General features: G+C 43.4%; 1 pseudogene; it reads right to left on the reverse strand.

The window, feature by feature from the left end:
- Window positions 1-20,256: 20,256 nt before the first annotated feature.
- LOC139385623 (PMS1 protein homolog 1-like) lies at window positions 20,257-51,248 on the reverse strand (annotated as a pseudogene).
- Between the last annotated feature and the right edge of the window lie 20,841 nt (window positions 51,249-72,089).

The following is a 72,089-nucleotide window of genomic DNA, read 5'->3' on the forward strand; positions in this document are numbered from 1 at the left end:
TTTGGCTCAAGCTAAATAACCTCCTTCCTTGAAGCTAAGACTCTCAGGAACATGTATGTGTATTCTGTTTCCCTCTAAGACACACACGCCATGTTAGAAGAGGGACTGTGACAAAACTGCCGTTGAAAGCAATGCAGATATTTTTTCTACACACACAATTATTGCCTGATGATCTTCCCTTATGTTTTCCTGAACTTTCCAATACCTTTCTTATGTAGTATTTCAGCCACTTTTTGTTAGACAAATAAAATATATATTACAGCTTTCCCATAGAAACTTGGTTGCAGTTTGCATGTCTGCTAGAATGGTTAAAAAGGTCATATACATTGCATTCAGAAAGTATTCAGACCCCTTCCCCTTTTCCCACATTTTGTTACATGACAGCATTATTATACAATGGATTAAATACAAACATCTACACACAATACCCCACAATTCCAAAGTGAACACTTTTTTTTAGATTTGTTTTTTTAATTAATAAAAAAATAAAAACTTTTTTCACAAGTATTCAGACCTTTTGCTATGAGACTCTAAATTTAGCTCAGATCAAATCAAATTTTATTTGTCACATACACATGGTTAGCAGATGTTAATGCGAGTGTAGCGAAATGCTTGTGCTTCTAGTTCTGACAATGCAGTAATAACCAACGAGTAATCTAACCTAACAATTCCACAACTACTACCTTATACACACAAGTGTAAAGGGATAAAGAATATGTACATAAAGATATATGAATGAGTGATGGTACAGAACGGCATAGGCAAGATGCAGTAGATGGTATCGAGTACAGTATATACATATGAGATGAGTAATGTAGGGTATGTAAACATTATATTAAGTGGCATTGTTTAAAGTGGCTAGTGATACATTTTTTACATAAATGTCCATTATTAAAGTGAGCTGGAGTTGAGTCAGTATGTTGGCAGCAGCCACTCAATGTTAGTGATGGTTGTTTAACAGTCTGATGGCCTTGAGATAGAAGCTGTTTTTCAGTCTCTTGGTCCCTGCTTTGATGCACCTGTACTGACCTCGTGTTCTGGATGATAGCGGGGTGAACAGGCAGTGGCTCGGATGGTTGTTGTCCTTGATGATCTTTATGGCCTTCCTGTGACATCGGTTGGTGTAGGTGTCCTGGAGGGCAGGTAGTTTGCCCCCCGGTGATGCGTTGTGCAGACATCACTACCCTCTGGAGAGCCTGACGGTTGTTGGCAGAGCAGTTGCCGTACCAGGCGGTGATACAGCTCAACAGGATGCTCTCGATTGTGCATCTGTAGAAGTTTGTGAGTGCTTTTTGTGACAAGCCGAATTTCTTCAGCCTCGCTGCTGCGCCTTCTTCACAATGCTGTCTGTGTGGGTGGAGCAATTCAGTTTGTCCGTGATGTGTATGCCGAGGAACTTAACTTACTACCCTCTCCACTGCTGTCTCGTCGATGTGGATAGGGGGGTGCTCCCTCTGCTGTTTCGTGAAGTCCACGATCATCTCCTTTGTTTTGTTGACGTTGAGTGTGAGGTTATTTTCAGACACCATACTCCGAGGGCTCTCACCTCCTCCCTGTAGGCCGTCTCGTTGTTGATGGTAATCAAGCCTACCACGGTAGTGTCGTCCGCAAACTTGATGATTGAGTTGGAGGCGTGCCTGGTCACGCAGTCGTGGGTGAACAGGGCGTACAGGAGAGGGCTCAGAACGCACCTTTGTGGGGCCCCAGTGTTGAGGATCAGTGGGGTGGAGATGTTGTTACCTACCCTCACCACCTGGGGGCGGCCTGTCAGGAAGTCCAGTACCCAGTTGCACAGGGCGGGGTCGAGACGCAGGGTCTCGAGCTTGATGACGAGTTGAGGGTACTATGGTGTTAAATGCTGAGCTGTAGTCGATGAACAGCATTCTCACATAAGTATTCCTCTTGTCCAGATGGGTTAGGGCAGTGAGGGTGCAGTGTAGTTGCAATTGCGTAATCTGTGGACCTATTGGGGCAGTAAACAAATTGGAGTGGGTCTAGGGTGTCAGGTAGGGTGGAGGTGATATGGTCCTTGACTTGTCTCTCAAAGCACTTCATGATGACGGAAATGAGTGCTATGGGGCGGTAGTCGTTTAGCTCAGTTACCTTAGCTTTCTTGGGAACAGGAACAATGGTGGCCCTCTTGAAGCATGTGAGGACAGAAGACTGGGATAAGGATTGATTGAATATGTCCGTAAACACACCAGCCAGCTGGTCTGCGCATGCTCTGAGGACGCGGCTGGGGATGCCGTCTGGGCCTGCAGCCTTGTTTTCTATTTTCAATACATTTGCAAAATAAAAAATAAAAAACCTTTTTGCTTTGTCATTATAGGGTATTGTGTGTTGATTGATGAGGTGAAAAAACGATTTAATCAATTTTAGAATATAAATAATTTCATTTATTGTTCAGTGTAGTTTCAGGTTTTATTAGTCGGATTTGCGGATAAACACGGTATACACCGTCCAATGAAATGCTTACTTGCAGGTTCCTTCTCGACAATGCAACAACAATAAAAATAGAAGAACACAAACATAAAGTACATGTCTCATTAGAATAGAATAAACATTTTAGCAGAAGTATAATACAGGAAGGCACAATTTATAGTCCCAATATTTCAACGTGTTTTGGGGAAGGGGGGGATTGGCAAGTGTTTAAATTTTGCAGTATTTAGCAATCATAATAAGAGTCTGTTAACAGTGTGTGTGTAGCATGAATGTGTATGTCTGTCTCTGCCTGCATGAGTGAGTGCATCTGTGCTACGGTGCGGAGAATCAGACCAGGTGGCCAATCCAGTTCAACTGTTCAGAAGTCTGATGGCTTGTAGTTAGAAACTCTCTCTGAGCCTGTTGGTATCAGACCTCATACTCCAATATGGTCTGCCCAACAATAAGGGAGTGAACAGCTTGAGGCTGGGGTTCTTGGGGTCCTTGATGATTCTGAGGGTCTTTCCTCCGGCACCGTTTTGAGGAGATGTCCTGGATGGGTGGGAGCACGGTCCCAGTGATGTACTGGGCCATCTTCACTTCCTGCTGGATGGCCTTGCGGTCGTGGATGGAGTAATTCCCACACCAGGCCATGATGCAACCAGTCAGGACGCCCTCAATGGTGCAGCGGTAGTATTTGGAGAGAGTCCAAATTTGAAATTTTGGGCTCCAACCGCTGTGTCTTTGTGAGATGCAGAGTAGGTGAACGGATGATCTCTGCATGTGTGGTTCCCACCGTGAAGCATGGAGGTGGTGTGATGGTGCTTTGCTGGTGACACTGCCAGTGACTTATTTAGAATTCAAGGCACACTTAACCAGCATGGCCACCACAGCATTCTGCAGCGATGCGCCATCACATCTGGTTTGTGCTTAGCGGGACTATCATTTGTTTTTCAACAGGACAATGACCAAACACACCTCCAGGCTGTGTCATGGCTACTTGATCAAGAAGGAGAGTGATGGAGTGATGCATCAGATGACCTGGCCTCCACAATCACCTGACCTCAACACAATCGAGATGGTTTGAGATGAGTTGGACCACAGAGTGAAGGAAAAGCAGCCAACAAGTGCTCAGCATAATTAGGAACTCGTTAGTGACTGTTGGAAAAGCATTCCATGTGAAGCTGGTTGAGAGAATGCCAAGTGTGCAAAGCTGTCAACAAGGCAAAGGGTGGCTACTTTATGATTCCATATGTGTTATTTCATAGTTTTGATGTGTCCAATATTATTCTACAATGTAGAAAATAGTAAAAATAAAGAAACACTTGAATGAGTAGATGTGTCCAAACTTTTGACTGGTACTGTTGTAAATGTGATAGTTCTGTTTTTGTTGTTGTGGATTAAATCGTTTTTTCCCCCCTTCTCATCAATCTATAAACAAAAACCCATAATGATGAAGCAAAAACAGGTTTTCATAAATGTTATAAAAACTGTTTTTACGTCGTCATTATTTAAAAACCTGTTTTTGTTTCATCCTTATGGTTTTTTCTAAAATGTATTGAATATTCTAAACATACAATATACTTTCAGTGAAGCCACTCAACAACCACATCATACCAGTCATCCAACAGATTCCCATTCAGAGCGACACACAGATGCATCCAGGGTCAATGTCCTGCTCAAGGGCATGTTGACCGAACTACCACCAGGCCAAAAAACGTGAACCCGAACCCTCCAAGACCCCCCCCCCCCCCCACAGTTCCCCAATAGCTGTCCCTGAACCATTCAAGACCCCTCCCACAGCCCCCCCCCCCCCCCAGGAAAAATAATAAAATACAATTCATTCCTCATTCCCCACCCCCAAGAACCCCCCCCCCCAATGCACCAACAACATTATGAGGTTTTTGTTTATAGATTGAGAGAAAAAAAAAAACGATTTAATCAATTTTAGAATAAGGATGTATCATAACAAAATGTGGAAAAAGTGAAGGGGTCTTAATACTTTTAGAACACACTGTAACAAAGGTCCACCACCAGATTTTACAGTAGGTATGGGGTTCTTTTCTGCTTATGCATCCTTACTTACAAAAACACCACTGGTGTGCGTGACCAAATAACTATATTTTCATATCATCTGACCATTGCATCGATTCCAATCCAAGTGCCAATCATGTTTAGCAAACTCCAGGCGTTTACATTCGTTGGATGACATGACAATAGGGCTCTTTGGCTATTTTTTTCTCCATTTTGTGCACCTGCCCCCTGAAAGGTCTGTGCACTGCATGATTTTAAGTGTTAATCACTCAACAATGAGGGAATACATGGCCAAAGGAAAGCAAATGTAATAGGGGCCGCACTGGCAAGATATCAAATTTGGGTCAACAAGCAACAAGTCACCACTCAACAATTTTGTAAGATGGAACATGGTTATGGTCACGATGGTCATTATAAAACCAGTTTTTATATTTTCCTATGGCCAAACATGCAAGCAATATTACATTACTCTTTCCAGAATATATCTATCTGATATAGCTACCGTTGGCACTCTACACCCTGGCTACCTCAACTAACATTCACACCCACCTGCTGGGATTGGCAGAAATTCTTCCCTCTCTAAAGGGCAGCCATTCTGTTCACCTGCACACTGTGGTACAAACCCACTGTGAGGGCACAGTGCCTGGCATAATGCCAACGTCAACTGAGGTGACCCATACAGGCACCAACACAACCAGGATTTGAATTTGGAGAAGGCCTTGTGTGCACTTTTCAATCGCAAGGAGAAATAAGGTCACACAAGGACAAGGGGAGGGGAGTAGGCTGAGCTTTCGCAGGCATTCATGGTATTCTATACAAACACAAAATTACAAATATACACATTATAGTACAGATTGTAACGACGTTCGTCTGTAGAAGGAGAGGCGGACCAAAGCGCAGCGTGGTGGTTGTTCATTGTATTTTAATGAAATAAATGACGATACATGAAATAACTAAATGAATACGAAAACAACAAACGGAACGTGAAACCTAATACAGCCTATCTGGTGAACACTACACAAAGACAGGAACAATCACCCACAAACAAACAGTGAAACCCAGGCTACCTAAGTATGATTCTCAATCAGAGACAACTAATGACACCTGCCTCTGATTGAGAACCATACTAGGCCGAAAACATAGAACTGCCCCAAAACATAGAAAAACAAACAGACTGCCCACCCAACTCACGCCCTGACCATACTAAATAAATGCAAAACAAAGGAAATAGAGGTCAGAACGTGACAGTACCCCCCCCCCCAAAGGTGCGGACTCCGGCCGCAAAACCTTGACCTATAGGGGAGGGTCTGGGTGGGCGTCTGTCCGCGGTGGCGGCTCTGGCGCGGGACGCGGACCCCACTTCGCCATTGTCTTAGTCCGCCTTATTGTCCGCCTCCGTGGCTTACTCACCATGCCCACCCCTCTCAATGACCCCACTGGACAGAGGGGCGGCAGCTGCTCGGGACAGAGGGGCGGCAGCAGCTCGGGACAGAGGGGCGGCAGCTGCTCGGGACCGAGGGGCGGCAGCTGCTCGGGACAGAAGGGCGGCACTGGCGGCTCCTGGCTGACGGGCGGCATTGGCGGCTCCTGGCAGACGGGCGGCACTGGCGGCGCTGGGCAGACGGGCGGCACTGGCGGCGCTGGGCAGACGGGCGGCACTGGCGGCGCTGGGCAGACGGGCGGCACTGGCGGCGCTGGGCAGACGGGCGGCGCTGGTGGCGTTGGGCAGACGGGCGGCACTGGCGGCGCTGGGCAGACGGGCGGCACTGGCGGCGCTGGGCAGACGGGCGGCGCTGGCGGCGTTGGGCAGACGGGAGGCTCCGGACAGGCGGGAGGCTCTGGCAGAGGCGCCGGACAGACGGGAGACCCCGGCAGAGGCGCCGGACAGACGGGAGACCCCGGCAGCGCTGGAGAGGAGGAAGGCTCTGGACGGATGGGCCGGAGAGACAGCCTGGTACGGGGAGCTGCCACCGGAGGGCTGGGGTGTGGAGGTGGTGACGGATAGACTGGGCCGTGCAGGCGCACTGGAGCTCTTGAGCACCGAGCCTGCCCAACCTTACCCGGTTGAATGGTCCCGGTCGCCCTGCCAGTGCGGCGAGGTGGAATAGCCCGCACTGGGCTATGCAGGCGAACCGGGGACACCGTGCGCAAGGCTGGTGCCATGTAAGCCGGCCCAAGGAGACGCACTGGAGACCAGATGCGTAAAGCCGGCTTCATGGCACTTGGCTCGATGCCCACTCTAGCCCGGCCGATACGCGGAGCTGGAATGTACCGCACCGGGCTGTGCACCCGCACTGGGGACACCGTGCGCTCCACAGCATAACACGGTGCCTGCCCGGTCTCTCTAGCCCCCCGGTAACCACAGGAAGTTGGCTCAGGTCTCCTACCTGGCGTAGCCATACTCCCTGTTAGCCCCCCCCCAATAAATTTTTGGGGCTGACTCCCGGGCTTCCATCCACGACGCCGCGCTGCCTCCTCATACCAGCGCCTCTCCGCTTTCGCCGCCTCCAGTTCTTCTTTGGGACGGCGATATTCTCCTGGCTGAGCCCAGGGTCCTCTTTCGTCTAATTCGTCCTCCCATGTCCATACCTCCTCGCGCTGCTCCTGCTGCTGCTTTTTCCGTTGCCCATTACCACACCGCTTGGACCTGTTGTGGTGGGTGATTCTGTAACGACGTTCGTCTGTAGAAGGAGAGGCGGACCAAAGCGCAGCGTGGTGGTTGTTCATTGTATTTTAATGAAATAAATGACGATACATGAAATAACTAAATGAATACGAAAACAACAAACGGAACGTGAAACCTAATACAGCCTATCTGGTGAACACTACACAAAGACAGGAACAATCACCCACAAACAAACAGTGAAACCCAGGCTACCTAAGTATGATTCTCAATCAGAGACAACTAATGACACCTGCCTCTGATTGAGAACCATACTAGGCCGAAAACATAGAACTGCCCCAAAACATAGAAAAACAAACATAGACTGCCCACCCAACTCACGCCCTGACCATACTAAATAAATGCAAAACAAAGGAAATAGAGGTCAGAACGTGACACAGATCAAATGTGCAGATGTCATATGAAAAACACTAAAACCAGTGGTTTATTTGAGTTGGAATCTGCTGGAACAGGATCTGGCACCTCTCAGATTTGACCTCTAATCGCATGATTTACACTGAACAGAAATATACAGGCAACATGTAAAGTTGGTCCCATGTTTCATGAGCTGAATTAAAACTCTCATAAATGTCCCATGTGTGCAAATAGCTTCTCAAATGCACAAATGTGTTTACAATCCGGTTAGTGAGCATTTCTCCTTTGCCAAGATAATCCATCCACTTAACAGGTGTGGCTTATCAAAAAGCTGATTAAAGCCCTAGTGAAGAGGTCCCTACGTAATCACGTAATATAGCCTAGGCTAACTAGCAGTCTCCCTAGTCTACTATTAATTCTGAATTTGAAAGGTGAGATAGCCTTCTTTAAAAAAAATGTATAAGAAAAGGCAATCTAGTTTAATGACCTTTTTTCAAGTCCAGAAATCCACAGAAAGATGAAACATTAACCCGAAACAAGCCAAAGAATTGCCAGATCCAGAGAGGAGTGAGAGGCAAGCTGCTCCTGATGGAGATGCCTTAGCTAACAGCGCTTCTAATGCTGCCAGTTCAGTATCACCACGGCACCACCACTTGCTATTAGGCCTACTAGCGAGTCAGACTTTGGCGGGAACGGGAGACAAGAAGGATAGTGCATCCACCAATGAAGTCCCCGGACCCGGTGCAATTTGGACGGAGACTCAGTTTCGAGAACAAGCAAAAACTATAACCCTTGGCCTGTCATGCAAAATTCGAGGCCGGGCTGTACAACATGCAAAAAGGCAGGGAGCTTGGGTCCGGAAAAGACTGGGGGGGATGAAACTCGCAACAGAGTGGGTGGAATGTACACTAACCTCCAATATTACAAGAAAAGAAAGAGCCCTCAGATTGAAAGTTGAACATGCCCAAACCAAGGCCCATTTAGCGGCAGCAAGCATTGTACAAGGCTAAAGAGGACACCTTATCTTCTTATGGCTGGGGGCAGTATTGAGTAGCTTGGATGAATAAGGGGTCCAGAGTAAACGACCTGCTTCTCAGTCCCAGAAGCTAAGATATGCATAGTATTAGTATATTTGGATAGAAAACACTCTGGCATTTCTAAAACTGTTTGAATGATGTATGTGAGTATAACAGAACTCATATGGCAGGCAAAAACCTGAGAAAAAATCCAACCAGGAAGTGGGAAATCTGAGGTTTGTAGTTTTTCAACTCATTCCCTATTGATGATACAATGGGATATTGGTCATGTTGCACTTCCTAAGGCTTCTACTGTGAAGGAGGGGGGAATGAGAGGGTAATGAGTCAGAGGTCTGCCAGAGAGCCATGAGCTGGTGACGCTCGTTCACGTGAGAGCGATCTCTGTTCCATTGCATTTCTACAGACAAAGGAATTCTCCGGTTGGAACATTGAAGATTTATGTTAAAAACATCCTAAAGATTGATTCTATACTTCGTTTGACATGTTTCTACGACCTGTAATATAACTTTTTGGACTTTTCGTCCGTACTTTCCGCTGGACTTGCACGCTAACAAAAGGAGGTATTTGGACATAAAAAAACTTTATCGAACAAATCAAACATTTATTGTGGAACGGGGATTCCCGGGAGTGCATTCTGATGAAGATCATCAAAGGTCAGGTCAAAGGTCATCAAAGGTAAGTGAATATTTATAATGCTATTTCTGACTTCTGTTGACTACACAACAAGGCGAAATCTGTTTGGCTTGTTTTGGTCTCTGAGCGCCGTACTCAGATTATTGCATGGTTCGCTTTTTCGGTAAAGCTTTTTTGAAATCTGACACAGCGGTTGCATTAAGGAGAAGTTTATCTAAAGTTCCATGTATAACACTTGTATTTTCATCAACATTTATGATGAGTATTTCTGTAAATTGATGTGGCTCTCTGCAAAATCACCGGATGTTTTTGGAACTACTGAACATAACGCGTCAATGTATACATATTTTTAATAAATATGAACTTTATCGAACAAAACATACATGTATTGTGTAACATGAAGTCCTATGAGTGTCATCTGATGAAGATCATCAAAGGTTAGTGATTAATTTATCTATATTTCTGCTTTTTGTGACTCCTCTCTTTGGCTGGAAAAATGGCTGTATTTTTCTGTGAATAGGCACTCACCTAACATTGTGGTGCTTTCGCTGTAAAGCCTATTTGAAATCGAACTCTGTGGTGGGATTAACAAGAAGTGTATCTTTAAAATGGTGTAAAATACTTGTATGTTTGAGGAATTTTAATTATGAGATTTCTGTTTGAATTTGGCGCCCTGCACTTTCACTGGCTGTTGTCATATCGATCCCGTTAGCGGGATCTCAGCAATAATAAGTAAAAGGGCAATTCACCTTCTTTTCAACCTCATATTCATTATCTCCAGCACCAAAGCAGGGTCTACATATGTGACCGACCGGCTCGAATCGGTCTTATATCAAATTTGATTTTTTTTTTTTTTTTTACATTGGATAAAAGCAGAGACTCAGAGCTACAAAATGGTATATCATACACTACAGTTGAGGAACAAAGGGAATGTAATGTTGCTTTGAAAGTTGATAAACTTTTGAGAAAATTGCCTTTGAATGTTTTGGTACTACTACTGGAGAGCAGTTCTTTGTCTGCACCCATTCAGCATCGTGTACACCCTCTTAACCTCTAGCACTTAGCCATCCCGGATCCGGGATCGTGAATACAGCCTCAAGCTCATTACCATAACGCAACGTTAACTATTCATGAAAATCGCAAATGAAATGAAATAAATATGCTAGCTCTCAAGTTTAGCCTTTTGTTAACAACACTGTCATCTCAGATTTTTAAAATATACTTCTCAACCATAGGAAAACAATCATTTGTGTAACAGTAGCTAGCTAGCGTAGCATTTAGCGTTAGCGTTAGCATTCAGCAGGCAACATTTTCACAAAAACCAGAAAAGCATTCAAATAAAATCATTTACCAGGCCTCCCGGGTGGCGCAGTGGTTAAGGGTGCTGTACTGCAGCGCCAGCTGTGCCATCAGAGTCCCTGGGTTCGCGCCCAGGCTCTGTCGTAACCGGCCGTGACCGGGAGGTCCATGGGGCGACGCACAATTGGCCTAGCGTCGCCCGGGTTAGGGAGGGCTTGGTCGGTAGGGGTGTCCTTGTCTCATCGCGCACCAGCGACTCCTGTGGCGGGCTGGGCGCAGCCCTGTTTCCTCCGGCTTCCGGGTTGGATGCGTGCTGTGTTAAGAAGCAGTGCTGCTTGGTTGGGTTGTGTATCGGAGGACGCATGACTTTCAACCTTCGTCTCTCCCGAGCCCGTACGGGAGTTGTAGCGATGAGACAAGATAGTAGCTACTACAACAATTGGATACCACGAAATTGGGGAGAAAAAGGGGTAAAATTTAAAAAAAATAATAAATAAATAAATAAATAAATAAAATAATTTACCTTTGAAGAACTTCAGATGTTTTCAATGAGGAGACTCTGTTAGATAGCAAATGTTCAGTTTTTCCTAAAAGATTATTTGTTTAGGAGAAATCGCTCCGTTTGGTGCATCACGTTTGGCTACCAAAAAAAAACGAAAATCCAGTCATCAAAACGCCGAACTTTTTTCCAAATTAACTCCATAATATCGACTGAAACACGGCAAACGTTGTTTAGAACCAATCCTCAAGGTGTTTTTCACATATCTCTTCGATGATATATCGTTCGTGGAAGTGTGCTTTCTGTTCTGAATCCCAGGAGAAAATGACCGCAGCTGAAGATTACGCACCAATTTAGACAAAGGACACCGGGCGGACCCCTGGAAAATGTAGTCTCTTATGGCCAATCTTCCAATGATATGCCTACAAATACGTCACAATGCTGCAGACATCTTGAAGAAACGACAGAAAGGGCAGGCTCGTTCCTGATGCATTCACAGCCATATAAGGAGACAATGGAAAACAGAGCCTCAGAAATTCTGCTCATTTCCTGTTTGAAGTTTCATCTTGGTTTCGCCTGTAGCATGAGTTCTGTGGCACTCACAGATAACGTCAGACTGTTTTCTTTCCAAAGCTGTCAATTATATGCATAGTCGAGCATCTTTTCGTGACAAAATATTGCGCTTAAAACGGGCACGTTTTTTTATCCAATAATTAAATAGCGCCCCCATAGACTCAACTGGTTTTAAGCTTTAGCCCCACCCATCTATTTAAGGGTTGATTAGAGTGTTCTGTACTAACAGCAGCAGTCAAGCACCCAAGCTAACCTGCTAGCAACTTCCAGACACAAATGAGAGAACGGCTCACTGAACATTACTCGTCCAAGCAGAGCTGGTTAGGCTGTTATGTTATCCTGAGCGTTGGTGACTACAACTGTGCTGTCAGATTGTCCATTCGTAAATTCAGAGCGTTTCGCCAGAGCGAACACTGGCCGATGAGTAGGGTTGATCCGAATGGTCTTACCTCACAACGGCAGTCAAGCATCCAAGCTAACTGGCTAACATTGGCTAGCTTGCTAGCTACTTCCAGACAAAAATTAGAGAACACCCCACTCTGACCATATTCCTCACCCTAGCAGAGCTGGTTAGGCTGTTTTCATGTTATCCAGAGCGTTGGTGACTGTAACTGTGTTGCTGGCAACAATTGAATAACGCTTTTTTTGCCTACGCTTACTGACACTGCAATGTTCAATGGGTGTTGAGCGTTCGTATATTCATCAGTTATTCTGCGCTCTGGCACACTCAAACAAGAGTCTTTTTGATTAGACATGTAGCTAGCTAGCTAGGTAAACAATGAACTATAATCCCAACTCATGACGTTACTACCCTGCATGAATCTGCAGGTAGCTAACCAACCAGGTTCAATGTTAGCTAGCTAACATTAGTCTATAACTAGTCAAGCAAATGGCTCTGAGATACGAATAATAAGATCATACACGTAACGTTAGCTAGCGAGCCAGCTAGCATTAGCTAGCTAGCTAACAGTACAAATTTACCAGCTAGTACGCCTATCAACAGTTGTTGGTGACATTCTATTGAAATGGATACTTGCATAGTGGAGTCCTTTGTTAAGACATGTCATACACGTAACATTAGCAAGCGAGCCAGCCAGCTAATGTTAGCTAGCTAACAGAACACTTTAACTTGAAATAAAACCACTTTGTCAAAATTAGAAACGTGTAATATCTGAAAATGTAGCTAGCTGGACTATCTTACCTGTATACATCATGGATGGAAGGCTCTCCTGTCGGATGCCATGGTTGCCCTTAGTTTGAAGATATAATCCGGAGACAGAGGTTTTCTCCATCTCCTTAGCTATCATACTCGAATTCCACTGATTTCAAAACTCGGGCCTCCAGAAAGTGGAGAGCATACACGTAACGTTAGCTAGCGAGCCAGCCAACTAATGTTAGCTAGCTAAAAGTACACTTTAACTTGACATTAGGTTTATGCAGTTATACTATGCGATACATTTAAAAAAAGCCACGTTAGACAGGTTTACCTAGACATACAGACCAGCTCAAATAGACAGAAGCGTGCTATATGGCAGACCAATCCAAACTCATCTCTCGGCATGTCCAGCCCACTCATTATTTCAGCCAATCATGGCCAGTGGAAGGTTGCTTACTTTTTCTGTGGCTAAACCAACTAGGCTCGTAATTTAACAATTGTACTCGTATTTACAGATGGCATTGTTATTAAGGCACATGAACGTTCACATGTTCGAGAAGGCATTTCTGCCAAAAAACACATTTTCCTGAAACGGGTCACAAATGTGAAAACTGCGTGTTTCTATGACTTGTGGTTAAAAGGGTCCCAAAAAGCGCTTCTCTGTGACATCAAAGGGTAGGATTAAAATTAAGAAAAAACAGTGATTTTCAAAAACTGCAATGAGTTTCTAGCCGGAGGGAGGGTATTTTCTTGCTCCCCACATCACTGCGAATCTCATAATGTTTGAATATCACTGTTTTTAAAATGTTTAAACTTTTGATGATCTCGTCAGGTATAATCAATTAATCCAATTTATTTATAAAGCCCTTTTCTACATCAGCCGATGTCACAAAGTGCTGTACAGTAATCCAGCATAAAATCCCAAACAGCAAGCAAATGGCTAGGAAAAACTCCCTAGAAAGGCCAGAACCTAGGAAGAAACCTAGTGATCGAACTGGGTGGCCAGTCCTCTTCTGGCTGTGCCGGGTAGAGATTATAACAGTACATGGCCAAGATATTCAAACGTTCATAGATGACCAGCAGGGTCAAATAATAATAATCACAGTGGTTGTAGAGGGTGCAACAGGTCAGCACCTCAGGAGTAAATGTCAGTTGGCTTTTCATAGCCGAGCATTCAGAGGTTGAGACAGCAGGTGTGGTAAAAAGAGATAGAGAGAGAGAGAGAGAGAGTGTGAGTGTCAAAAACAGCAGGTCCGGGACAAGGTAGCCGTCGCATTTTATCTTACTATGTATTTTCTACAAAATGCAGAAATGCATGCAGACACTGATATTGTACTGGAGATAATTAAAATGAGGTTGAAAAGTGGTGGAGTTGTCCTTTAACAGAGGTCATACTTAACACTCAAAATAAAAAAAATTGGCACTACAGCCAGAGTTTTCCGAACAGCTTACAAAGGAGGCTAAACGTCACAGGACCGCTCATGGCTTTAAGCAAGAAATAAACTGTCAGGAGTTAAATGGACTTGACATGGGGAGAATTCTCCATTCCAACAACGCTGGCTGCAACACACAGCAACATATTTAATCCGAAATGAAGCGAAAACTATTTGAAAGAATAGTACAGGGTACTCCCAAAATCAGCTTAATGCTGGATGAGGCTACTAGTTTGAATAAGAAAAGTGCCTTGATTGTAAATATTAGACTTCAGCTGGCAAATACGGACATACCTGCAAAAAAAAAATTCTACCTTGTAGAACTGGATGATTTATCTGCAGAGGGATTAGTCCATAATCTGTTATCTGCATTAGAGGGTGTGAAGTTGACTGAGAACTTTCGATCCAAAACGCTCATTGGAATAATGTATGATGGTGTGCCTGTCATGCTGGGACACAAGAGTGAAGTAGCAACCAAGCTCCAGGCAATGTGGTAAAAGAGATGGGAGCGATCAATCATTTTAAAATAGTGATGGACAAACTATACACACTTTATAGCGTATCTAACAAAAAACAAATGTAGCTGAGGAAGTGCGTAGATAGTTTAGACATTCAGCTGTGAAACTTGGCAGGATCTTGGACTCTAGATGGGTGGCATCCAGTTTTAGAACTGTAGATACTGTTTGGAAGCATTTCAACACAGCAGCTGAGGATGCCTCCCGTGACAGCGTGACTCGTCAGAGCTATAGTGACCTTGCTATGCTCATATCCTTGCATACGTTTGTTAACAATCTAGGCCTTGTGTAATGTACTTCAAGAACTGAGTTGTCACTCGAGCTGCAAAAGAGAAACTGCACCATTATTAATAAACACAAGGATGTCTTCAGAGAAACAAGGGTGGTCAGTGCAATGGCACAGCAGCCAGGCTGACACACAACTCAGCCAGACAGGGACTCAAGAGAACTCTTTCCAAGGTGTCAAACTGAATGGGGGAGACCCAGAAAAAGAGTCCTTAATCAAAGGGAGTTTTTTGTGAGCTTGGCGAGGAACTTGGATGCTAGAATGTTCTCTCAAGGACAGGCAGTGGACAATACAGGACATAGCCAGTTCATCGAGGAGCTGAAGGTACTTTGTATGGGGAAACAGAGATAGAATCTCTCTGCCAGCGGTTTGATGTGGGCCTACAGACAGTACAGGGACACCAAACGTAAAGGAGACATTCCAGATGGATTGAAAGAGTGGTTTGTGACAGTTAGCACCATCCCCAGTGCAGAATGCGAGCTGGGATTTTCTCAAATTAACCTGATATGCACCTCACTGCACACCACCAGAAACTGTGGATAGATGGGAGCATTCGCACAAAACTGAAAGCGCGAACCACCGCAATTAACCAGGGTAAGAAGACTGGGAATATGGAAGAATACAAACAGTGTAGTTATTTCCACCGCAAAGCAATCAAGCAGAAACATCGGAATAGGGACAAAGTTGACTCCCAGTTCAACAGCTCAGACATCAGAAGTATGTAGCAGGGTCTACAGACAATCACGGATTATAAAAGGAAAACCAGCCACGTCATGGACACCGATATCTTGCTTCGGGACAGGCTGAACACCTTCTTTTCTCGCTTTGAGGATAATGCAGTGCCACCGACGCAGCCCGCTATCAAGGACTGTAGGCTCTCCTTCTCCATGGCCGACGTGAGTAAGACATTTAAGTGTGTTAGCCCTCGCAAGGCTGCTGGTCCAGACGGCATCCCTAGCCGCGTCCTCAGAGCATGTGCAGACCAGCTGGCCGGTGTGTTTACGGACATATTCAATCTCTCCCTATTACGGTCTGCTGTCCCCACATGCTTCAAGATGGCCACCATTGTCACTGTACCTAAGAAAGCAAAGGTAATTGAACTAAATGACTATCGTCCCGTAGCACTCACCTCTGTCATCATGAAGTGCTTTGAGAGACAAGTCAAGGATCATATCACCTCCACCTTACCGGTCACCCTAGACCCACTTCAATTGTCTTACCACCCCAATAGATCCACAGACGATGCAATCACCACCACACTGCTTTGTCTCATCTGGACAAGAGGCATACCTATGTAAGAATGCTGTTCATTGACTATAGCTCAGCATTCAACACCATAGTACCCTCCAAGCTCATCATCAAGCTCGAGGACCTGGGTCTGAACCCCGCCCTGTGCAACTGGGTCCTGGACTTCCTGACGGGTTGCCCCCAGGTGGTGAAGGTAGGAAACAACACCTCCTCTTTGCTGATCCTCAACACTGGGGCCCCACAAGGGTGCGTGCTCAGCCCCCTCCTGTACTCTCTGTTCACCCATGACTGCGCGGCCAAGCACTCCTCCAACTCAATTATAAAGTTTGCAGACGACACAACAGTAGTGAGTTTGATTACCAACAACGATGAGACAGCCTACAGGGAAGAGGTGAGGGCTCTGGGAGTGTCGTGTCAGGAAAACAACCTCTCACTCAACCTCAACAAAACAAAGGAGATGATTGTGGACTTCAGGAAACAGCAGAGGGAGTCCCCTTACCAAATTCAACCCATGTGAGGTCATGGATTGCTAAAGGACAAAGATGTGGCACAGACACCAGAAAAAAAACAGGGAGAAGACACAAGAGTGAAGGGCTGTCTTGTGGGAGGTTTTGGAAAACTAAGGTAGGCACATACTGTATGTTGTTTTTGACAAACCTGTTCTGTACTGTGAAGTTAATCTGAATATGTGCTTCATATCATCACATAGGCAGGCCTATACAGTTTGATACAGTGTGGGAAAAAAGTATTTAGTCAGTCACCAATTGTGCATGTTCTCCCACTTAAAAGATGAGAGAGGCCTGTAATTTTCATCATAGGTACACTTCAACTATGACAGACAAAATTAGAAAAAGAAATCCAGAAAATCACATTGTAGGATTTTTTTATGAATTTATTTGCAAATTATGGTGGAAAATAAGTATTTGGTCACCTACAGACAAGCAAGATTTCTGGCTCTCACAGACCTGTAACAACTTCTTTAAGAGGCTCCTCTGTCCTCCACTCGTTACCTGTATTAATGGCACCTGTTTGAACTTGTTATCAGTATAAAAGACACCTGTCCACAACCTCAAACAGTCACACTCCAAACTCCACTATGGCCAAGACCAAAGAGCTGTCAAAGGACACCAGAAACAAAATTGTAGACCTGCACCAGGCTGGGAAGACTGAATCTGCAATAGGTAAGCAGCTTGGTTTGAAGAAATCAACTGTGGGAGCAATTATTAGGAAATGGAAGACATACAAGACCACTGATAATCTGCCCGATCTGGGGCTCCACGCAAGATCTCACCCCGTGGGGTCAAAATGATCACAAGAACGGTGAACAAAAATCCCAGACCACACGGGGGGACCTAGTGAATGACCTGCAGAGAGCTGGGACCAAAGTATCAAAGTAACACACTACGCCGCCAGGGACTCAAATCGTGCAGTGCCAGACATGTCCCCCTGCTTAAGCCAGTACATGTCCAGGCCCGTCTGGAGTTTGCTAGAGAGCATTTGGATGATCCAGAAGAAGATTGGGAGAATGTCATATGGTCAGATGAAACCAAAATATAACTTTTTGTTAAAAACTCAACTCGTCGTGTTTGGAGGACAAAGAATGCTGAGTTGCATCCAAAGAACACCATACCTACTGTGAAGCATGGGGGTGGAAACATCATGCTTTGGGGCTGTTTTTCTGCAAAGGGACCAGGACGACTGATCCGTGTAAAGGAAAGAATGAATGGGGCCATGTATCGTGAGATTTTGAGTGAAAACCTCCTTCCATCAGCAAGGGCATTGAAGATGAAACGTGGCTGGGTCTTTCAGCATGACAATGATCCCAAACACACCACCTGGGCAACGAAGGAGTGGCTTCGTAAGAAGCATGTCAAGGTCCTGGAGTGGCCTAGCCAGTCTCCAGATCTCAACCCCATAGAAAATCTTTGGAGGGAGTTGAAAGTCTGTGTTGCCCAGCAACAGCCCCAAAACATCACTGCTCTAGAGGAGATCTGCATGGAGGAATGGGCCAAAATACCAGCAACAGTGTGTGAAAACCTTGTGAAGACTTACAGAAAACGTTTGACCTCTGTCATTGCCAACAAAGGGTATATAACAAAGTATTGAGATGAACTTTTGTTATTGACCAAATACTTATTTTCCACCATCATTTGCAAATAACTTCATTAAAAATCCTACAATGTGATTTTCTGGATTTTATTTTCTAATTTTGTCTGTCATAGTTGAAGTGTACCTATGATGAAAATTACAGGCCTCTCTCATTTTTTAAGTGGGAGAACTTGCACAATTGGTGGCTGACTAAATACTTTTTTGCCCCACTGTATGTGTGTTCTGATGTATTCTACATTGATATATTTTATTAGAAATTATAAACTGGGCTGTTTGTTCCCTAAATGCTAATTGACTGACAGCCACGGTATATCAGACCGTATAACACGGGTATGATTATAATTTTTTTACTGCACTTATTACGTTGGTAACTAGTTTTTAATAGCAATAAGGCACCTCAGGGGTTTGTGGTATATGAACAATATACCACGGCTAAGGACTGTATCCAGGCACTACACGTTGCGTTGTATAGCATATACCGCACACCCTCTGGCCTTATTGCTTAATTATATGAAGTTGGGGCATGTAAAGCTCAGAGCTGAGTATGTGGGCATGTGCGTATGGTGACTGTTCTGCATTGACGTCTAAAATGCTTGGAATTAATCAGCACCTTGGAGAGCGCTGTCCATTTCAGTACCATTGTACTGAGTGTATTCAGGTAAAAACTATGATCCCATATTAACGTCACTTGTTAAATCCACTTCAATCAGTGTAAATGAAATGGAGGAGACAGGTTAAAGAATGATTTTTAAGCCTTGAGACAATTGAGACATGGATTGTGTATGTGTGCCATTCAGTGAAGGGCAAGACAAGATTTAAGTGGGGTATGGTAGTAGGTGCCAGGAGCGCCGGTTTGTGTCAAGAACTACAACGCTGCTGGGTTTTTCACACTTAACAGTTTCCCGTGTGTCTCAAGAATGGTCCAACACCCAAAGGATATCCAGCCAACTTGACACAAATCCGGGAAGCATTGGAGGGGGGGGGGGGGGCAACTCAATATGAAGAATGTGTCCTTAATGTTTTTTCACTCAGTGTGTAGTAGGCTACCTGGCTGTTTCATTTGTCTTCTGTGCTGTTACGCTGGTTGCCATTTTTTCCCCCTCATTTGTCCTGGTATTTTGATGTGTGTTCGGTTGCTGTTGTAAGGCAGGTCCTCACAAGACATCACCGGCAACAATGTCGCCTATGGGCACAAACCCACTGTCGCTGGACCAGACGAGACTGGCAAAAAGTGCTCTTCACTGACGGGTCGCAGTTTTGTCTCACCAGGGGTGATGGTCGGATTCGCATTTATCATCAAAGGAATGAGCGTTACACCGAGGCCTGTACTCTGGAGCGGGATCGATTTGGAGGTGGAGGGTCCGTCATGGTCTGGGGTGGTGTGTCCCAGCATCATTGGACTGAGCTTGTTGTCATTGCAGGCACTCTCAACGCTGTGCGTTACAGGGAAGACATCCTCCTCCCTCACGTGGTACCCTTCCTGCAGGCTCATCCTGACATGACCTTCCAGCATGACAATGCCACCAGCCATACTGCTCGTTCTGTGTGTGATTTCCTGCAAGACAGGAATGTCAGTGTTCTGGGACGTCTGGGACCTGTTGGATCGGAGGGTGAGGGCTAGGGCCATTCCCCCCCAGAAATGTCCGGGAACATGCAGGTGCCTTGGTGGAAGAGTAGGGTAACTTCTCACAGCAAGAACAGGCACATCTGGTGCAGTCCATGAGGAGGATATGCACTGCAGTAGTTAATGCAGCTGGTGGCCACACCAGATATTGACTGTTATGTTTGATTTTGACCCCCCCCCCTTTGTTCAGGGACACATTACTCTATTTCTGTTAGTCACATGTCTGTGGAACTTGTTCAGTTTCTCTCTCAATTGTTGAATCTTGTTATGTTCATACAAATATTTACACATGTTAAGTTTGCTGAAAATAAACGCAGTTGACAGTGAGAGGACGTTCCTTTTCTTGCCGAGTTTATATGGTGTGCTTCTGCAGTGACACTGAACAAAAATAAACGCAACATGCAACAATTCAAGATTTTCCTGAGTTACAGTTCATATAAGGAAATCAGTGAATTGAAATAAATAAATTAGGCCCTAGTCTATAGATATAACATTACTGGGAAAACATATATGCATAAGTAGGGGCATGGATCAGAAAATCAGTCAGTATCTGGTGACCACCATTTGCCTCATGCAGCACAACACATTTCCTTTCGCATCAGGCTGTTTATTGTGGCCTGTGGAATGTTGTCTCAATACTCTTCAATGGCAAAGTTCGAAGATGCTAGATATTGGTGGGAACTGGAACACGCCGTCATACATGGTGATCCAGAGCATCCCAAAAATGCTCAATTGGTGACGTGTCTGGTGAGTGTGCAGGCCATGGAAGAACTGGGACATTTTCAGCTTCCAGGAATTGTTTACAAATCCTTGAATTATCATAATGAAACATGAGGTGATAGCAGCAGATAAATGCACGGCAATGGGCCTCAGGATTTCATCAATTTATTTCTGTGCATTCAAATTGCAATCAATAAAATGTTTTTTATCCGTAGCTTATGCCTGCCGATACGATAACCCCACCACCACCATGGGGCTCTCTGTGTACAACACTGACGTCAGCAAACATCTCGCCCACATAACGACCATCTGCCCGGGCCAGTGGCCATCAAAGGTGAGCATTTGCCCACTGAAGTCGGTTACGACACTGAACTGCAGTCAGTTCCTGGCGAGGACGACGAGCATGCAGATGAGCTTCCCTGAGACGGTTTCTGACATTTTGTACAGAAATTCTTTGGTTGTGCAAACCCACAGTTTCATCAGCTGTCCGGACGGCTGGTCTCAGATGATCTCGCAGGTGAAGAAGCCGAATGTGGAGGTCCTGGACTGGCGTGCTTACAAGTGGTCTGCAGTTATGAGGCCGGTTGGACTTACTGCCAAACTCTCTAAAATGATGTTGGTGGAGGCTCATGATAGAGAAATTAACATTAAATTATCTGCCAACAGCTCTGGTGGACATTCCTGCAGTCAGCATGCCAATTGCAGTCAGCATGCTCCCTAAAAAACTTGAGACATCTGTGGCATTGTATTGTGTTACAAAACGGCACATTTTAGAGTGGCCTTTTATTGTCCCCAGCACAAGGTGCACCTGTGTAATGATTATGCTGTTTAATCGGCTTCTTGATATGCACAGCTATACGGAGCTCTCTGCATTGTTACACAATTTGTGGAGGCACACGGCGATGGAGTACAGAACTTATTTTGGCCTCTGCATGCCTCCGGATGTGCCGCAATTGCGTCACACCCTACATACAGAGCTTCCGACCACATTTTCGGGTCAAGCATAAATTGGCTTTTAAATCAGCACCGGAGAGCGCTGTCCATTTCAGCACAACTATATAGTAGGCTACCTGGCTGTTTGTGCTGCTATCTTGTGTTTGACACTTTTTTTCATGTGTTCCAGTACCTCAGAACCCCCCCGGTTCACCCCCCACTCACGATCAATTTTGCCACCTCACGATTTACAAATAAAGCCCAGATAAAAGAATACCGGTACACACATATTGACTAAAAAGAATGCTATCAAAAAGCTAATACACATGGCAAATCTGTGGCCTTTGAATCTTAACTTGAATTTTCCCCTTCCGTAATTGATGGCAAGGGATTACAACTTACAACGACTCATAATAATGGGGTGGATCTATTTAGCGCTTTTCACCAGGGGGAATTTGGTCCCAAGTCAGCACCTAGACAAGATTCTTGTGAGAATACAAAAATCCCTTCATCAACTCTAACATGTTGCATATGGTGGAAGCATTTTGGAGGAACATTTTATGTTTTCTGTCTCACCCACTGCTAATCCAATACTGACATAGCAACTCTGTCAGAAATAATTGACCATAATCCTGTTACTCCAGCTCTTATGTTTGACATTTCTAAATTATTTGTGAACTATGACATTAATGATCCAATGGGCCCAACCTTTGTTAAATCGAATTGGACAATCCTTGAGACCTTTAAACAGCTTGAATCAAACGATAATAAAGGCCTATTTTCTCTCGGAAGGAACGGGTGGGCTGTAAACTGTACCGTCTTATTTACCAGCTAAAGAAGGTAAGTTGGATGAAAGTACCATACTAGGAGAACGAGCGAGAAATATTCTAGTGCTTAAATCCTTTTTAACAAGCCAATGAACTTTCACTGCTTGTTCAACTGCAACACCAGGACCAGGGAAATGCTGACATGTTTTCCTCTAAAGAAATTTATCCTCACAATGTCATCATCATAAGTGTTAATAAGGGGATTTGCTAAAAATGTCAGCTTGTGCAAAGAAAAGTCATGTTTCTTCAAGCTAATTACTGTCTGGAAACCCTCAAAAGGTTCAAACTCAGTTTGTTTTGCTCAAACAAATTATTTGCATCCGCTCTTGTCGATCGCTTAGCCAGGTAACATGGAGAGGGTCGATCTCCTCACCAAACATCCAAACAAAAGGTGTTCCTTAGGGATCAGTGCTGGGTCCCCTAATGTTGTGAAGGTTTTACATTTGTCTTTTTCAACTCAAGATTACATTTGTCAATTTACCTACCACAATGGCGCGATCTATTAATTTCATATTCTACCCTACCTGGAGTGAGTCGGATTTGAAACCCGTTGGCCACAAGCCTGGGATCAGAGAAGGCCACTCCACTCATCTCAGGACTTCCCTTCTCCATGTTCCAGAGAACCTGAGTACACCCACTCGGAAACTAGAAAAACACAAGAACATATTAATCAAGGATACCAAATCTGTACCTGATACCAAATGGGACATTGTAGTACTTGTTTCAATGAATCTCACAGTAATCCAAAAATGAATTAGTATGTAATTATTGAAAAACTACACAGTTTTATTTATAAGTATATCAGGTAAATAGCAAACTGTGAAATGAAGTGTAACTAGATACATAAGGGGTGCTACATAATGACCAGATTATAGAATGCGCCATGAAATCGCTCTGAACTTATGAGCTGAGAACAAGATCGTCTCAATGTTCCCCTTTTTCTGTCAGGTGAGAAATTGGAGTGATATGTCACCCATCTGTTAACTGTATAGGGTTCTTCAGGATCGCTGCGGGAAGTATATTATTCTGCAGAAGTCTCCTAAACAGCAAGGCCTCCTCCACCCGAAGCAGATTTAACAACATGAGCTTTCTACCAAATAAAACGACCCAGGCGCTTTGAGAGGCCAAGCCGTTTACAAGCCTGAGGCCCCGAAGTCTTGGGACGCTCTGGGACGAAAGGCGATTAAGCCGCTGCCTGAGGGCAACCACACTGAACGGCAGGGGTTGTGAGGGCTTGGGCCTGGGGCTTCTCTTCTTCTGGAGTTGGGAGGAGAAGAGCTGGTCCAGGACCGGCTGGTTAGAAGGCAGGTCCTTGTGTTTCTAGCCCTGGGGCCGACTCAGCGGGGAGCCCAGACTGAGCCCCCTCTCGGGCTCTCTCACACCTCGATCTGAGGCCAGCTTGACTCTGGAGGTCATAGCGTTCCAGGTGTTTCTTTGCCTTATCTTCATACCTGCAAAGACCAGAAACCCTTTAGCCAATTAAGAAATGGTATATTATCATCTCCTGAAAGAAAGAAAAAACAAGTACTCGTCACATTGTAGTACTGCTTTTTTCAGAATCATTATTTATATACATGTTCTACTGTTTTCCCACAAAATAAAAAGAAACAAAGAAAACTGCACATTTCTCAAGGGAAGCAACCTAACACGAGTTCTTCATTAAGGCCTCTAGGGCTCTCTGTTTTGTAAGACATGGATATAATATGCCTCTCTCTGTAACAGTCATTTGTATCTATTTCCTCCCCTCTTATGTGGCTGTACAACTTGGAACGTCAGTTTGCACACGTCTGACCGCATTAAAGTGCCTGGCTACAGGGGGCTTCTCGTCACCAGTTCTGATGTTGCACTTGTGCTCTGTAATACAAACGTTCAATTCCCTCTTAGACTTTCCAACATAATAATAGCCACAAGAGCACTTGATAGTAAATGGACCACAAATGTTGTTTTCATTCCCGTATGAGGGTGAAGAAAGAAATCACCATTGGTCATTGCATTACAGTTCACACAATTATGACATCACAGTTCACACAATTATGACATAGAAAATTGCCAGGGGGGAGGTTATACAGAAAATGTTGAAGGGGTACATATTAATCTGCTATTACCAGGCCGTCCCTTAGGTTTCTAGCACGTTTAAAAGCGAATCGAGGGATAGTCTGAAAAGCCTGACCAACAGAGGGGTCCGTAGAGAGAACATGCCAATGCTATTTAATGGAAGATTTAACAGCCAGAGACATAGGGGAATAAGTACTAGGGCTGTCCCCAACTAAAAACAAAATCTTGGTCGACCGAATGTCTGTTCTTTCGACCAATACCTAGGTGTCTGGCTAGACTGTAAACTCTCCTTCCAGACTCATAAGCATCTCCAAACCAAAATTAAATCTAGAATCGGCTTCCTATTTCGCAAATAAAGCCTCCTTCACTCACGCTGCCAAACATACCCTCGTAAAAGTGACTATCCTACTGATCCTCAACTTCAGGCGATGTCACTTACAAAATAGCCTCTAACACTCTACTCAGCAAACTGGATGCAGTCTATCACAGTGCCATCCGTTTTGTCAACAAAGCCCCATATACCGCCCACCACTACGACCTGTATGCTCTCGTCGTCTGACCCTCGCCACATATTTGTCGCCAGACCCACTGGCTCCAGGTCTTCTATAATTGTTTGCTAGGTAAAGCTCCGCCTTATCTCAGCTCACAGATCACCATAACAACACCCACCCGTAGCAAGCGCTCCAGCAGGTATATCTCACTGGTCATCCCCCAAGCCAACACCTCCTTTGGCCACCTTAAATTCCAGTTCTCTGCTGCCAATGACTGGAACGAATTGCAAAAATTGCTGAAGTTGGAGACTTATATTTCCCTCACTAACTTTAAGCGTCCGCTATCTAAGCAGCTTACCGATCTCTGCAGCTGTACACAGCCCATCTGTAAATACCCCATCCAACTACCTACCTCATCCCCATATTGCTTTTATTTACTTTTTTTTGTTCCTCTTTTGCACACCAGTATTTCTACTTGCACATCATCTGCAGATTTATCACTCCAGTGTTAATTTGCTAAATTGTAATTACTTTGCTACTATGGCCTATTTTTGCCTTCCCTCCTTACTCCATTTGCACACATTGTATATAGATTTTTCTATTGTGTTATTGGTTAAATAAAGGTGAAAAAAATAAAAATAATAATAATCGTTTGGTCAAAATATTTAAACGTGTATTTTTCCATATACACAACCTATATGTTTAATAAAATCAACTATATATGCATTGAGCTTGTCTGATGCTATAAAGATTGTAGAGGAATACAAATACCTGGGTGTTCTCTTGGACAATACGCTTCAGTGGAGTAAATGTACAGACCTGATCGACAAAGAGTCAACCGAGACTGTACTTTCTCAAAAAGCTGGGATCTTTTAATGTTGACTGTACTAACTCTGTTTTTACAAATCTTTCATTGAGAGTATTTTAACTTTTTGTATTGTTTGTTGGTTTGGCAATGCCACTGTCAACCAGAGATCTATGCTGAGAAGGATTATCACCACAGCAAGCAAGGTGCTTGGAGTCAAACAGACAGGCCTGGATGAGATCTTTTAAGGTCAGGGCCTTCCGCAAGGACCACAAAATCATTTTAGACCCAAGCCACCCGGAATTTGAACTACTTCCCACTCAGCGCAGGTATTGGGCTCCCCTCAGCATGAAAAACAGAACAAGACAATAATTTGTGCCAGGCGTGATATCCCTCCTAAATAGCTTGGGCTAATGTTCCTATCGACCCAGTAAGGCCAGCAGGCTAGTCTCTTATTATTGGTATGCAACTGTTATGGAAGCTGTATTGTCAATTTGTTTTGTATTTAAACACTGCAACAAAATGTCCCCATGGGAACAATAAAGTCAATAAAGTTAAGCTCACTGTTCGATGAAATAAGACACTAATGACTCAAGAGGGAGCCAGAGATAAAGATCAAATTAAAAATTAAAAATTAAACTTAACCTGTGCAGAACATCCTCCTCCCGCTCCTACTGGCTTTCACAGATTCAGATTTCAAGCAGACCACCATAGCCCCTGTGCCCAAGGAAGCGAAGGTAACCTGCCTAAATGATTAACGCCCCATGAAGTGATTTGAAACCAGCATACTCCCGGATACCCTATACACCCACTTCAATTCGCATACTGCCCCAACAGATCCACAGATGACGCAATCTCAATCGCACTCCATACTGCCTTTTCCCATCTGGACAAAAGGAACACCTATGTGAGAATGCTGTTCATTGACTACAGCTCAGAGTTCAACACCATAGTGCCCACGAAGCTCATCACTAAGGACCCTGGGACTCAACACCTCCCTCTGCAACTGGATCCTGGACATCCTGATGGGCCGCCCCCAAGTGCTAAGGGTAGGCAACAACACGTCTGCCATGCTGATCCTCAACACTGGGCCCCCTCAGGGTTGTGTACTTAGTCCCCTCCTGTACTCCCTGTACACCCACGTCTGTGTGGCCAAACGACTCCAACACCATCATTAAGGTTGCTGACGACACAAGTGGTAGGCCTGATCACCAACAACGATGACACCGCCAATAGGAAGGAGGTCAGAGACCTGGCAGTGTGGTGCCAGGACAACAACCTCTCCCTCAACGTGAGCAAGACAAAGGAGCTGATCGTGGACTACAAGAACAGGCCCCCATTAACAGCGACAGGACTGTTGTGGAGCAGGTCGAGAGTTTCAAATTCCTTGGTGTCCACATCACCAACGAACTATCATGGTCCAAACAAGCCAAGACAGTCGAAGAGGGCACGACAACACCTTTTCCCCCTCAGAAGATTTGGCATGGGTCCCCAGATCCTCAGTTCTACAGCTGCACCATCGAGAGCATCCTGACCGGTTGCATCACTGCCTGGTATGGCAACTGCTCGGCATCTGACTGTAAGGCGCTACAGAGGGTAGTGCGTATGGCCCAGTACATCACTAGGGCCAAGCTTCCTGCCATCCAGGACCTACACTACCGTTCAAAAGTTTGGGGTCACTTAGAAATGTCCTTGTTTTTGAAAGAAAATCATTTTTTGTCCATTTAAAATAACATCAAATTGATTAAATACAGTGTAGACATTGTTAATACATTTCAAAAAAACGTTTTTAATTTGTCATTATTTATTTATTTCACCTTTATTTAACCAGGTAGGCAAGTTGAGAACAAGTTCTCATTTACAATTGCGATCTGGCCAAGATAAAGCAAAGCAGTTCGACACATACAACGACACAGAGTTACACATGGAGTAAAACAAACATACAGTCAATAATACAGTATAAACAAGTCTATATACGATGTGAGCAAATGAGGTGAGATAAGGGAGGTAAAGGCAAAAAGGCCATGGTGGCCAAAAAGGCCATACAATATAGCAAGTAAAACACTGGAATGGTAGATTTGCAATGGGAGAATGTGCAAAGTAGAAATAAAAATAATGGGGTGCAAAGGAGCAAAATAAATAAATAAATAAAATACAGTAGGGAAAGAGGTAGTTGTTTGGGCTAAATTATAGGTGGGCTATGTACAGGTGCAGTAATCTGTGAGCTGATCTGACAGTTGGTGCTTAAAGCTAGTGAGGGAGATAAGTGTTTCCAGTTTCAGAGATTTTTGTAGTTCGTTCCAGTCATTGGCAGCAGAGAACTGGAAGGAGAGGCGGCCGAAGAAAGAATTGGTTTTGGGGGTGACTAGAGAGATATACCTGCTGGAGCGTGTGCTACAGGTGGGAGATGCAATGGTGACCAGCGAGCTGAGATAAGGGGGGACTTTACCTAGCAGGGTCTTGTAGATTACATGGAGCCAGTGGGTTTGGCGACGAGTATGAAGCGAGGGCCAGCCAACGAGAGCGTACAGGTCGCAATGGTGGGTAGTATATGGGGCTTTGGTGACAAAACGGATTGCACTGTGATAGACTGCATCCAATTTGTTGAGTAGGGTATTGGAGGCTATTTTGTAAATGACATCGCCAAAGTCGAGGATTGGTAGGATGGTCAGTTTTACAAGGGTATGTTTGGCAGCATGAGTGAAGGATGCTTTGTTGCGAAATAGGAAGCCAATTCTAGATTTAACTTTGGATTGGAGATGTTTGATATGGGTCTGGAAGGAGAGTTTACAGTCTAACCAGACACCTAAGTATTTGTAGTTGTCCACGTATTCTAAGTCAGAGCCGTCCAGAGTAGTAATGTTGGACAGGCGGGTAGGTACAGGTAGCGATCGGTTGAAGAGCATGCATTTAGTTTTATTTGTATTTAAGAGCAATTGAAGGCCACGGAAGGAGAGTTGTATGGCATTGAAGCTTGCCTGGAGGGTTGTTAACACAGTGTCCAAAGAAGGGCCAGAAGTATACAGAATGGTGTCGTCTGCGTAGAGATGGATCAGAGACTCACCAGCAGCAAGAGCGACCTCATTGATGTATACAGAGAATAGAGTCGGTCCAAGAATTGAACCCTGTGGCACCCCCATAGAGACTGCCAGAGGTCCGGACAGCAGACCCTCCGATTTGACACACTGAACTCTATCAGAAAAGTAGTTGGTGAACCAGGCGAGGCAATCATTTGAGAAACCAAGGCTGTCGAGTCTGCCGATGAGGATGTGGTGATTGACAGAGTCGAAAGCCTTGGCCAGATCAATGAATACGGCTGCACAGTAATGTTTCTTATCGATGGCGGTTAAGATATCATTAAGGACCTTGAGCGTGGCTGAGGTGCACCCATGACCAGCTCTGAAACCAGATTGCATAGCAGAGAAGGTATGGTGAGATTCGAAATGGTCGGTAATCTGTTTGTTGACTTGGCTTTCGAAGACCTTAGAAAGGCATGGTAGGATAGATATAGGTCTGTAGCAGTTTGGGTCAAGAGTGTCACCCCCTTTGAAGAGGGGGACGACCGCAGCTGCTTTCCAATCTTTGGGAATCTCAGACGACACGAAAGAGAGGTTGAACAGGCTAGTAATAGGGGTGGCAACAATTTTGGCAGATAATTTTAGAAAGAAAGGGTCCAGATTGTCTAGCACGGCTGATTTGTAGGGGTCCAGATTTTGCAGCTCATTCAGAACATCAGCTGAGCAGATTTGGGAGAAGGAGAAATGGGGAAGGCTTGGGCGAGTTGTTGTGGGGGGTGCAGTGCTGTTGACCGGGGTAGGAGTAGCCAGGTGGAAAGCATGGCCAGCCGTAGAAAAATGCTTATTGAAATTCTCAATTATGGTGGATTTATCAGTGGTGACAGTGTATCCTATCTTCAGTGCAGTGGGCAGCTGGGAGGAGGTGTTCTTATTCTCCATGGACTTTACAGTGTCCCAGAACTTTTTTGAGTTAGTGTTGCAGGAAGCAAATTTCTGCTTGAAAAAGCTAGCCTTGGCTTTTCTAACTGCCTGTGTATAATGGTTTCTAGCTTCCCTGAACAGCTGCATATCACGGGGGCTGTTCGATGCTAATGCAGAACGCCATAGGATGTTTTTGTGTTGGTTAAGGGCAGTCAGGTCTGGGGAGAACCAAGGGCTATATCTGTTCCTGGTTCTAAATTTATTGAATGGGGCATGTTTATTTAAGATGGTTAGGAAGGCATTTTTTAAAAATATCCAGGCATCCTCTACTGACGGGATGAGATCAATATCCTTCCAGGATACCCCGGCCAGGTCGATTAGAAAGGCCTGCTCGCTGAAGTGTTTCAGGGAGCGTTTTACAGTGATGAGTGGAGGTCGTTTGACCGCTGACCCATTACGGATGCAGGCAATGAGGCAGTGATCGCTGAGATCTTGGTTGAAAACAACAGAGGTGTATTTAGAGGACAAGTTGGTTAGGATGATATCTATGAGGGTGCCCGTGTTTAAGGCTTTGGGGAGGTACCTGGTAGGTTCATTGATAATTTGTGTGAGGTTGAGGGCATCAAGTTTAGATTGTAGGATGGCTGGGGTGTTAAGCATGTTCCAGTTTAGGTCGCCTAGCAGCACAAGCTCTGAAGATAGATGGGACGCAATCAGTTCACATATGGTGTCCAGAGCACAGCTGGGGGCAGAGGGTGGTCTATAGCAGGCGGCAACGGTGAGAGACTTGTTTTTAGAGAGGTGGATTTTTAAAAGTAGAAGTTCAAATTGTTTGGGTACAGACCTGGATAGTAGGACAGAACTCTGCAGACTATCTTTGCAGTAGATTGCAACACCGCCCCCTTTGGCAGTTCTATCTTGTCTGAAAATGTTGTAGTTTGGAATTAAAATGTCTGAATTTTTGGTGGTCTTCCTAAGCCAGGATTCAGACACAGCTAGAACATCCGGGTTGGCAGAGTGTGCTAAAGCAGTGAATAGAACAAACTTAGGGAGGAGGCTTCTAATGTTAACATGCATGAAACCAAGGCTATTACGGTTACAGAAGTCGTCAAAAGAGAGCACCTGGGGAATAGGAGTGGAGCTAGGCACTGCAGGGCCTGGATTCACCTCTACATCGCCAGAGGAACAGAGTAGGAGTAGAATAAGGGTGCGGCTAAAAGCAATAAGAATTGGTCGTTTAGAACGTCTGGAACAGAGAGTAAAAGGAGGTTTCTGGGGGCGATAAAATAGCATCAAGGTATAATGTACAGACAAAGGTAAGGTAGGATGTGAATACAGTGGAGGTAAACCTAGGTATTGAGTGATGAAGAGAGAGATATTGTCTCTAGAAACATAATTGAAACCAGGAGATGTCATTGCATGTGTGGGTGGTGGAACTAATAGGTTGGATAAGGTATAATGAGCAGGACTAGAGGCTCTACAGTGAAATAAGCCAATAAACACTAACCAGAACAGCAATGGACAAGGCATATTGACATTAAGGAGAGGCATGCTCAGTCGAGTGATCAAAAGGGTCCAGTGAGTGGAGAGGTTGGTTGGGGGTCACGGCGATTTAGACAGCTAAATCGGTAGCAAGTTAGCATAGGAGCAAGCTAGCATAGAATGGAGGTCTGTTATTAGCCAACTCTTGCGTTCCGTCAGTAGATTAGTGGGTTTCCGTGTGGTAGAGGGGATTAATCCAAATCACACAACAACAACAAAAATAAAAACAATAGATATAGTTATAGAGGCCCAAGAAGAAAAATAAATAAATAAATAAATAAAAATACAATAAAATAAAAATTGTCCGATTGTCTATTCAGATAGCAGCCGATAAGATAGCCAACGGCTAGCAGGCCGCAGATGGGCGCCCAGGCAACGTTGCGCCGGAGGAGCCAGCCGGACAATTCCCTCGGGTAGACAACGTCGGCAGTCCAACTGTGAAGGCCCGGTGGGGCTCCGCGTAGGCAGCAAAACGGGTCCGGATAGGTGACTGCAGCCCAGGAGTGATTGATGGAACTCTTCAGCTGGCTAGCTCCGGAACAATTGATGTTAGCTCCGGAATCGACGAAAGCCGATAGTCACACGGATAGCAGCTAGCTAGCTGTGAGATCCAGGTATGGATGTCCAGAGCCAGCGGCCGAAATCCGGTATGTTCCGTTCCGAGCCGCGCTGCACCGCGCCGTACAAAACTGGCGATAGATTCTCGAGCCAAAGGACAGCCGATGACCACAAACCGTGGTTAGCTGAGTACTAACGATTAGCCAGTAAATAAGCTAACTAGCTTCTGAACCAGCTTCAGAGTAGCTTATTATGGGGTATTGTGTGTAGATGGATTAAATTGTTTGTTTTCTCATCAATTTTAGAATAAGCCTGTAAAGTTCTGAATACTTCCCGAATACGCTGTAAAGTTACTAAATGATTGTAGCGGGTTTACTAACGCGTTAGATCTCTTAGCTATTTTGACTATGACGTTACTTTAGCTAATATGGTGACAACAATGTAGACTGTGTATAGCAGTTATTGTTTGGCTTAGAAGGGTTTTTTCGCCTGGTCACATACAGCTGATGTGTTGTGCATTAAAGTCCACAAACAAAGGGAAAAGATGAGAGGAGGAGAGCGCGGATGTGACAAAGAATACAACGTGGCTGTTATGAATGTGAACTGTGTTTACGTGTGACCAGGGGTTCATTTTGCCGATTATGTTGAAAAACATTTAAGTGGAAGCAATAGAAACTCTCGTTTGCAACTGTTGGACTAATTATTATAGCCTAGATCAGTTAGATGCAGGCAAGGCGGTATTGAATGTGTCGCTGTCTGTCCACTTAATGTTCTCTCGACCTGTGCACCTACGTTGTAATCTTTCGTTCATAGACTAGGTTGTAGCAACCTCATGATGGGTACAGGGAAAATTAGAGTATCATGTAGTAGCCTAAACCTATCAATGTTACATTGAACTGGGTGAAGGGAATATGAATGACAGTCATCCAATATGCTGTAATAGAAATAAGGTCATGCTCATTAAAAAATACAATTGTCCTCCCTCATCTGAAATGGCACAGACTGCCATTGATTGAATTTAGTCTTCAAGATCAAATCCAACTTTATTTGTCCCATGTGCCGAATACAACAAGTGTAGTAGACCTTACCGTGAAGTGCTTACTTACAAGTCCTTAACCAACAGTGCAGTTCAAGAAAGAGTTAAGAAAATATTTACCAAATAAACTAAAACAAAAACACAAAATAACAATAACGAGGCTATATACAGGGGGTACGGCTACCGAGTCTATGTGGAGGGGTACAGGTTTGTCAAGGTAATTTGTACATGTAGGTAGGGGTAAAGTGACGATGCATAGATAAAATAGTGAGTAGCAGCAGTGTATAAAACAAATGGAGGGGAGGGGGGCTCAATGGAAATAGTCCGGTGGCCATTTGATTAATTGTTCAGCAGTCTTACGGCTTGGGGGTAGAAGCTGTTAAGGAGCCTTTTGGTCTTACTGTAAACTTGGTGCTCCAGTACTGCTTGCCGTGTGGTAGCAGAGAAAACAGTCTATGACTTGGGTGACTAACTCCACCTAGTATATACACTACCATTCAAAAGTTTGGGGACACTTAGAAATGTCCTTGTTTTTGAAAAATCACATTTATTTGTGCATTAAAACAACATGAAATTGATCAGAAATACAGTGGACATTGTTAATGTTGTAAATGACTATTGTAGCTGGAAACGGCTGATTTTTAATGGAATATCTACATAGGCGTACAGAGGCCCATTATCAGCAACCATCACTCCTGTGTTCCAAAGGCACGTTGTGTTAGCTAATCCAGGTTTATCATTTTAAAAGGCTAATTGATCATTAGAAAACCCTTGCAATTATTTTAGCACAGCTGAAAACTGTTGTTCTGATTTAAAGAAGCTAGTTGAGTATCTGGAGCATCAGCAGTTGGGGGTTCGATTACAGGCTCAAAATGGCCAGAAACAAAGAACCAGAAACCAGAAAATGTTGTTTCTCATGGTCTGAGAGCCTTTAAGCAAATTTCAAGCGGGATTTCATGTGCCTTTAAAAGTGGAGTGGCCTCCATCTGGCCACTACCATAAAGGCCCGATTGGTGGAGTGCTACTGAGATGGTTGTCCTTCTGGAAGGTTCTCCCATCTCCACAGAGGAACTCTGTCAGAGTGAGCATCGGGTTCTTGGTCACCTCCCAAAGGCCTTCTCCCCCGATTGCTGAGTTTGGCCGGGTGGCAAGCTCTAGGAAGAGTCTTGGTGGTTCCAAACTTCTTTCATTTAAGAAGGATGGAGGAATCTGTGTTCTTGGGGACCTTCAATGCAACAGAAATATTTTGGTACGCTTCCCCAGATCTGTGCCTCAACACAAGCCTGTCTTTGAGCTATACAGACAATTCCTTCAACCTCATGGCTTGGTTTTTGCTCTGATATGCACTATCAACTGTGAGACCTTATATAGACAGGTGTGCGCCTTTCCATATCAAGTCCAATCAATTTAATTTACCACAGATGGAGACCAATCAAGTTGTAGAAACATCAAACATCAAGGATGATCAATGGAAACAGGATGCACCTGAGCTCAATTTCGAGTCTCATAGCAAAGGGTCTGAATACTTTTGTAAATAAGGTATTACTATTTTATTATTTTTATAAGTAAAAAAAAAAAAATCACTTTATATTTTTGGGGTATTGTGTGTAGATTAAGGACTTTTTATTTAATCCATTGTAGAATAGTGCTGTAATGTAACAATGTGGGGAAAAGGTATGTTTTATTTTTAACAAGACAATCTTAACAAGAACATTTTCTTAACAAGAATATTTCCCAGGACATCGACATTTCTTATATGGGCAGAAAGCATAAATTCTTGTTAACTTAATCAAACTGCACTGTTGAATTTACAGTAGCTATTACAGTGAAAAATACCATGCTATTGTTTGAGGAGAGTGCACAAAAAAACCTTTATCACGGCAACTGGTTTGATACTGTACATTCACCTCGAAGGTAAATAATGTACTTCCATTCAGTAATCTTGCACTGATTTGTCATCCTGAGGGTCCCAGAGATAAAATGTAGCATAGTTTTGTTATTGACTTGTTAATTGTTTACTCCATGTGTAACTCTGTGTTGTCTGTTCACACTGCTATGCTTTATCTTGGCCAGGTCGCAGTTGCAAATGAGAACTTGTTCTCAACTAGCCTACCTGGTTAAATACAGGTGAAATAAAAAATAAAATAAAAAAACATTTTTATATTCAAATGTAGGAACTGGGTTCTAAAGTTTGAAGTTTGAACCCCTGTTGTTTCTAAGTCTATGGAAGGGGGTGAGAACCATGATCCTCCTAGGTTTTGTATTGAAGTCAATGCACCCAGAGGAGGACGGAAGCTAGCTATCCTCCGGCTACACAATGGTTCTACTCTACAGAGTGCTGTTGAGGCTACTGTAGACCTTCATTGCAAAACAGTGTTTTAATAAATTATTTGGGAGATATGAATATATTTAGTATAGATTTATCTAAAAATAACATTTTAAATGTGTTAAAAAAATATATGAAATTCACTGAGGATGGCACTCCCCTTCCTCCTTTGAAAAGCCACCAATGAAAACCATATAGCATCAGACTGACGAGGTGAAAAAACTGATTGTTTGACTATTGTAACATTATTTAGATACTTAAAATGTTACCTGAGAAACCACAGGCTCCATCTACAAATTACCTGGCTCCATCTGCACCTTTGTTTAAGAAACTCAATATCTTGTCTATTTACGACGTTAATGTACAACAATTATGTACTTTCATCTACAAATACTCCTTCCTCCCAGACTGTTTACATAAACCATTCAATGGACTATTCCAGGTTAATTCTGAAATCCATCTATTGACCACCAGACACTGTGATAACCTTCACCTTCCCCACTGCCGCACCTCACATTGTATCTGATAGAGAATTGACTGAGGTACCATACTCTGGAATTCTTATCTTCACATTGTCAAATCACCATCATCCCTCAATAACTACAAGCTTAAACTGGGGGTCAGCCTGATGAACCAAACTACCCAATTTGATTATGTATACTGAGTATATCTGAGTGTGTCTGAACAAACTTTTTTGTTTGTACATATATTTGTGGTGTGGTTTTCATAAGCCCTTTTGCACTTCCAACCTCAACTGCACACCATTTTTACCAGTTTTATATCAGTTCGTTTTGTATTTGACTTTTCTTTAGTGCGAATAAATAAAACCTACGAATAAATAAAACCTTCCATACCCAAATGGTGAAACACTAAATGTGATGTTCTTTTTTCGACTGTGCATGCATGAAACGAACATTATGGAAAACATGCCTCGCACTAAGTCACAGTTAGTAGTAGAATAATGTATTGGCAAGAATTTGGCACCGTCAACTTTAAGAAGGTTACTAAGAAAGTTCAGCCAGACACAAGTCAGTATTCGACGCCCATCCGTGTCTAAGGACGTCGGGAGATGACGGGGAAGCCGGACACTAGGGGCAACAGGGATCCATTTCACCTTACTCACTTCGAAATTTGACGTTTGGAACAACTTGGCAATTTGACGTTTGAGAAACATGGATGAACGTCTAATTGTGACGTGAGACTGTGAGAGCTTGTTAGGAAAGTTAGCCTAATCATTTAAACCACCTAAATATATTTCCTTTACATTTAGTATTTGAAACTCAAACATTAATTCCCATCTGCTTTTTCTATAATGCTGCAGAATCTGTATCATTCTCCATACCTTATATTCCAATGCATCAAACATTAGGGGCGGCAGGTAGCCTAGTGGTTAGGTTGCAAGATCAAATCCCCGAGCTGACAAGGTAAAAATCTGTCGTTCTGCCTCTGTTCCTAGGCCATCATTGAAAATAAGAATCTGTTCTCAACTGACTTGCCAAGTGAAATAAAGGTAAAATAAAATAAAACAAATAAAAAGTTACACATGCCCACCATGGTGTTGGGTAGCTGCTGACATTTGAGAACTCATCTAGTTTAGAAATCAAACTCTGGTCATGTTATTGCAGAGCACATTGTATACATTTTTTGACCAGCTGTTTTTAGAGAAGATTGTAATTGTAATTGTAAGGTAGCTATAATGTTAGTTTTTAAACCTCCATTCTAGCATACACGACACACACATTTTTCAATCGACATGCTTTTATTTGGGTTTCTATGCTAATTATATAACTGAAATGTTTCTTTAAGCTAGTTACTTAAAATTGTATAAATATAACCATGCCAACACATGATTCAAACATGTAATTCACCAACAGAGAGGGAACTAATGAAACACTGGCTTCGTCAGCAGGCAATTTTACATTTACAGTAGCTTGCTAGGCTAATCAAACTAACATTAGCCAGCCTCAATAAATTGGCTAAGTGGTCAATGAAGTTAGTGCTTCATTTGATCAAGACAATGTTCATTGCAAGCTGTATTTTTCAAGTGCACTCAAACAGATATGGATCTTATTTCAGTCATTACACACAGACAGCAGCTTGAGTTTTCATGCGAGGCTGTGTTTCAATGACTGTATATCTGCATTTACATCTTAGATAGAAGCCGGCCATTGGCTGCCTTCATCACGAGGGGTATGTACAGGAGTTCTGATTGGTTCCAATTTTTGCAAATGTGCCTGTGCAGACAGTGTTGAAAAGTACTTTTTATGAAAATGTGCAAGACTTGAAGGTGCCAACAAATTTTATAGTCTTTATAACAATGTTTCACTGATATACAAAAGAAAAATCTGCTCCCTCGAAGGAGATCAATCAACTTCACGTTTTTCGGCTTTCTGCCCACCACCTAGAATATTGAGGCATTCCATAATGGATGCCTCAGAAGAATCTGCAGAATTTTCTGGCAAAATAAAAACCCACCAAAGACGAACTCTACAGGAAGACCAAAAGCCAGAGCATCACATACCAAAATCAAGATAAGAAGAATGCGTTCGCTTGGCCATGTTTTCCGGATGGAGCAAGATAGCATCCCAAAATTTGCCCTAAGGTGGACCGCCAGGGAAAAGAGAACCTGGAAGACCTAAAACTACTTGGAGCAGAACTGTGACGGACAAGCTGGCCAAGATGAACCTCTCGTGGGGGCGAGGCACAACACGTGGCCAAGGACAGAGAGTGGCTGAAGGAACTCATTGTAGCCTTATGTCCCCATAGGGGAAGAAGGAGTAAGTAAGTATAATGTAGATTGTCAATCAATTAAGCCCAAAAGGTTGTAATACTACAATGACATAATATTGCTGCTAATGCCTCTGGACCTTTCATCAGAGGGCAATGAGACGAAATCCCAGGTGTGCCACTGCTGCTATGTCCTAGAGGTAAGGTCAACTAAATTACACTCATAAAAAGCCTGCTTTGGTGTAAGGGGGTAAAGGCAATTGAATCTGCTAACTTGCACTCCCATACGCTTCAATGTAAATGATTATTTTGATATTATGGCACGGCATCCACACATGCAACTGACCTGTGTTACTAGGTTTCACGTGAGAGCGATAACGATTCCTAGAAGTGGCGTGCCCCTTAACTGTGGGGTCGAAAAAGGAGCCAAATATTTGCCTCGTCTTATTTCACGTTTAAGACAGCGGTAACACAAGGTGGGATTCTAAACAGATGTCTTTTTCCATACACTCGTCCATACCTTACATAAGTTCCACACGTAGGCTAGCGCTGAGACACATTTTCCGTCCTTTCAATGACTTTAAACTGGTATGCAGTGATCCACGATAATTGGGTGGAGTGCTTTCGGTAGAGGGTAATGATGCTATTCCATGATGCTGGTTGAGTTGTTCAGTCTCCGTGGATGTAGATCAGAAGATAATGCCATTTATGATTTGTTTTACTGGCATGTGAATGTACATCTGGATGTTGTTAGAAAAGAAAAAGAAAAGGGGGATACCTAGTCAGTCCGTTGTACAACTGAAGGCATTCAACTGAATTGTGTCTTCCTCTTTTAACCCAACCCCTCTGAATCAGAGAGGTGCGGGGGGCTGACTTAATCGACATTCACGTCTTCGGCGCCCAGGGAACAGTGGGTTAACTGACTTGCTCGGGGGCAGAGCAATAGATTTTTACCTTGTCAGCTCTGGGATTCGATTTTTTCCGAAGGTCCCTAATGGCAGTACGACGTGCATTGCGTATCTTTGATATGGGGCGGCAGGTAGCCTAGTGGTTAGAGCGTTGGATTAGTAACCGAAAGGTTGCAAGATTGAATCCCAGAGCTTACAAGGTAAAAATCTGTTGTTCTGCCTCTGAACAAGGCAGTTAACCCACTGTTCCTAGTCCGTCATTGAAAATAAGAATTTGTTCTTAACTGACTTGCCTAGTTAAATAAAGGTAAAATAAAAAATAAAAAAACGTCCAATTTAAAACAATTCTTCACTAGTAGGGAAGCACAAAGGTGAGTGACCTCTCTCGTGCTGAATCATGAGTCACGCAGACCCTATTACAGTGTGCTGTACTATACAGATACCACTGAAAATCATGGTTGTGGAAAGCTGTGGAAAGGCAATTAAGGGTCACAAAATGTAAGGTTTGTGTAACTTCCTAAAGTTTCACATTTTCTTATAAAATGTTTAATTGCATTTTCTGAATTTTATTCATATTAGTTTCGTTCTCCTACATCTTATTTTTATTAAGCGAAATACTCGAACTTGTTCATAATTTATATACTGAGCAAAAATATAAATGTGTTGGTCCCATGTTTTATGAGCTGAAATAAAAGATCCCAAACACAGCAAAGGCTTATTTCTCTCATATGTTGTGCACAAATTTGTTTACATCCCTGTTACTGAGCATTTCTCCTTTGCCAATCCATCCACCTGACAGGTGTGGCATATCAAGAAGCTGATTAAACAGAATGATCATTAAACAGGTGTACCTTGTACTGGGGGCAATAAAAGGAGACTCTAAAATGTGCAGTTTTGTCACACAATCCAATGCCACAGAAGGTGCAATTGGCAAGCTAAATGCAGGAATGTCCACGAGCTGTTGCCAGAGAATTGAATATTAATTTCTCTACCATAAGCCGCCTCCAACATCATTTTAAAGAATTTGTCAGTACGTTTAACCTCACAAACACAGACGATGTGTAACCACACCAGTCCAGGACCTCCACATCCAGCTTCTTCACCTGCGGGATCGTCTGAGACCAGCCACCCGGACAGCTGATGACACTGAGGAGTATTTCTGTCTTTAATAAAGCCCTTTTGTGGGGAAAACCCATTCTGATTGGCTGGGCCTGGCAACCAAGTGGGTGGGCCTATGGCTGGGCCTTGCCCAATCATGTGAGATCCATAGATTAGAGCCTAATTAATTTATTTCAAATCGTTGAAATTATTGCGTTTATATATTTGTTCAGTATAATTCAAGAAATGTGGCCCATCTTATGCACTTGCTGATTTTCCTTACAACATCTTGATTACGAACAAGCCGCACCAGACGGGCAAGACAAAGGAGAGGGTTAGTGTGTGTCCACATACAGAATATTAAATTTATTAACCGTCTGACCAGCAAAATACCTTTGAGTGCTCAAGATGCATGGCATACTTTGGAAAAAGGAGATATTTCATGCAGAATACCTGTTTTACAGTGGAAAATATTGACCATGTAACCTAGTAATCAGATGCAGTCTGGAAAATATAAACATAGCTCATATTAACAATTCTGTCTGGGTAGCAACATGAATAAGCCAAGCAAAATTTCCAGGGCCATATTTTACACATGCAAGTGACAGGTCAATCTTTCTTTTTTTTGCCTTGCTAATAATAACAAATGGAAACTGCTTCGAAGGTAAAGTCTGGAAACTCACTTCTTTCGGTCCTCCTCCCCCAGGTTTTTCCATCTCTCCTGCACGGCAGAGGTGATGTCCTGGAGGCTTGCTGCGGGCTTCTCCTGGAGAACCTCTGCCCGGGTCTCCCTCTCAAACAGGCAGCGGGGGACAGGGGGGGGGGGGTCCTCATGGTACGGCTACTGATCAGGTTGTAGGCCTTCAGTGACGCACGCTTCTCCGTTATAGCGTTGGACACCTTTTTGCCAGGGCTGCTATGATCCTTGGCCTGGACCAGGCCCAGGTCACTGCTGCATCCGGTGGGCAGGTGGACCTTGACAGACTGCCGTGCCTCGGCTCCACCTCACTGCTGATAACTGCTCAACGTCTTTGTCAGGATCTTGGTCATGGCGGTTGAGCCTCTCCAGGCCTTTGGCTGGGCCTGGATTTGTTATCTCGCTGCAGGTCAAAGCAATTTCATCTTCCAATAGTGGAAAAGTCAAAGACCCCTGGGATTTGGTTGACTATCCAGTCTTCAGAGGAAGAGGAGGAGCTAGTGTTTACTGTCTGGTCACCAGCCACTACCCTGGATGGAGAGCCATCACTGCAGCCAAATGGCGCTTTGTCCACCGTGACACTGTGCTCCATAAGACTGTCCTCTACGTCAGCGTTTCCCCTACAGTTGCCCAGTGATAATGGGCAACTGTAGGCATCTTCTCCAGTGACTGGTGGAGCCTCAGCAGGAGACCCCGAACCAGGGCCTTACAAGGAAACCAACAGCGTCTCCAATGCACCCAGCACAGCCTCCTAACAGTCACAGTCTCTGTGAGAAATAACATAACACACTAATGCCCATGCTGTTCACTTTCCCTTCTTTACAGGCAGTGGCTGTGCACCCAGGTAACTGCACATTTAGTTAATGTGGTTAATTACAGCACTGGTCAGCTCCTCCTATTTCAAATGGTGGTGGCTAAGGAACTGATTGGCAACTTATTGTTTACTCTCAGCGCTTTCTATTTTTTATCACAGAAAATCCATCAAGTTCTTTTGAGGAGAGAAACGAGATAGTTGGACAAAGGGTAGAGGGACAGTAACGTTAGCTAGCCAAAGCAAGTGAATGGATTCCTTGCTGTACCGTAGAAGCTACATGTAGGGAAATCATACATTTGCTAACTGGATCTTGCATCGCATATATGCAGCTGAATCGGTCCGAAAGCTGAGAAGGATAAATTGACTGGAAACTGGTTCTGCAGCTACTATCCGTTTTTATACATCTTTTGAACATCCTCAGTCGTATTTAGTTTCCCCTAAGTTTAGTATTCTTTCAACCAAAGATCATAGAAAGATAGTGGTAGTGGAACATGAATCTGTCCGCAAGGAAATTGAGAAGAAAAAAAAGAGAAAACGGAAACCTTGTTCTGGTGCAGAATCTGGGTCTTCTTGGGGGGGTCAGGTTGACGCCTACAGTGGATGCGGGAACAGCGATGTTGAGCATCATAGTGGGATAACGGCTGCGGCAGAGTCTGCCGGGTACTGAGCCAGGTAGTGCTGCCGGACCACCTGATGGTCAAGCAGAGAGAACGTAACAGAACTGCAGCGGTGATCCTATGGGCCATGCTTCACAGTGACAGTGTTGTAGCATTTACATAACAAAGTGACTTCATCAATGACAGAGAGAGCTACATTTGGGATAACAGACAGGCCTATGTGAGGACAAAGTGATACTTGAGAGGACCACAATGGAAATAAGCCTTCGTTGCTGTCTTCAACTGGAGCGGCATCACATATGTATTTTTAATCTTCAGGTAAATAAAACACTGTTTTTTTTTATTTTTTTATGTATAATTATAAATGTCTTCCTTGGACGACTTGTGTGAACGTAGGGTAAACGAAGAGTGAATGTAACACGTGAATACTCACTGGACAACGAAGAGAACAAATATCCACATCTAAAATACTTCGTCCAAGCAATTTGAGAAGCTATTGTTTGTTGAACACCTCTATCATATTTGGCTGCATATTTTTCTTTACCCAAACCACAACAAACATCTGAGACGCATGTACATTTCATGAACACAAAAAGCATGTTTTTAACTTCATGATATTCTTTTCTGGTGGACAGGTCGATCATTCAAAGATAGATGTTTTGCTGGGGTTACTGGAGCTTGATAAAGAGCCATCCATACCAGGTTTGGGAAAGAATTGATCTATCACAATCTGTTAAAAGAAATCAAATCAACATAATAACTGGGGAACCATTTCAGTGAAAAACAAAATTATATTTTCTATATTTGTATTTCGGTCCCACTTCATTCCAAGTGGCTCTGCCTATTAACATCCATAGTACACAGGCAGGTAGAATGTTATGTAGACATTTTTACATAGCTACTGTAGTTACAAACATGCTTTTTGCATAATTTGTAACAATATGTAGCTATCCACACTGTACTTACAAGGCATCTGTCATTTAAACACCATGTAAAAATACAGAATGCTAAAGGGATAGTTCACCCAAATTTCAAAATTACTTATTTGTTTCCTTCTATGGACAAGGAGAGACAATTCTCTATGCTTTCATTGTTTACCTAGGCACTGCACTGTCACCAACTGCTTACAATAATGTTTTCTTACCAAAAACAAGACACCCAATATTAACATGTTTAAAATGTCACAGCCAAACCATGTTAACTTCAAACCAAGTTATTGAAAAATACAATCTCATGGACTTTGAGATTTTAAAATCGATTCATGTCGGATCCGCAAGGTTTTTAAATCTTAAAAGGATTCACGTTTTTTTTTCTCCCCAACACAAACACATAACACGCTGTAGACACTTTGAAAAAGTTTGAACAACCAATGACATCCAAATGCTGTTGCCTTCTAAACTCGAAGAAAACAGTTTATGTTGACAAGTGTTGGTGAAAAGAGAAACTGCTCCAAATGACTTAATTAGCTAATCTCTCACTGCATGACTCGGGCAAACAATTCTAAAATAAACAAGCTTCGCAGTTGACGAGCTTCAGGGTCATACAACTGGAGTTTTAAACTCTCTAATTACTGCCATTGAGACCTTGATAATAGCTGTGTACTTTGCCATTACAGCATTTGTCAATTACTGTGATACAGTTGATCCTGCCTGCTGACGGCCTGGCCATGAAGGAGCCTTATTATTCCATTCTGAGTCGTGTAGAGGCATCTGGGCCTCATTGGCAGCAGTGTTCACTGCCACAGGACCCTGCTCTGGTAATTAGAAAAGCAGCACAGAAAAACTGACCAAGGTTCACTGTCGATAAATTTAAAGCTAAGTCTCTTAAACTCTCGATTTGTTCACTCAATCAAGGAGTGATTACGAGTATGGACTTTTTCCCCCCAATAATATTTTTTATACAAAAATTTGTTAAAACAATTCTATCTTGCCTAAAGTGATAAAATACTTCAGAAAGATAATAGGCACGAGAAGAAAAGGGAAATAATAAAACAAACCAAGTCAGAACTCTGAGGCTTGTGAAATCTGAAAGAAGATCTACCTAAATCTGCAAAACAGAGGTCCTAGGTTTGACACAAAGTCCTAAGATTGATGCAAACGTTTCTCAGGTGACATGAGCAATAGGCCGGGGCTGTGTTCCGCAGTCCGTCTGCACACGTCTTCACGTGTCACACCCATGAGCCCGGAACTGGAACACATCTCGGCTTGGCGTCCTACCTGATGACTGATCATCTTTTCCTGGCTAATGACTGATTATTCAAGCAGATCTCTCACCGCATAAATTAAGAGGGTGGGACATTCTAAGAATTGTTGAGAGAAAAGTACAATAAATTGGTACACAAAAACATTTCCTTATCTGGCAAATGATGTTCATGAGCCAGACCTATGGCTAATATTATATAACAGGCAAGAGGGGAACAAATTGCAAAGCAATCACTGTGGCTGGGCTATATATAGTGCTGTACCACAAAACCAAGCACTATCCTCACACATGGAAGAAGTAGTTCCAGGGACACATAGCTTTGTTTTAGATTGGCACACTGATCATTTTAATGAGCAATACAAAACTTCTCATAACTTTTAAAACACATAGTAAATGGAAAGCCAGTTCATTGATGCAACACTGTTTGAGGTTTTGCGGGTACATGTGGTTTCCTCTCGTTCAGCTCATTATCTACTCATTAGGTCAGGTTATGAGAGAACCAATGGCACCTTTGCTCAAAAGGGCATGGTTGTGGGTTGACACGTTGCCAAAATAAGTGTAACATTTTGTTCCACAAGGGGCATGGCTCCTCCATCAACTTGCCAGAGTTGTGTGTGGAATCTTTGAACTGGATTCCGTGATCGCTAAGCTTCGGCCAGAGAAGGGGGAGGCAATAAGTGTTCTTTCATTGCTACAGGGAGTAGAGGACAAAGGCCAAAGGTCCTTGTCATAACTGGGCTCCAGAGTCCTGCTGCAAAATAACAACAAAGGAAACGGGGGAAAAGGGACTTGCGCTCCATATCTGTCAGGCCACATTAGCCGGGAGATGCACGGCAGGTAGCAGCCACACAACGCCTACCGTGACCAAGCAGAAACTTAACGCTCCACAGCCAACTCAATTACCAGCAGCAAAGCAAATCTCTCTCGCACAGAAGGAGAAAAGGGCATGGACATAGCTGCCCAACAGCCAGCCAACATCACATACTGGCTTGAAATCAAGAGTTCTTGATGCAGCCATTTTACAAGCTTGCTGTCTAGTATTTTCTCTTGGGTTTTTCACTTTGCAGTCAGTCACAGACTGTGGTGGACCTGTTTGTTTTGCAGCTCAACCACCACCTTCCAGAGAAAGGTTCATGCAGACTGTGGAACACACCCAGGGTATGGGGAGAGGGTCTCTGGGACCCCTGGTGTTGGCCAAGACTGGAGGGCAGTGGGAGGACGAGTGGCTGGGTGCCAGTGCAGCCGTGCTATGTCTCTCTATGACGCTAGGCCATCCACATGCACCACGGGCCACAAATTAGACACACCCTATCTTTAATGGTGCCCAGTTTTGCATCACTCATTGTACTCCTGGTTAGGAGAAAATGCCAATCTCAGGGCACTTATTGTAAAGCAAAACAATGTGACATGTACTTTTGGGAGATATGGAAGTCTGAATTGAATCAGTGAAATAGAAATTGGTGTCATTGAGCACTGCAGGAAAGGACATAACGGCAAGAGCAGCAATATTTAAGTCAAGCTTCGTGTGGACACCTCCAAGAACAGCTGCCATCAATATAACTGTCTGCATCTGCATCATTTCCAATCGCCATAAAAAAAGATTATGTCAACATATATATTTTTATATATTTTCCTTTATTATTTTACCTTAACCCTACTACCCCTCCCCTGACTGGAGTAAACGAATGGACATCTGCACCTAGGCTTCTACTTGCAGCTTATACATACTATATACACTTTATAGACACAGTATAGTTTACAATAGTTATCTTTCGTTTGTATTTAGTCTCATCCTTCAGCTACCCTCAACCTCTCCCCTCTATCTCTGAAGACCATCCAGTTTTGATTTCTATTTGCCATATATATTTAAACTGTACTGTTTCACAAAAGTTCTGGACCTCCATACATTTTACAGACAGTATATTTTAAATGATTTATGTTCTTTCTAGTTCCACCCTTCAGCTCCACTCAACCTCTCCCATCTATCTCTGAACACCATCCAGTTTCGATTTCTATTTGACATATGTTTTTCAACTGTGCTGTTTCACAAAAGTTCTGAACCTTTCTATTCTCATATTTTATTTTAAAATCACCCAGCAGTGCTATTCGCAGAGTTAGCTCCAGATAAGTGTTGCAATTCTTCAGCCATTCCTGAACCTTCGATCAAAGACAAGCTACATGTGGACAGTATCAAAACAAATGATCTAACGTTTGTCTCTCCGCAGGCAAAACCTGCAATAAAATACAAATCTTTGTCCTTAACTTATTTAGCATTGTTACGTGACATTTCTGTGGTATAAGAGTGTTGTTTTATCTCTGATGACTGGTTTGGATGGACCAGGGCCATGGCTGAGTGATGCTGGTGTTCGACTGACCTCTGGTTGTTCTTGTTGATGGTGGACTGAAAAGCAGGTGGGCCACAGCGTTGGGCCCCAGCGTAGCCATGAGAGCAATCCTGTGATCGGACACCTTGGCCTTCTGCCACACCACCACCTGCAACAACACGCAGCAGCTTATTTTCAGTCCGCCTAAAAAAAGACCACCTGCCGGATCTCGCAGCAGACCCTGATGACCAATCAAAGCCTCTTCTCTAGCACTTCCCGTACCTGTGTGGATCGCTCGGAGAGAGGTTCAACAATAGTCCTACTCGCACGGGACTTGCATTACTATAGAACGTAGGTTATGTAATTATTAACCCCCAGTATGTCTGTTTTTCCCCAGAGGATGATTCGGACGGGATTCGTTTTCACCAAACTGCCCCCTGTAATTATTTTTTCCCCCATTATGACAGAAGCCTGGAGGCTGTTCTAGGATATTTCAACTTGTCTAAGGATAGCCTAATAATGGCTTTCAGTTGGGAGAATGTCAAAATAACATCAATAAGAACCGTGAACTAACTGCGTGCAGACATTTAATTAACTGACGTTTTTGGCAATTTATCAATTCATTGGCACAATATCATCCGCTTCATCTTTAAAAAGAGTAAAAAGCTGATGAGACAAAACAGATCATTCATCTGTAGGGTACGTGCATAGCATTACATTTTAAGCATCCATTTGTTCCCATGTTCTAACCCAAACTGCAAGCAGCACCTGCAAAACACAGTAATACCCCTAAGTATTATCAGAGGACCTTGGAGTCTGCATGCCAAAAAAAACAGTAGGTTATTCTGGCTGGAATTATCACTCTCCCATCACGTGAAAATGATTGACATGGCATATTCGCACGGGTGTGGTGTTTGTGCTGTGCACATAATTACATTACCCGACCTCCCCCAGTAAAACTAATCCTGTCCGAACAGGGCTCATCTGTTCTAAAAAGGCCTAAACCAGACCAGAGGTGTTTGGGGATGACTAGAGAACAAGCTACTGTGTGATGATGCCTATGTCAGGTCACAAACTGTGAGAGCAGTTCGACTGAATAAACGGACCGTACTTCACACCATTCCCAAATCAGCATGTTGTCTGAACATATTATTCAACCCACTGGATCAATGTACACTACATAATGAAAGCAGATACACAGTGACCACAAGGTTACACAATCTTCCTCATCTCTGTGCAACCTCCACCGAGGCTTGGAATCCTCTACTTTTCCTTCATGTCCGATATATGTGAGAGAAAATTAGTCCAACACTAAATGAGAACACATATTTTCACACCCACGGGTGGGCTTGTCGTTGATGTGTCCACCAGCGAGTATATCTCCTGGGTGTTGATTTCTGAAAGTATGCTGTCCGCAGCAGCACACGTCTCCGCTATGAAATATGCAATTTGGTGACTGTAAACGGATCACACCCGTAAACAGCACTTGGAGAAGCCATGAAACCCAACACAGGCCGAAGTGCAAAGTTCGGGATACAGATATGCCTCCCATGTGCTGATGCCATGAAATGGGGGCACGCTCCTCCCTTGATGATGTCAGAGTGATTTCAGTGAAAAGTATACAGTGGTGTTATACCTCTGACCCCTTCCCTTAATGTTTCACTCCAAGTGGCCACTGACTGAAACTGAATCTGGGGTTAAGTCTGCAGCCCAGTGTTCTACAGCTTTCTCTGACGGTCTTCCTTTCTTCCATAACTCAGCTCCAAAGGCATCCACAGTTCACTAAATATGACTACGGGAGGGAGTGGGTTCAGGTCATGGGAAATTGCGCATCTTTTCACTGGCACCACAAAATAATCTTTGTCGTCGGGACAGCGTGCCCTGCAAGAACTGAATGGATTCCTGCACAGCATAAACATGTCAAATTCCCACACAAATGTGGTATACGAATTGGTGTGCTATTAAGGGAGAACCTGTGTAAAAAGTACTTGAATTCTCAAGATACTGCAGTGACAGCATAAGCAATGTGTTACTAGTTTTTTTTTTACGATAATTCCTTATTTCTCTGCAATACTTTGTCTCCCATTTTATCTCCTGGAAAGTTGTGATAAATGATGGAAAAAACGACATCTTTACATCGATGCCATATCTAATGAGACTTTACTTTGACAAGCAGAAACCTAGGCTAAATCACGCATTTTCCACAAAATCAATCTCATTCACAAAATAAACCCACCTGTGCTCAATATATGGACATTTTTGGTGAAAAGAAGGTAAACGCCCAAGAAATGTTGGAGGAAGGCTTTTTGACATAGATATGAGTTGTGTGGCGTGTTAAATACACTGGAACTACTCCAATGCCAGGAACTTTTAAAAGACATGGCCCATTGATGAAGCTCTAACTAATAGCAGAGAGCAGTGACAGTGTTCGAGAGAATGAAAGAGGCGTATGACTAAAAAATGTTTGCTTCACGTTTAAGCCCTATCAACGACAACACTAAAGTATCAAATCATTGATGGCATTAATGACGCTTAAGCAGTGATTAATGGAGTTGGAATGCGGGGATTGGGTTTCACCCACGGAAATGCAGACAGATGAGGACACCTTGTGGTAAGAAGTGTTATTGTGTGCAAAAAGATGAACGAAGTTGTACCTTACTGTGAGTGAGTGTGAGTCTCGGCTCTGGTTTTACAGTGGCATACGCCATGAGAAGGTCCTGCACCTTCTTCTGCTCCTCCTTGCACTTATTCATGTTGGCGCAATACTGCTTCCTCACTGGGAGATTCTTAAAAAAAGCTTCAGTGCACAGACTGTGGTACCTGAAAAGACATTAAAGCCCATGTCTACCTATAAAATGTTTCTCTGTGACGTATACATAATAAATACCATCAGAAACTGACTCCAATTTCAGTAAAAAGGGAAATGCCAAACCTTGCCCTGTGAGGGCTTCTGGGAAACGACCCTGCCCGTGAGGTCAAGCGTGTACTGGGTGCCGACGTCGTCCTCGGCAGTCTTTGTCGTGACAGCTACCTGGTGGGAGACCACGGGGAAAATCTATCACAGCTGCTTATTACCACTTTGGACTTTTTCAAGCAGAATTTAGTGTAAAAGAGAGCTGCTTCTGACCTCTGCCACAGCGCATATGGAGCCCTGGGCCTTTCCTCTGAAGCCATATGTCTCCAGGCGCTCCAGGCCATCGTGGCTGCAGATTTTAGAGGGGTAGTATTTCACAGCCATCACAGCAGTATCAGCAGCTTTTATGCCTGAGCCATTGTCTATGATTTCTATTCAATCCAGACCATAATTCCCCTAAGACACATGAAATACATAAAATAGAGAATGTTCAGTATTGTCCCTTCAAAGAGCCTTGAAAGCAGATTAGATTTTTTCTTTGTGTCATATTAACAGCTATGTGTTCTAAGTTCTTAAAGCCTCTTTTGTGGATTGATCTGATTATTATATACACTGTGTGTACAAAACATTAAGAGCACCTGCTCTTTCCATGAAAGACTGACCAGGTGAATGCTATAATCCCTTATTGATGTCACTTGTTAAATCCACTTCAGTGTAGATGAAGGGGAGGAGATAGGTTAAAGAAGGATTTTTAAGCCTTGAGACAATTGATGCATGGGTTGAGTATGTGGGGGGTGTTCCTATTAGGAAGGTGTTCCTAATGTTTGGTATACTCAGTGTATGTTAGTGTCCACTCCAGCTCCGTTTCCAATTCAATGAGGTGTAAGTACAAGAAATTATAAATTGTGCTTCAAATAAATTGGGCTCCCCAGTGGCACAGTGGTCTAAGGCACTGCATCTCAGTGCTAGAGGCATCACTACAGACCGTGGTTTGATCCCAGGCTGTATCACAACCAGACGTGATCGGGAGTCCCATAGGGTGGCGCACCATTGGCCCAGAATTGTGCGGGTTAGTGGAGGGGTAGGCCGTCATTGCCTAGTTAAATGAAGGTTAAATAAATACAAAATAAAAAACATTTGCTTCCTTCCATACAGGCAGGTTTATGTGCTAGAGATACTTGGAGGTCTTTTGATATTGATCATGTGGTGTTCAGTTCCGGGAAAATGTTTTCCTCTTGATAAGTGGATTTGCTTTCCTCTTGGCAATATAGGAGAAGTGTTGGAAATATTAGTCCAATCAAAAGGCTTCACTATGTCCTCAGAGGCTGGCTGTGCTGCCTGAAAGGATTACCGCTGACAGCTCATTAAGAAATGGCTCTGAAGTGGGCAAAGAGTGCACTCATGAGAGAGAACTCAAGTATTCCCCCATGCCAAGAAAAACAAATTCACAGAGAGAGCAGGTGAGCCGAGCCCACTCGAAATGGGAAAATATCTGAGGAATTCAGATGACATAACCATATGAGTACACTATAACCATTTCTGACAGCATTGGGAGTTGGAGAGGGTGTGTGTATAGTTACATACATTTTATCAGGACATGTTTAACAGGATACCTTTAAGTAGGCCTAATTCCAACCAGGGAAAACAAGTACAATAGCTATGTGCTTTACAATGTGACAATTTCAACATGCCATGAGTGATTTGCATGTGCTTCACTGGCAACACAAAAGGGTGAACACACTATTTTTTTTACCATTTTAATGTAAATTCTCAAGGCACCAGCACCAGCAGTTCCTTCACCACGTTTACCAAAGAGGTGATGACCTCACAGTTAGACAGAATGCGAACAGTTTCTGCAGGCAGCGGTTTCATGATTAGCTACTGTTTATGGACACCTGTAATATGGAGAAAGAAAACGTTGATGTGACATTGTTGTGCAATGAGCTGTCATTCACAACTGGAGGTTCTAGTCTGGAGTGTCCCGTTAAATTGTGGTTGAGGGCATTTTTTAACTCTAAAATGGTTCAATGAGTAAGAAATAGATGTCATTGTTGCAATAGTTTGTGAGTGGGCAACATATACTATCATCTTAAATGGGCATGTTTCATTATTTTGCCATATTAAAATAAAGTACATTGTGCTTATTTACCTAATGTGGACAGTTTGTGATACTACCTTACACAAGCTTGCATTTTCACCCATAAAATTGAGTGGAATTACACATCCTTTTTATCTCAGATTGGTGGTTTTAGTATAAAAGTAGTCATTACGATGACATAAGACTGATTGCTTCAATCGGTTCAATATCTTTGGTTTTGTAAGTCACGCGCGCTGGGATGTGTGCAGAACGGGGAGTTAATAAAATTGCCAGGAAATGGCACAGAATATTGGGGGTGGGGTCTCTATAAAAGTCGCTGGCCACACACCAATACATGGATTTGACAGTCAATCTTTCACTTAAATTATCCAACAGAAAAAGTGTTTTGTTCTCTTTTCCATGGTGGCAGTCTCCCGAAATCAACATCCGACATTGCAAAATATAGATATAAGCCTTCTACAGGTCATGCATGAGTGACGTGAATGTGCTTCACTGGCCACACTAAAGGGTGAAATACCAACCTTCTATAGGTAATTTCTACCATGTATAGGTTATTTACTTACTTAACGAACCATGTATAGATTATTCCAAGTTTCCGTGTGGTCTTTGACTAGTGTTAGTTTAAACAGCGCTACACCCCAAACGTTTTACCCTGTATTCTACTGAATTCAGCGTGATAGCCATTGAAGTTATTAAAGTGTTGCGTTTAAACGTACAGCTTTGGCGACCCACTTGAATCAAAAGGTAGCTAAACTGTTCGATACAAATTGTCCTCTAACCAGTGACGTCAAATCAAATTGTATTTGTCACTTGTGCCGAATACAAGTGTAGACTTTACCGTGAAATGGTTAATTACGAGCCCTTTCCCAATAATGCAGTTAAAAAGTACTAACATTAACAAATAGATAAACATTTAAAAAATAACAATACAAGGAGTACCGGTACGAATCAGTGTACTGGGGTACGAGGTAGTTGGGGTGATTGATTGCGGTAATATACACTTTATTCCCAGATTCCATGTTTTTTTCCAGCTGTGTTAGTTAACAGACCGTGAAACCTCATCTCCCCCTCTCCCGCAATTGATTTCAACGTGATATCGATGTGTGATTGACAAATAAATGTTGCGTTTCTCTTCCCATTTTGGCAAACCCCCACTCAAAATACATTAACTAATTGTCTGCAGGTTATGTTCCCCATTCATAGACTGGTTTTGCGTCTATTGACGGTAGAATCTTCTGACCAGTTTTGTTAGGAGTCGCGATACTTGCTCTAAACATTAACACGCATCGCTTGCGGTAGGTTACGTTTTTTGGAAAACATAAGAAACGCATCTTTCATATCAGCGAGGAATAATTTTCAAAAAACGAATGGTTAAATTACTACACACCTTTATTGTGTTAGTGTTCCCACACCGCCAACATCGCTTGTTTACTGAAGACAGATGGAAGACATTGGCGGCTATCTTGCGAGCAACGAACATCTGTGTAAGCGTAACATGGGAGGATGTCTAGTTTGTCAGCTTGTGGATCTGTGAAAAACTGCGACAGTAAGTTTATTTTTATTTTTTAAGAGTCCTTGTTGATACGAGAGATAAAGGGCATATCAGCATGTTTCGAAAACCGGGTTGAAAGTGATGATTGTTTACTTTTCTAAACGTTAATGGGTGGATGTAACCGCTGAAAACCTTACATTGTTGGGCTAGTTTCAACAGCGCATTACCCGATTTCCCCTCTAATCGATGTTTTATTACCACTTGTCAAAACAGGGTTTTTGGTGCTTGTTTAAAATGATTACTATTGTTACACATGTATGTGTAGATGGATAGCAAATTGTATGTTTAAGCTTTCAACATATCAGGATTTGTTTCTGCATACTGGATATTGATTTGGATACGTTACAACTGTGTTTTGTCATTGGGCTATTTATCAAAATGTCTAGTCAACAGGAAGCAGCGACGAAAAAATAATTGATGTTAAAAAACAACAACATTTAACTTAAGATTTAGGAATATGAATTGAACTTAATTTCCAATTGAACATTTCTAATGGTATTTAATCAGGTAAAAACGACCGAAGGAGTCCAAAAACTGCTACAATGAATTGACTTGTATGATATACCAGAAATCTCCAAAACATGCCTAGGCTGAGTAGGGTTTAATTAGTTAACTAACGTCACAGCTAACGTTAGTTATAACCTTACCTGCCAATCATTAACTCTTGAAACGAAGAACACATTTACAATACATTATGAATAGTGACTCACTGGTGGGCTGTGTAGTTGTCAATTCAAATAAATATTGTTTAATAAGGTTATTGCATTTTGCATGATAGCTGTCTCCTCTGCACTTCTTCTTCGGTTGAGTTTGATGGCGGTTGGCATCCAATATGGTGCATTACCGCCCCCAACTGAACTATGGTTTAAATGAATTACACTTTGTGATACCAAAGGGGAAATGGAAAATTAAATATTTGTAATTACCCTACCAACTAACAATACACACATTAAAACCCACCACAATATTCCACTACTTTAACCCGATCTGATCCTACCCCAGGCCATAATCTGAGAGGATCACACTACCACTCAACACACCCTGTAACTCTACTGAAGTCAAATCTCGTACCCCCAAATACTTCTCTGCAAGCTGCCACAACATCTATTTTCTGTGAAGTACGTTTCCTTTCTGTGATACAGATAACCGTTGCTATGAACGCTAAGAAGACAACCTTACTGAAACATACACTGTATCACTTATTGGCTTATTCCTCTGTTCTGGCACAGATCTACTCTTCACAGAGATCCTCTCAGAATCCCTCACCCTTAATCCACCCTCCTACTTTCTTTACTGCCTCAGCATACGACATCTTCTGCACTACTCTGACCCTGGCCACCTCAATATGCCTCTCTTGCAAAGGACACGTCCGATGCCCAGCAAAATGGGCACCCCTTCAGTTGACACAACTTTTTCCACCAAAACTACACATTCTTCTGTCCCATGTCCTCCTGCACACTTCCCACATTTTGGAATCTCCATCCTACACACTGCTGTGACATTCCCATAAACATGACACCAATAACAGTGTATTCAGCACAAAAGCTCTAACAGCATAACTCATATATATATATAGATATATAGATATATAGATATATCTATATAGATATATAGATATATATATATATATACAGTGCCTTGCGAAAGTATTCGGCCCCCTTGAACTTTGCGACCTTTGGCCACATTTCAGGCTTCAAACATAAAGATATAAAACTGTATTTTTTTGTGAAGAATCAACAACAAGTGGGACACAATCATGAAGAGGAACGACATTTATTGGATATTTCAAACTTTTTTAACAAATCAAAAACTGAAAAATTGGGCGTGCAAAATTATTCAGCCCCCTTAAGTTAATACTTTGTAGCGCCACCTTTTGCTGCGATTACAGCTGTAAGTCGCTTGGGGTATGTCTCTATCAGTTTTGCACATCGAGAGACTGAAATTTTTTCCCATTCCTCCTTGCAAAACAGCTCAAGCTCAGTGAGGTTGGATGGAGAGCATTTGTGAACAGCAGTTTTCAGTTCTTTCCACAGATTCTCGATTGGATTCAGGTCTGGACTTTGACTTGGCCATTCTAACACCTGGATATGTTTATTTTTGAACCATTCCATTGTAGATTTTGCTTTATGTTTTGGATCATTGTCTTGTTGGAAGACAAATCTCCGTCCCAGTCTCAGGTCTTTTGCAGACCATCAGGTTTTCTTCCAGAATGGTCCTGTATTTGGTCCTCATCCATCTTCCCATCAATTTTAACCATCTTCCCTGTCCCTGATGAAGAAAAGCAGGCCCAAACCATGATGCTGCCACCACCATGTTTGACAGTGGGGATGGTGTGTTGAGGGTGATGAGCTGTGTTGCTTTTACGCCAAACATAATGTTTTGCATTGTTGCCAAAAAGTTACATTTTGGTTTCATCTGACCAGAGCACCTTCTTCCACATGTTTGGTGTGTCTCCCAGGTGGCTTGTGGCAAACTTTAAACGACACTTTTTATGGATATCTTTAAGAAATGGCTTTCTTCTTGCCACTCTTCCATAAAGGCCAGATTTGTGCAATATACGACAGATTGTTGTCCTATGGACAGAGTCTCCCACCTCAGCTGTAGATCTCTGCAGTTCATCCAGAGTGATCATGGGCCTCTTGGCTGCATCTCTGATCAGTCTTCTCCTTGTATGAGCTGAAAGTTTAGAGGGACGGCCAGGTCTTGGTAGATTTGCAGTGGTCTGATACTCCTTCCATTTCAATATTATCGCTTTCACAGTGCTCCTTGGGATGTTTAAAGCTTGGGAAATATTTTTGTATCCAAATCCGGCTTTAAACTTCTTCACAACAGTATCTCGGACCTGCCTGGTGTGTTCCTTCTTCTTCATGATGCTCTCTGCGCTTTTAACGGACCTCTGAGACTATCACAGTGCAGGTGCATTTATACTGAGACTTGATTACACACAGGTGGATTGTATTTATTATCATTAGTCATTTAGGTCAACATTGGATCATTCAGAGATCCTCACTGAACTTCTGGAGAGAGTTTGCTGCACTGAAAGTAAAGGGGCTGAATAATTTTGCACGCCCAATTTTTCAGTTTTTGATCTGTTAAAAAAGTTTGAAATATCCAATAAATGTCGTTCCACTTCATGATTGTGTCCCACTTGTTGTTGATTCTTCACAAAAAAATACAGTTTTATATCTTTATGTTTGAAGCCTGAAATGTGGCAAAAGGTCGCAAAGTTCAAGGGGGCCGAATACTTTCGCAAGGCACTGTAAATATCTACATCTATCTCCTATCTATCTATCTATCTATCTATCTATCTTAACATTACTTTGTCAGGTAAAGACTCTCAATTAAAGATCAAAAGAGCAGACTGTCACCTCTGTTTCACCACGCTCCCCACCGGATCTGTGTCGCACCGATCAGCGGGCGTCACAAACACCATGAATATTCAACTTAAATTGCTCCACCTCCACACTTAACCCTACCCCAGAAATCACTCATTTCAATGGTGCCCTGTACCTAAGCACAAAGCAAGATACAGGACTTTCCCCAAGTTGTGTCGCACGGAGCACCTGCTCCCTCTGATCTGAAGAAGCACAAACATACATCACAAGTCCACTTTGGGTTACCTTCACCGACTCAACAGCACCCACCATCTTTTCCACCCAACATGAAACCACCCTTAGATCTGCCGAAAGGCCTGGTTCCACTCTCTTCAAAAATCTCACTTCCATTGGACCAAACTTATCTGTATCATAACCATGTCCATCAATGCAAGGCTCTGAGCTCCTCACAACACCTTCCACCCCTTCTATTTCACCTCCAGAACTCGAACTGGGGTACGCAACATACCCTCTCCCTTGTTATTGCTAGCGTCAACAGATTCAAACCCATCCTCTACTTCCCTCAGTCTTTTCAACCTCCTCTCTCTCTTTCCCTCCAATCCTCCTCTCTTAACGAATTACCTGACTCCTTCTGAAAATATTCAACATTTCCAACCCGAAAACTATTTTTTGGAGAGAGACATGCTAAGCCCTGTACTCCCTTCACTTCAAACTCAAGCCTGTCTCATGCCCAACTGGTTCAATAACAATGAAAATGTGCACCTTCACCCCCTCTAGCTTGTGATTCTTGTTCTTTTGGTGGTGCATAACTCCTGTGGTTGGTTGAAGGAGTCGACTCTTGCTCGACTCCCTAAACACGTTGAAACAGATGCGTACACGCCACCTCATTATTGCAGAGTCCTACTTGGAAGACCACAGGGTGGGGGTGATGGGAGTAGTGAGGTTTATAGGGAATTATTTTATTTTATTAGAAATTCAGGGTAAGTATAAGAGAACATAGTGACCGGCCTCACACTCCAGTACAGTAGGTGGCGGGGTATGCACCTGTCAGTTGGTTGCAATCTGCCAATAAAAACTTAAAGAAGAAGACAGAAGATTATTTGCGTTCTAGAGGACTGACAATTGCATGATGCTGCCTATTTGCTCATCAATTTAGCCTATAAAAAGCCTATTTTGTTAAATATTGTGTTGCAAAAGTCGAGGTCTGATATTTATTTAATCAATTTTAGAATAAGGCTCTAACGTAACAAAATGTGGAAAAAGTAAAGGGGTCTGAATACTACCCGAATGAACTCTATCTGTATCCTTTCATCATCATCAATACCGTCTCCCAGGTCTTCCTCACATTTTTGTTTTACATGTTTTGTGTCATCGGAAAAGGCCTCTATCAACCCTTGATACAGTTTGGAAATCAACTTTGGAGGTTTGTCAGACTGCCTTAAAATAGCATCTGGCTTGTCCAATGTTTGCTGGACAGAGAATAAAGTTTTGTATCTTCAAAAATTCACCTCAGCTCTGTCACAGACGGGTGTTCCCTGGCTACCTGACCCTGCTGAGACCCCTGTCACAATCTGATCCTCCTATGATGAGACCTGACAAAGAATTACCTTGGTGTACATTTATACATTACATTATCCAAGAATAAAATCAATGGTTCAATCATTTAAATGACCATTATTCACAGATCCCAGACTGTAGCTTTAAGCTTAAACTGCTGTCATGTAGCTGCTGTAGGTCTACCCATCAATTCAAGATGAAACTTTGTATCATTCACTGATATTGTTAATATACAGCAAAATTCACCTGAGCTCCATAAGACTGGTCTTCCCTGGCTGTCTGATCCTGCTGGGACCTCTGTCACCATCTGATCATGCTAAAACATCCCGACTGTGCACTAGAGGGCTGCATTCCCGCTGGATGCCTATGGGACCTGCGGGTCCTGACAGATAATTGCTGCCTGGTCAGCATTTTTCATGCTGTGGGCGGTCAAGCAGGGATGAAAATATTTTTGTTGGCCCAGATTATTTGGAAACGGTCCTCTTTCTGCTTTTTATGCGTTACCCTACCTATTGTATTAAAAGCACATATTTTGTTGCATTATCCACACACTTAGAATTCGCTGCTTCAACTTCAGTAGCCTACCTCTCCTAGTTAGGCGTGAGATTTCCAGTTCGCCTAGTATGTGGGTCTCATTGAAAATAGAGTAGGCTGCAGACATTAAATATGAAATGAACTTAAATGTGATTAGAATGTAGTTTACTACAGTTTCTGTAAATACATTTTGATAATGGAAAGAAGTGGAGGGCGCTCAACCAACGTGAGTCGAAGTGCAATCGAATAATTTATTGAAAGGGAAGACTACGCGCAACTATGGTGAGCGAGCCTTGCACCTTTTCATTTTCAATAAGTATTGATTCCCCATTTTATTTGTCTCTGCCTGCAAATTGTCCTCCTAAAAGGTAGGCTATATCCTATAGGCCTATGCAAAATGTAGCAATTGCTGTCATCGTTCATTCTGCTTCAAGTTCAATAGCCATACCAGAGAGATCAGGTGCGCGTGTGGTCTCAATTAAATAGAGTAGGCTATAGCCTATGCATGGGTGGAGAAGCACGGAGCAGTTATCTTTACAAGGACATTTACTTCCTAAATGGTTTACTACATTGCCTAGAAATAGGCCTACATATTGATCACCCATATTTCTTTGTCTGAAAACCTTCCCACTCCTAAAAGGCAGGCTATACAAATAGCTCGAGAAAGTGCAAATCTCTCCTACTCTGCTCTCTTCAAACAACATTCAGCATATTGGCTGATACAGCCCAGTAATAAAGATGGCATAATATAAGGGCCATGTGAGAATCTCTGGTCATTTTAACTATTTCCTAAGTTATTTTTGCTCATTTGATATTGCCTATTGGACGCAAAATTGCTGGGACCATGGCTGGCAAGTGAGCTGGATCACATACGCCTAAAATAGCATTGCGTGACTGAGGTTGGGTTTGGGACCATTACTTGCGGTAGCACGTGTGAGTCGGACAGAAAGCCAGTAGTTGGAGTGTGGTATGAAAAGCTTCTGGAGCGGGAGGAAGAAATTGCTCCCGCACAGACCTTAACTGTTCACCGTGACAGTGAAGCCTGTAATGTTAGAGCTGTTTATTACTGTGTCAGTGTGACAAGTAGGGAATTAGCTAGGGAAACAGACAGATCAATAACGTTACATTGGCATACTGACTAATAACTCACATTGCACCGAAAAAGCGTCAGAATATCAGTCTTCAAAAGTTTGGCTGATGGTTTCATCGTTTGATTCAGTTCTATTGTGATTGAGGCAAAAATAATAGCTAACATTAGCCAACTTTTGGCCGGCACTCCCTCTCTCTCTCTCTAATGGTACATCAACTGGCGAAAGCTAGCCAAGTTAATTTACTTCTGTTGACATGGGACAAAACAAAGGCTACAATATATTTCCATACAAACAACTGCTTTCAGATAGTAATAATAGCCACCTCATATTGCTATCTGACGGATAGCTAGAGGTTTGAGCTGACCTGGCTGTGGTATCTACTAGCTAGCGTAGTTAGTTAATTGATTCACCTCCTTTGAGATGGGATGAAACATTATGTAACATTACATGTCAGTTACAATACTAGCTCAGCACCCGAATAAACACTATTTTAGTTTATTTGTTAAGTTAAACAGCTGTTACCTTGCCAGCTACATCAGTCAATTTAAGAGTAGTCAGTTTATGCTCTGCTTGCTTTTACAACTAGGTGAGAGTGCAACACACACTATGGTCAACTCTCCAGTCCTGACCCAGCCAGCCTTCCAGAAGCTTTGTTTTCACACAGCCTGTCAGCCTGCTTTGTGGTGTCTACTGTCTAGGTTAGCATTCCAGAGGGACATCAGAGACTGTAACGTCCTTTGCTTCACTGAAACATGGCTCACTGGAGAGACTCTATCCGAAGCGGTGCAGCCAACGGGTTTCTCCACGCATCGCGCTGACAGAAACAAACATCTTTCTGGTAAGAAGAGGGGCGGGGGCGTATGCCTCATGGCCAACGTAACATGGTGTGATGAAAGAAACATACAGGAACTCAAATCCTTCTGTTCACCTGATTTAGAATTCCTCACAATCAAATGTAGACCGCATTATCTACCAAGAGAATTATCTTCGATTATAATCACAGCCGTATATATCCCCCCCCATGCAGACACATCGATGGCTCTGAACGAACTTTATTTAACTCTCTGCAAACTGGAAACGATTTATCCGGAGGCTGCATTCATTGTAGCTGGGGATTTTAACAAGGCTAATCTGAAAACAAGACTCCCTAAATTTTATCAGCATATCGATTGCGCAACCAGGGGTGGAAAGACCTTGGATCATTGTTACTCTAACTTCCGCGACGCATATAAGGCCCTGCCCCGCCCCCCTTTCGGAAAAGCTGACCACGACTCCATTTTGTTGATCCCTGCCTACAGACAGAAACTAAAACAAGAGGCTCCCACGCTGAGGTCTGTCCAACGCTGGTCCGACCAAGCTGACTCCACACTCCAAGACTGCTTCCATCACGTGGACTGGGAGATGTTTCGTATTGCGTCAGATAACAACATTGACGAATACGCTGATTCGGTGTGCGAGTTCATTAGAACGTGCGTTGAAGATGTCGTTCCCAAAGCAACGATTAAAACATTCCCTAACCAGAAACCGTGGATTGATGGCAGCATTCGTGTGAAACTGAAAGCGCGAACCACTGCTTTTAATCAGGGCAAGGTGTCTGGTAACATGACCGAATACAAACAGTGCAGCTATTCCCTCCGCAAGGCTATCAAACAAGCTAAGCGCCAGTACAGAGACAAAGTAGAATCTCAATTCAACGGCTCAGACACAAGAGGCATGGATGTCTTGCTCCCAGGCAGACTAAATAACTTTTTTGCCCGCTTTGAGGACAATACAGTGCCACTGACACGGCCTGCAACGAAAACATGCGGTCTCTCCTTCACTGCAGCCGAGGTGAGTAAGACATTTAAACGTGTTAACCCTCGCAAGGCTGCAGGCCCAGACGGCATCCCCAGCCGCGCCCTCAGAGCATGCGCAGACCAGCTGGCCGGTGTGTTTACGGACATATTCAATCAATCCCTATACCAGTCTGCTGTTCCCACATGCTTCAAGAGGGCCACCATTGTTCCTGTTCCCAAGAAAGCTAAGGTAACTGAGCTAAACGACTACCGCCCCGTAGCACTCACATCCGTCATCATGAAGTGCTTTGAGAGACTAGTCAAGGACCATATCACCTCCACCCTACCTGACACCCTAGACCCACTCCAATTTGCTTACCGCCCAAATAGGTCCACAGACGATGCAATCTCAACCACACTGCACACTGCCCTAACCCATCTGGACAAGAGGAATACCTATGTGAGAATGCTGTTCATCGACTACAGCTCGGCATTCAACACCATAGTACCCTCCAAGCTCGTCATCAAGCTCGAGACCCTGGGTCTCGACCCCGCCCTGTGCAACTGGGTACTGGACTTCCTGACGGGCCGCCCCCAGGTGGTGAGGGTAGGCAACAACATCTCCTCCCCGCTGATCCTCAACACTGGGGCCCCACAAGGGTGCGTTCTGAGCCCTCTCCTGTACTCCCTGTTCACCCACGACTGCGTGGCCACGCACGCCTCCAACTCAATCATCAAGTTTGCGGACGACACAACAGTGGTAGGCTTGATTACCAACAACGACGAGACGGCCTACAGGGAGGAGGTGAGGGCCCTCGGAGTGTGGTGTCAGGAAAATAACCTCACACTCAACGTCAACAAAACTAAGGAGATGATTGTGGACTTCAGGAAACAGAAGAGGGAACACCCCCCTATCCACATCGATGGAACAGTAGTGGAGAGGGTAGCAAGTTTTAAGTTCCTCGGCATACACATCACAGACAAACTGAATTGGTCCACTCACACAGACAGCATCGTGAAGAAGGCGCAGCAGCGCCTCTTCAACCTCAGGAGGCTGAAGAAATTCGGCTTGTCACCAAAAGCACTCACAAACTTCTACAGATGCACAATCGAGAGCATCCTGGCGGGCTGTATCACCGCCTGGTATGGCAACTGCACCGCCCTCAACCGTAAGGCTCTCCAGAGGGTAGTGAGGTCTGCACAACGCATCACCGGGGGCAAACTACCTGCCCTCCAGGACACCTACACCACCCGATGTCACAGGAAGGCCATAAAGATCATCAAGGACATCAACCACCCGAGCCACTGCCTGTTCACCCCGCTATCATCCAGAAGGCGAGGTCAGTACAGGTGCATCATAGCTGGGACCGAGAGACTGAAAAACAGCTTCTATCTCAAGGCCATCAGACTGTTAAACAGCCACCACTAACACTGAGTGGCTGCTGCCAACACACTGACACTGACTCAACTCCAGCCACTTTAATAATGGGAATTGATGGTAAATGATGTAAATATATCACTAGCCACTTTAAACAATGCTACCTTATATAATGTTACTTACCCTACATCATTCATCTCATATGCATACGTATATACTGTACTCTATATCATCGACTGTATCCTTATGTAATACATGTATCACTAGCCACTTTAAACTATGCCACTTTGTTTACATACTCATCTCATTTGTACATACTGTACTCGATACCATCTACTGTATCTTGCCTATGCTGCTCTGTACCATCACTCATTCATATATCCTTATGTACATATTCTTTATCCCCTTACACTGTGTACAAGACAGTAGTTTTGGAATTGTTAGTTAGATTACTTGTTATTACTGCATTGTCGGAACTAGAAGCACAAGCATTTCGCTACACTCGCATTAACATCTGCTAACCATGTGTATGTGACAAATAAAATTTGATTTGATTTGTCCTAAATCCAGCAGGCTGAACACTCTAAACAGCCTACCCGACCGCTCAGAGTCGTCCGCATGGTCCTAAAGCACACTGTCACTGTTGTTTCTATTAACATTGCAATGATAAAACCTGGGGGGACAAAATGCAATTTCAGAATGTAGGGGGCACTGTTCACAGTGAAAGTTGTGTCCCCATAATATTTAAATTGATGAAGTGTGATCATAATCATTGTTTTAGCGATCCATGGTGGTAGACGTCTTTCCTAAGAACAATGCCCCCCATCCCTGTTGATTTGCCCCCCATCCCTGTTGATTAGCTAACCCTTCTCCTAACCTTAACCCATTAACCTAACTTCTAACCTTAACCCTAACGCCTAGCTAACATTAGCCAGCTAGCTAACGTTAGCATTAGCCATATAGCTAACGTTTGCCACAACAAATTGGAATTTGTAACATATCATACATTTTGCAAATTTGTAACATAATTTCTAAATGGTAATTTGTGACGTATCATACAAAATGGAGGAAGGTTACCCACAAATGAATACATACCATACGAATCCTATCATACTAAACGGGGTGTCTCTGCTTTACGTACTTAATAATACGAAATGCTCTGAGACTATGTTGCAGCGCAACCAAGAAGAGTAGTATGTTCGGATTCTGCATCAGTTTTTTGCAGTATAGGATCTGGGAAGTCAGAAAGTGAGAATTGTATTTGCGAAACAAAGACATGGGATAGAGGTTCTGTTTTGTTGTATCCCTGCTCATACAGGTCTTGTAATGGGAACAGAAGAGAGAAATAATGTTGTCTAGGATGAGATTAGAGCATACAGGATTTCATAATTTCTTTAAATTGACAGGGAAGCATGGTACTGGAACGTGCCATGGGTGTATGGTGGAAGAAACAGTTGAACATGTACTAGTATATTATATTGTGAATTTTATGATGTATATAGGGAGAGTTTACTTGACAGGGTAAGAGAGGTGCGATGGGGTTTGGGTGGTATTTTGGAAACATGGAGCTAGATAAGAGGCTGTGACCACTGAGGTACAAAGAACCGTGACCGGCCTCACACTCCAGTACATTAGGTGGCAATGTATGCACCTTTTAGTTGGTTACGATCCGCCAATACACATTTTTTTAAATAAGAAGAAGCTAGCTGCTATGTGTATTAACTATACCCCATTGAAGTTGAAATGTAAAATGGTTACGGTAAGAGTTTAGGTTAGGGTTTAGTGTTGGGACGTCCTAAGGATCCCGGATAGCATTGACTGTGAGAGAATGGCAGGTTGAGGTTTCCAGGGTCAGAAGGTATCGTATGGGTTAGTTGGTAGGTACATTTCTTCCCTTTTCCTCATCCTTTTTTCCCCTCATCTTTTTGTATCATAAAGTGTAACAAAGTCACACTTCAGAACAGCAGGCAGACACAGCGCACACAGAAAGTGTTGGCATGCATCGAGATCCTATTAAATTACTAGAGGGGCTATGTCATAAACCCGCAAAGTTTCAGAATGGAGTGAAATAGTCAACCATATTGCTCAGTGAGAAAGCCAAATCGCTCTAATTGGAATGAATGGCTGTAGCGGCATAATCCAGGAAAATAAAAGTAATGCATGTGATATGTCAAAAATTGTGTAATATAATTATTGTCAACTTAAAATATTGTCATATGTGGCATGGCTTGCAAACTATCACGAATTACAAAGGGAAACCCAGACGTGACCTGCCCAGTGACGTGGGCCTACAAGACGAGCTAAATGCCTTCTATGCTTGCTTCGAGGCAAGCAACACTGAATCGTACATTAGAGCACCAGCTGTTCCAAATGACTGCGTGATCTTGCTCTCCGTAGAAAATGTGAGTAAATCCTTGTCGAGAAAATTACCACCAGGGACACCCGAAGTCAATCTTAAATGAATTATTATCAGCAAGCACAGTCAAACTGATGCAAAAAGTATCGGTCTGAAGTGAGCTCTGCTGGGGAAGTCCTGTTAGTTCTCTTATATACTGCTTACACAGACAAGCCACATAGGCATGGTTCATAGGGTTGGTTCCTACATGTGTCTGGCACCGTCTCCCATCTTAATTTATAGAACATATTCTGCGGCTGGCTTCCGGGTTGGATGCACGCTGTGTTAAGAAGCAGTGCGGCTTGGTTGGGTTGTGTATCGGAGGACGCATGACTTTCAACCTTCGTCTCTCCCGAGCCCGTACGGGAGTTGTAGCGATGAGACAAGATAGTAGCTACTAAAAAAACAATTGGATACCACGAAATTGGGGAAAAAAAGGGGTAAAAAATTTTTAAATTATTTTTTTTTTTTTATTGAGAGACACTTTAAAAGCCTTCATTCTGGGTTATAAATTCTAATTAGTATGATAATACCAGTGGTGTAAAGTACTTAAGTAAAACAATTTTGGGGAAGTATTACTTAAGTTGTTTTTTGGATGATATGTACTTTGCTATTTATATTTTAACAACTTTTACTTTTACTTCACTACATTCCTGAAGAGAATAATGTACTTTTTACTCCATACATTTTCCCTGACACCCAAAAGTACTTCTTACATTTTGAATGCTTAGCATGACAGGAAAATTGTCAAATTCACAGACTTATCAAGATACCATCCCTGGTCATCCCTACTGTCGCTGATCTGGCGGACTCACTAAACACACATGGTTTGTTTGTAAATTATGTCTGAGTGTTGGAGTGTGCACCTGGCTATCCAAAAACTAAAATGGTGCCGTCTGGTTTGCTTAATATGAGGAATTTGAAATAATTAACACTTTCTACTTTTATTTTTTTCTTAGGTATATTTGAGCAATTACATTTACTTTTTATACTTACAGTTGGATTCTGAAGTTTACATACACTTACGTTGGAGTCATTAAAACTAGTTTTTCAACCACTCCACAAATTTCTTGTTAACAAACTATAGTTTGTTAATTCGGTTAGAACATCTACATTGTGCATGACACAAGTAATTTTTCCAACAATTGTTTACAGACAGATTTATTTCACTTATAATTCACTGTATCACAATTCCAGTGGGTCAGAAGTTTACATACACTAAGTTGACTGTGCCTTTAAACAGCTTGGAACATTTCAGAAAATTATGTCATGGCTTTAAAGGCTTCTAATAGTCTAATTGACATCATTTGAGTCAATTGGAGGTGTACCTGTGGATGTATTTCAAGGCCTACCTTCAAACTCAGTGCCTCTTTGCTTGACATCATGGGAAAATCCAAAAGAAATCAGCCAATACCTCAGAAATAAAGTTGTAGACCTCCACAAGTCTGGTTCATCCTTGGGAGCAATTTCCAAATGCATGAAGGTACCACATTCATCTGTACAAACAATAGTACGCAAGTATAAACACCATGGGACCATGCAGCCGTCATACCGCTCAGGAAGGAGAAGCGATCTATCTCCTAGAAATGAACGTACTTTGGTGCAGAACAACAGCAAAGGACCTTGTGAAGATGCTGGAGGAAACGGGTACAAAAGTATCAATATCCACAGTAAAACGAGTCCTATATCGACATAACCTGAAATGCCGCTCAGAAAGGAAGAAGCCACTGCTCCAAAACCACCATAAAAAAAAAGCCAGACTACGGTTTGCAACTGCACATGGGGACAAAGGTCATACCTTTTTGGAGAAATGTCCTCTGGTCTGCTAAAACAAAAATAGAACTGTTAGGCCTTAATGACCATGGTTATGGAGGAAAAAGGGGGAGGCTTGCAAGCCAAAGAACACAATCCCAACCGTGAAGCATGGGGGTGGCAGCATCATGTTTTGGGGGTGGTTTGCTGCAGGAGGGACTAGTGCACTTCATAAAATAGATGGCCTCATGAGGAAGGAAAATTATGTGGATATATTGAAGCAACATCTCAAGACATCAGTCAGGAAGTTAAAGCTTGGTTGCAAATGGGTCTTCCAAATGGACAATGACCCCAAGCATACTTCTAAAGTTGTGGCAAAATGGCTAAAGGACAACAAAGTCATGGTATTGGAGTGTCCATCACAAAGCCCTGATCTCAATCCTATAGAACATTTGTGGGCAGAACTGAAACAGCGTGTGTGATCAAGGAGGCCTACAAACCTGACTCCGTTACACCAGCTCTGTCAGGAGGAACGGGCCAAAATTCACCCAACTTATTGTGGGAAGCTTGAGGAAGGCTACCGGAAACGTTTGACCCAGGTTTAACAATTTAAAGGCAATGCTACCAAATACTAATTGAGTGTATGTAAACTGACCCACTGGGAATGTGATGAAATAATTCTCTCTACTATTATTCTGACATTTCACATTCTTAACATAAAATGGTGATCCTAACTGTCCCTAAAACAGGGAATTGTTACTAGGATTAAAGGTCAGGAATTGTGAAAACCTGAGTTTAAATGTACTTACTTCAACTGTAAGTATATTTAAAACCAAATACTTTTAGACTTTTACTCAAGTATTTTACTGGTTGACTTTCACTTTTACTTGAGTAATTTTCTATGAATGTAGCTTTACTTTTACTCAAGTATGACAATTGGGTACTTTTTCCACCACTGGGTAATACTCTCATCATAATAAAGGTTATACTTCTATTAATGAGAGTGAATTCATAAAAAATATACACACTTGTTTGCCTAACACAATTAGGCAAACAAAACACACGCTGCAGATCATTTGGCAATTTGTGATCCCAAACTTCCAAACAGGGATTCCAACCAAGTTGCAAGTGTCCTCTCTGTTTGTGGGGAATTCTTTTTAGCAACAGTGGCAATGTATTCGGCGAGATCAGTCATATTAGAAGAGTGATCTGGGACAAAAGTACAACATTCATCGCCAATGATTGCACGAGTGCCCCCTTGACCTATCAAAAGATAGTCCCAGGAAAAAATATACCAAAGAACCTGGAGGCAGGTGCCTGGGTGTGAGTGATGTCAGTCAGATACCTCTTATCTCTCCTCATTCCAGGAGGTTTGTCCAGGAGGTTTGTCTCTCTTGTTTGGTATGGTTCTCATAGCTGTCACCACAAACCCAACAGTGCAGGCAATTGATCCATTAAGATTCATAGTACATTGTTGTTCAAGTCTTAAAAGGCATTTTTCCTGCAAATGCTATAGTAAAGTTCACCTCCTTAACCAGACACAACCCACACATCCAACAGTCCTTTTCTTTGGATATCAGGTCGGCAACCATTTCTGCTCTAGATAAGAACAAATTGTCCTCATGGTCCTTCCACAATGACTTCTGGGCCACTCCAGGCCTGCGTTGGTCCCTTTGGCTTGGGACTTACCTCACCATTATAGAAACAAACATGCCGCCATTGTACTATGCCTCAGGCCACAAATACATTTGCACATAAATCATTCCATCTCACCCATAACACATTAATTGCTCCACTTATATAGTTATAAACATACGGATAACTTGCTCAAGTCAATTAGTCAGTTACAAAAAATGTGTCAGTTTCCAGCAATCCCTCATCTGGAACAATGATCACTCACATGTTTGACACCACCTAGAAACCATATTGACTTTCACAGGGAAGAGAGAGAACACATGTTATAACAGTTTCACACTAACCTTGATAAGAATGAGATTAAGGATTGAGTCATTTTAGCCCAAGCTACAAGCTGGTGGCTCTCCTCACTGTAACGCTTGTCGTTGGGAGATAGAGAGGAGGACCAAGGTGCAGCGTGGTAAGTATTCAAATCCTCTTTTAATGAAAACGAATACTCAAACAAAAACAACAAACACGAGAACGCAATGAAAACAGTCCTGAACGGTGAAATACAAACACAGAACAGAAAATAAACACCCACGAAACACAGGTGGAAAAGGCTACCTAAGTATGATTCTCAATCAGAGACAACTAACGACACCTGCCTCTGATTAAGAACCATACCAGGCCAAACTCAAAACACAACATAGTAAAACGAACATAGACAACCCACCCAACTCACGCCCTGACCATACTAAAACAAAGACATAACAAAAGAACTAAGGTCAGAACGTGACAGTACCCCCCGCCCCCCAAAGGTGCGGACTCCGGCCGCAAAACCTGAACCTATATTGGTAGGTATCTGTCCGCGGTGGCGGCTCTGGCGCGGGACGTGGACCCCACTCCACCATAGTCTTTCTCCGCCTCTTTACCCGCCTCCGTGGCCTCTTAAGAGCGGCGACCCTTGCCGCAGACCTCGGACTGGGGACCCAAGCCACGGGTCCCAACTGGATGGGAGATTCCAGCAGCACCTGACAGGCGGGCAACTCTGGCAGCTCCTGACTGACGAGCTGCTCTGGCAGCTCCCGGCTGACGGACGGCTCTGGCAGCTCAGGACAGACGGGAGACTCTGGCAGCTCAGGACAGCCGGGAGACTCTGGCAGCTCAGGACAGCCGGGAGACTCTGGCAGCTCAGGACAGACGGGAGACTCTGGCAGCTCAGGACAGACGGGAGACTCTGGCAGCTCAGGACAGACGGGAGACTCTGGCAGCTCAGGACAGACGGGAGACTCTGGCAGCTCAGGACAGACGGGAGACTCTGGCAGCTCAGGACAGACGGGAGACTCTGGCAGCTCAGGACAGACGGGAGACTCTGGCAGCTCAGGACAGACGGGAGACTCTGGCAGCTCAGGACAGACGGGAGACTCTGGCAGCTCCTGGCTGACGGGCGGCTCTGGCAGCTCAGGACAGACGGGCGACTCTGGCAGCTCAGGACAGACGGGCGACTCTGGCAGCTCCTGGCTGACGGGCGGCTCTGGCAGCTCAGGACAGACGGGCGACTCTGGCAGCTCAGGACAGACGGGCGACTCTGGCAGCTCAGGACAGACGGGCGGCTCTGGCAGCTCAGGACAGACGGGCGGCTCTGGCAGCTCAGGACAGACGGGCGGCTCTGGCAGCTCAGGACAGACGGGCGGCTCTGGCAGCTCAGGACAGACGGGCGGCTCTGGCAGCTCAGGACAGACGGGCGGCTCTGGCAGCTCCTGACTGACGGACGGCTCTGGCAGCCTGCCCGGTCCCTCTCTCTCCACGGTAAGCACGGGGAGTTGGCTCAGGTCTCCTACCTGACTTAGCCACACTCCCTGTGTGCCACCCCCCAAGACATTTTTGGGGCTGCCTCTCGGGCTTCCTTGCCAGCCGTGTTCCCTCAGCTCTGGCTCCCTTTACCTACTGCCTCTGCTCTCCTGGCTGCCTCCACCTGTTCCCATGGGAGGCGATCCCTTCCAGCCAGGATCTCCTCCCATGTGTAGCAACCCTTGCCGTCCAGAATGTCCTCCCATGTCCACTCCTCCTTATAGCGCTGCTCCTGCTGCTGCTGCCTGTTACCACGCTGCTTGGTCCTTTGGTGGTGGGTGTTTCTGTAATGCTCATCATTGGGAGATAGAGAGGAGGACCAAGGTGCAGCGTGGTAAGTATTCATATTCTCTTTTAATGAAAACGAATACTCGAACAAAAACAACAAAACACGAGAACGCAACGAAAACAGTCCTGAATGGTGAAATACAAACATAGAACAGAAAATAAACACCCACAAAACACAGGTGGAAAAAGGCTACCTAAGTATGATTCTCAATCAGAGACAACTAACGACGCCTGCCTCGGATTGAGAACCATAACAGGCCAAACTCAAAACACAACATAGAAAAACGAACATAGACAACCCACCCAACTCACGCCCTGACCATACTAAAACTAAGACATAACAAAATAACTAATTTCAGAATGTGACACTCACATTTTAGGGGCATCGCTCTGTCTCTAGAAGCCTCACCTTTCCAAATCATAATTAGAACTATTGATAATTTATCCAACCCAAATTTAGAATGACAGTACTTAGTGCTTCACGTTGGTTCCATTTAAGACCCTCAACTTAGAACACACCGACACTGGCAGAATGTACATTTATATTGACATACAGTATGTTCATCTTCTTATATTTCTAGCATGAACTTTTTTCATCACTGCCCCCAGTTGTGGTAATGACAGATTGGTATCTCAATGCATTCTTAGTCTAAATTACTATACATTTCACAGTGTGCAGACCTCCACAATCAATCTGATACCCCAAATAAAGAATTTTGGACAAGCCTAAATCAATTTCGGGCATGGTTGACCAGCCCCCTCTTTCACGGCACTCATTCTTCTAGTGTTTCTTAATTTTCTTCTTCAGATAGCTTTTACAGTTCGTCCTCCCAAAAATATGTTCAATGTGGATGGCCCTTGATAATGTCCGGATTTCAATATCTGGGGAATAATCTGATTTTTCCAAGCAGACGAATCTCACCTGAGCCGCTACCATCCTTTACGGTTCATTATGTCTTGTACATTTTCAGACCAGTACACCAGCAGCATGAGAGAAGTTTGGAATCATTCTCTCTCTATGCTCACTCCACATGGAAAGTCTCAGGACTCATGTAGAAGTGGTGGACAGGGCCATAGTGAAGGCCATTGTTGCCATTACTTCAGCCGGTTAGAGGGGGTTTGGTTCACTGTTCTCGGTCGAATTATCGCTTCCATGCATCTGGATACCATCTGTGGTCCCCTTTGCAGAGAGAGAGAGAGAGAACAGTTTAGGTTAGGCCATTTCTGATTCAGGAAATCCATACAAACTGTTTACCGTATGACAAATTATTACTACTACCAATATTCTTAATATAGCTCTCTGAGACAAATGTCAAAGAAAAAAACAACACACAGATCTTGGCGAGAGTTACAGGGTCAGGGAGTCAGAGGGCCAATCCTTATGGAGAAATCCCGAACATCCAGCAGACCCAATCAGGTGAGATGTGTATCGAAACAAGACAAAAAAACAAAACAATTACAACAATACACACAAAACAAATAAAACGACA

Source organism: Oncorhynchus clarkii, chromosome 3 (genome assembly GCF_045791955.1).
Source record: "Oncorhynchus clarkii lewisi isolate Uvic-CL-2024 chromosome 3, UVic_Ocla_1.0, whole genome shotgun sequence".
Taxonomy (NCBI): Eukaryota; Metazoa; Chordata; class Actinopteri; order Salmoniformes; family Salmonidae; genus Oncorhynchus; species Oncorhynchus clarkii.